General features: G+C 37.3%; 3 protein-coding genes across 6 annotated transcripts in view; 2 read left to right on the forward strand and 1 right to left on the reverse strand.

The window, feature by feature from the left end:
• Positions 1–7,173: 7,173 nt before the first annotated feature.
• LOC135721880 (uncharacterized) lies at positions 7,174–10,357 on the forward strand. 2 transcript variants are annotated; one of them, XM_065244302.1, is made up of 2 exons: positions 7,174–7,306; positions 9,123–10,357. In XM_065244302.1, exon 2 carries the CDS (start codon positions 9,127–9,129, stop codon positions 10,135–10,137), a length of 1,011 nt encoding a protein of 336 aa, XP_065100374.1. In that variant the 5' UTR covers positions 7,174–7,306; positions 9,123–9,126; the 3' UTR covers positions 10,138–10,357. The 2 variants fall into 2 exon arrangements, with proteins under 2 accessions (XP_065100374.1, XP_065100371.2); XM_065244299.2 differs by having other exon boundaries at positions 7,218–7,301.
• Positions 10,358–14,365: 4,008 nt separating this feature from the next.
• nfil3-4 (nuclear factor, interleukin 3 regulated, member 4) lies at positions 14,366–27,571 on the forward strand. Its single transcript, XM_065246561.2, has 2 exons — positions 14,366–14,606; positions 24,720–27,571. Exon 2 carries the CDS (start codon positions 24,858–24,860, stop codon positions 25,629–25,631), a length of 774 nt encoding a protein of 257 aa, XP_065102633.1. The 5' UTR covers positions 14,366–14,606; positions 24,720–24,857; the 3' UTR covers positions 25,632–27,571.
• Positions 27,572–41,307: 13,736 nt separating this feature from the next.
• The window catches only part of lingo3a (leucine rich repeat and Ig domain containing 3a), a 74,326-nt gene continuing 43,610 nt past the window's right edge, over positions 41,308–72,023 (reverse strand). For 2 of the 3 annotated variants that reach the window (XM_065246565.1, XM_065246563.1), the window contains one exon: positions 41,308–46,036. In XM_065246565.1, the coding sequence (XP_065102637.1) occupies positions 44,179–45,993 (1,815 nt within the window). In that variant the 5' untranslated portion in view covers positions 45,994–46,036 and the 3' untranslated portion in view covers positions 41,308–44,178. The remainder of the gene's footprint in view (positions 46,037–72,023) is intronic. The other variant, XR_010525625.1, reaches the window with a different exon arrangement.

Here is a 72,023-nt window from a genome sequence, read left to right on the forward strand (position 1 = left end):
CACCTTAAAAATCTGTACAAATTGAAGATAGGACTATATTAGTGTTTTAAAGAAAAGTAAGCAAGCATGCCTACAACGTTTAAAATTAGTGATCAGCCAACAGGCTAATATCCAAACAGATTTTATGTACACATTGCCCTGCTCTTATCTCAAAATTTGGCCCTTCTCATTTTAACAATCCATGATTCTTGAGGTACTTTGTCCTGAAGAAATGTGTAAAACAATGTATTTTCTTTGTTTTGATGGCTAAATGCCCATCATCCTGATACAAAACATTGGCCCTGTCCCAAATGGCACACTCCAGACTTGTGGACCTCCTCAGGTTCACACTTTGATGACATCATGTAGTGCAAACCTTAGTGACCCTTGACATGAGTCCACGAGGGCGCACCAGAGTCGTATTTTGCGACAGCCTTAAGCATCACACCGAAAATAGGATGGGAAGTTCCCAATCAGTGTGAACTCCTTCCTTCCGTCATCTGATTGCTCTTTCGCAAGGACTTCTGGGTTGGTAAAGTGCGTGTAGCTGCAGTGTGGGCTTCGCCGAAGACTGCATCAAGGGTGCAAAGGGGACGCTGATGAGCACACTTCAGAGCGTAAAAATGACAGACGGGACACCCTACGGACTTGTGGACTAAGCGAGCACACGCAATTTAAAACCACAAGACGGAAAGTCCACATGAAGTGCCCCATTTGGGACAGGGCCCTTAGGGACCCTTGACGCGAGTCCACGAGGGTGCACCGGAGTCGTATTTTGTGAAAGACTCAAGCGTCACACCGAAAATAGGAAGAGAAGTTGCCCATCAGTGTGAACTCCTCCCATCCGTTATTTTTCGTAAGGACTTGGTAAAGTGGTTTGGTTAAGTGTGTGGAGCTTGCAGCAGTGCAAGCTTCTACGAAGACCGCATCAAGGGTGCAAAGGGGGCATAGTTCGGATGAGCACACTTCGAAGCATAAAAATGACAGATGGGACACCCTATGGACTCGTAGACTAAGCAAGCATGCACAATTTAAGGCCACAAGACTGAAAGTCCACATGAGTGCACCATTTGGGACAGGGCCAATAGGTTTAGGTATCACTTTATTTTGATAGTCCACTTTAGACATTTTACTAATTATAAGTAACTTTGCAACTACATATCAACTACCAATCTTTAGAGAATTAGTAGACTGTCTGCTTAATATCTACTAACACTTTATTGTGATGATATCTCAACAGACATTCAACTGACTATAAGTATCTTTGTAGGTGCATGTCAACTTATTCCACTTACCCAAACCTCTTCCCTAACCCCAACCATTACAGTCTACTAATACTCTAATTAAAGTTAGTTGACGTATAGTTGCAAATTATTGAAAGTTAGTTGACATGTAGTTGCAAAGTTATTTATAGTTAGTAGAATGTCTAAAGTGGACTATCAAAATAAAGTGTAACCTAGGTTTAAAGCATGCCATGAACGTCTATCCCTCACAGCCTCGTTTTAAACATCAACATGGCGGCAGGCTGAATAAGGCATATTGCATATTAGCCACTACTTAATGGGTGGTTAAAATCTCTGTGATGATGTAGTTTTAAAAATATTCAAATTTTTAAAAAGAAACTTGAAACTGATTTGTTAAAAATATACACATGTGTTGCAGTATTCCTAGCAGATCATTTTGTGAATTGTTATATAAATATATTTACTTTCAAGAAAAAAATATCAAAAATTTTGGGAGTGCTTGGAAAAAAAGAGGCCTTGATTAGAGGTCAAAGGTCACCAGTAGGCAGAAATCAAGTTTTTGAAAGGTTAATGTTCATTCATCAACAGATATGGGTCTGTTATAGCAAGCTTATTTTAAACCTGACTTAACATAGCTTGAATTGTGTACTTGAATACTTACTTTATAGATGGTTCAGTCAAATGAATGCCTCGAGATGAACTGCTTCATTGTTCTTCTCATATTGGATTAAAATCATCTGCTACAGTAAATAACAGTAAATCTTAAACCAAAAACCTGTATCAGATATTGATTGAATGACCCCCACGCATAGTGTCTCATAGTGAAAACCATATTGTAAGCCGTATAATGTACGAACGGCACATCAAAGAGTTAAAAAGTTTCCAGAAATCAGTTCAACGTCTGCATATCCGCAGATTAATGGAAAATTTTGAAAAAAAAAATTTGTTTTCTGGGAAGTGAGTAGGTGGCTCCACATGAGGTTTATATGGGGTATACCCCATGTTTAGTTTCTGTTCCTATGAACGGCAGCCAAAAAGAGGAGAGGGGCTAGTTAAAATGAGGTCGTTGAGAGGAGTAAACACTGACAACTCAGTGACAGGAAGTGGTTTGAATTCGCTTGAGAAAGAACACAGGGGGTGATTGGAGTTACTGTACAAAGAAACAAGGCAGGCTCAACTGTAGGCAAAGGTGAGAGGCTTCACAGCTTGAACCTCAATGCATTCGCTGTGGTGAGCCTTCCTAATTCACACGTACTTTGTTTGCAAGTGATGCCCATACCTGAGATGCCCGCTATTTTTAACAGACATACTGCGAAAAAAAAACAATCCTGTCAGTGATGACTTTACCTTCATGTTTTTACAAACTTGTATACTATGAAAATGCTGGGTTGTTTCAACCCATGGTTGGGGAAAATATGGACGAACCTGAGTTGGTTTCAATGAACCTGAAAAAATGTACAACATATAGTACAACAATACTGTTTTAAACCCATATGCTAAATATAAGTACTAAACTCTAAAACTGTCTGGGTTGTTTTAACCCATGGTTGGGTAAATATTTGACAAAACCAACCTTTGGGTTATAAATAATCCAAATGCTGGGGTTTTTCAAACCATAGTTGAGTAGTCTCAGCCTCAGACATCACGCCCATGGCTGTACATCTGATACATATGGCACACTTTTCTGGAAACACTTCAGCAACTTCGAAAGTCGTCCTCTGATTGGTTGAATTATACATGATTTTCAAAAGACGCATGTGTCGCGTTTTTTAACGTTCTACCTGGAAACAGCACAAAGCTGAAAAGTATGCAAGGTTCATGGCATAAAGTCTTTAAAAGACATCCAAGAGACATTTAAACGTGTTTCGCATACACTCTAAATTCTGCTGGATTATTTTGAACCCAATGCTGGGAAAATATTGGACAGAACACATGTTGGGTTAAAAATAAACTTATGCTGGTTTTTTTTAACCCAACCATGAGTTGAAACAACTCAGCATTGCATTGAAACAACACAGCACACTGCAAAAAATGAATGTCTTAGTATTTTTTAGTGCTGGGAAAAGATTAATCGCGATTAATCGCATACAAAATAAAAGTGATTTTTAGCATAATATACAAGTGTGTGCCGTGTGTAATTATTATGTATATATAAATAAACACACACACACACATTCATGTATGTATTTAAGAAAAATGTACATGTGTATATATATATTTATTTCTATTTTTATATATTCTATATTGTGTGTGTGTGTGTGTGTGTATATATATATATATATATATATATATATATATATATACAAATTTATATATACAAATTTATATATAAAAATATATATATCAATTTCTGAAATGTATTTATGTATGTGAGTGTGTTTATATATACATAATAATTACACATAGCACACACACACATATTATGCAAAAATAAACTTATTTTGTATTCGATTAATCGCGATTAATCTTTTCCCAGCACTAGTATTTTTGTCTTGTTATCTATAATAAATATCTCAAAATTCTTCAATTGAGATACATTTTCTTGGTAAGCAAGTAGCTTCAGATATTAAGTCTTGTTTATTTAAATAAATGATGAAAATCAGTTTTTTTTTACTTGAAACAAGTCAAAATATCTGCTAGTGCAGTAAGAAAAATTAACTTAAATTAAGTTTATTGAATTAAACTGAAACTGGAATTAAGATTTTTCTTATTTGCACTGGCAGATATTTTGACTTGTTTCAATAAAAAAACTTGATTTTCATCATTTATTTCAATAAACAAGACTTATATCTTAAGCCACTTGCTTACCAAGTAAATGTATCTCTATTTAAGATTTTTCAGATATTTATATTAGAAAGCAAGACAAAAATACTAACGAAGACTTCCATTTGTAGTGATAGGTTTATTTATTAACCCAACATGTGCATTGCCAGCATTGGGTTCAAAATAACCTAGCAGAAATTAGAGTGTAGTTGTTATGAATTTCAGAGACATTTGTGAATGAATAATTTACAGGTTGTTATTGTGGAGACATTTCCTCGCCCCTAAACTTGACATGGCACAAAGTGAAACATGATTGGTTGCTTTATGTGTCACTCTTATGACTTCTTGGTCATTCAAAGCAGCCAAGAGACGACTGGTTGGGTAAAAACAACCCAGCAGTTGGTTCTGTCCAATATTTACCCAATCATGGGTTAAAACCCTAAAGTTTCCAGATTTTGAAATTGAATCCATTATTTTCTGATTCTTTTGCCCTATAGTCACTTTGTGGATGAATCAAACTGATTCCTGGAGTTCACTGAATCAGTGCGGCTGTTTACACCTGGTATTAAGATGCGTTTTGGTCGAACGAATCGACGGTGTGCGACACCAAATACAGGGGTGTGAAACGGTTTGAGCTCGTCCACTTTCGACCACATTCAGTTGTAGTCGATTGCTTTTGTGGTGTAGACGCGCATCTGGTTTAAGCAGCCACAAAAGACTCCGCCTATTGATCTGTGTGTGATGTACCGAGCACAATGTTTTTCCATCGTACACAACCTCTAGAGCAAACCCACAGTGTTTAGCACGGCCTTTAGGCTTTCATTGATAAAACCAAAGTGGTTGCTCTCCGCCTGTTTTACTTTTGTTTCATTTTTCAAGCGTGTGAAAGTTGTGCAAGCTTATTTAATAAATTGCTCTTACGTATACATCTACAAAACTCTGTGCAGCATGTTTACTAACAACACAAGGAGTGGACATAATATTAGTGCGCGTCAATTCGTTAACCATCACCTTAGTAATCATGACAGAAGTGTCGAAAGTGGACAAAAACCGATCGACCAAAATGCTACTAATGCCAGCCCCAATGACGCAGTGCCAGCATCTCTTACTACACACCTTAGTCAGACCCACATGAAAGTTTTAGCGATCAGAGGTTTCTCTTTCATATCTCAGAAAATGTGATGCCTTTTTTCAGTTGTGTTTCATTTAACTTACACTGTAAAAGTGAATAGTTGGATCAACTTAATTTTTAACAAAGTATTTTTTTATTATTTCATCATATTTGTTTATGAGAACGAAAGCTGCAAGTTATAAAACTACAATGAGTTCAACAGATGTTGTTGAAAATGAGCCAATAAAATTGTTTGCAAGCGTGCAATTTAGCTTTTACTGTATAGCGGCATACGACGAGTTTGACATCAATAATAGGATTTATTTCATTGTTGATGTGTATCAAGCAGTTCACATGTGTGTGAGGGCCGGGGGCTGCTTGCGGTAAACACAACAGTACAAGTGAACTCAGGGTTATGTCCCACTTTTAAAACACTTCAATTCTGGGGAGCTTTGAGGTGGCGTTATGACTCACCAGGTATAAGCAATCACAGAGCAATCTTAAACCTATTCGATGAGTCAATGAGGTAGGCTATACCAACCAAACATCACCCATCTTTCGCAACCACTGCAGCCCCCGAACCCGGGAATATCATCTAATACCTGGACACCCCCAGAACACCACAACAACATCCTGTGTTGCAGTTACAGATGCTTGCCCCATTTCAGTGGCAGCACAACAAACGTCGTGATGCTCAGTCTGTCTTCAAAATGTCATGTGCGGCTAATTCTTCAAACCAGTCTCGTAACCACAAGTGATGCTGAGAATTACTGATATATTCTCATAACTGAACCACAGGTTAAATTCAATATTATGAAAATGAGATTAACTTTGCGAGCATTGTAGACTTTATTAATAATGTTTTGCGGCTTGTTTAGTTTTGTCTCAACCTAAAAGTGGTTTTGCAGGTGATCTGCGGCATTGATAAGTAAAGATGGTGTAATCCTGTGGCACAAAACCAGCAATACATTTCATACGGTGCAGATTTAGTCACAATGTTCTGAAGAGAGTTTTCTGTGGAAATTTGGAAGGACAGTCCCAGATGACAATGTAGGTTTGGTAAACACGTCTTATTTTTTGTCACGATGTGTGTCATTCGGATAATTTAACCCACAATTCAAACAACCGTTTATATAACCAACGGCAGTTTCAGAGTTAAACCGCCCCAACTTTTTTCTTATACGTAAGCAGCTAATATCACCGAACATGTATAAATTATGCTGAATTATGTAGCTTCAGAGTTGCTTGGATTGTAAGTAATACACTGGTTAACTTGAAAAACTGTTAACCAGCTGTGATCATCACAGTTAGTTTAATAAGCAGTGTGTAACTGGTAAAAAAAGCCATCACTGGGGTGGTACCCTTTCAAAAAGTACACATTTGTACCTAAATTGTGCATATTAGTACCTCAAAGGTATGTATTAGGCCCTTTTACATTTTTGAATCTTTATTTCTGACAGTGTTGAGAGCTCAGGAAATTTCAACCTTAACCTTAAATTTTTATAAAAAACGTTTTTTATGACCATAGGATGTATAAAGTTTCAGAAACAAAGGTACAAAAGTTGTCACTGGGTATATATATACATTTGGTATGCACTAATTTTAACTTTTAGGTACAAAGGTGTACTTTTTAAAAGGGTACTGCACCAGGAACAGCTTTTTTAGCTTTACTTCTGAAAGTATACATGAATAAATAAAAACAATACAAAGCGATCCAATTAATATACTTTCATCTACTACAAAGACGCTTCTGTGAAACAAAAAAGGATCTTAAAGGTTCTTTATGGAGCATACAGCCAAAAATGGTTCTTCTATGGCCGGATCTTCTATGCTGGACCTTAATTTTGTAAGAGTTTTACCACTGTATGTGGACAAAAATATAATCAAAATATTAAGCTGTTTGCCAAAAAAATCTTTTATTCATCTTTTGTAAGTATAACAAACAAAAGTGAGTCATAACTCAACTTGTTTGAGATGGTTAACTGTCTCCGCCTCCATCTCTGAGGAAGGAAGATGTGGTCCTCACCTACTATTGCTCCTTTCATGCAAAAGGCGTGTATTTGTGCATATCACATGTGCACTGTCATGTGCCATCTTGACTTTTATTGGCTGTCAGTGTCTGAGTCTATGCATGTTTCTAACCAAAGAGTTTTTTCTTTTAAGCCGTGTCCTTTAATGCAACTACAGTTAGCATCATTTATGCGGTAAGGTAAGTCATTAATTTTTTTACAACTCTCCTTAGACTTTTAAAATGAATATAAAAACACTTTTTATATGCATATTGAATTTATGCTATTAAACATTACATATATTGCAGGATTGCAACGGCACAAGTATTCGGCGAAAATTGCATTGGTTTTAATTAGTGCACACTTACATTGTGTATTTATATTCTCGCAATGTGTTGAGGAAGTTTCATCGTGTTCAAATGCCAACATATAATTTTATACATTAACAGATTTTTACAAATGAATAGCTAACATTGTACTTACTATATATCTCTAAAACTTTGAAGTTGTTACGCAATCTTCAAACTTAACTCTTCATTCATTATGAACCTCAGAAAAAAGTTTCAAAGACTACGTTTATCAGTCTTTAAATGTTTTAAATGGCCATCGTGAAGTTTGTGGAATGTAGGGAGATATTCGCTAGTTCCCACACATTTTAACTGCTGCGAATATTTGTTAACAAAAATAGTCAAAAAATGTTGCCACAACTAGGGGAGTACCCTCTCAAAAGTACACATTTGCATCTAAATAGATAAGGTTTAAAACTGTACCTTTTCTGTGGCTGGGGTGGTACCCTCAAGTGTTAATTTTTTTACCTTTATTAGTATACAACACATTAAAATGTTGTACCTTTTGGTACAAATTCGTGTACCATTTTGTAGCCTGTTAGATGTTAGTGGTACCAAACATTTTACTGTACATTCAATAGGTGCAGTAATGTACCCAAAAAGGTACAACATTGTATTTTTTGTATACCTGTAAAGATACAAAACAGGACCTTATAGGTAACACCACAGTGACAGAACAGGTACAGTTTTAAACCTATAGTATATTTTCTGACAGAGTTCCTAGTAGTACCTCAGATGTACATATTGGTACCAAAAAGAGCTTATTAAATCTCAAAGGTACATATTCGTACCAAATATATGCATATCTTTACTTAAATGTACATACAGTATTAAAGAGTACTGCCCCTGTGACCTTTTTTGATACATTTTTCTTATAATATTATATAGATTCAGTTTAGTCTATTTCTATGTGGGCCTTCAACTATTGGCTACATAAAAGCTATTTAAAATTTTCACTGCGTTATTGACCAGGATAAAAAATACAGCTCACATAACAACCTCTTGTCAAGAAGACTGTTGGGGCATGTTGTCACAATGAAAGCTGGCATTAAATATGATATTATAGGATTTTCATCTAAATTAAAATAGTAAAAAATAAAAGTTATATAGAAAATATATTATACAAAATTTCAAGTCCATTGTTAATTATAACAAACTTGCGCTGACCTTACATTTCTGACAAGATATTTTTATCCCGAGCACACAGTTCAGACAAAAATGTCACACAAGTTTCGAGCGTCACAACTACGGGAAATTTTTTCCGTTAAGGGCAAATTATTTGGTGTGGGTCGACTGGAAAGACCAAACTTGTCCAAAATGTGAGCCATGATTTCTGCAAAAGCTTACAATAAGCATGCAGCTTAATTATAAAAACACACTAATGTTTTTTTTTTTAAAGTTGCATAGGACACGCTTACAAACTTCTCACATCTATTTCTGTTTTATACTTCTCACAGGAAACATCAGTATGTACACTATTAATTCATTTGCTAGTTTCTTTCTATTCTAATGTGTTAAAGAGTGCAGCATGCAAAACGTTTCATAAGTGTTTTACAATGCGATTATTGCTTTCTCTAAACAATAAATGAAAACAGACTTCATTGCTTGCGATTTTTGGGAATGCAACTCGGCCGAGCTCCACTGATCATTAACTTCTCTATGTGTCCAGAACAATGACCAACATGGAAGGTGTTGAACATCTAGACGTTTGTCTGCCGTCCTCCACGGGTGAGAACCCTGCGAGCAAAGATGACCCAGCGAGTCTAAGAAGGCTTCTGCCGCTCAACGAGTCGTCTATACTGGCACGCCGCCTGCTCCGCCTGCAGCCGTACCACAATACCCTCTTACCCAACAGACGTCGCAAGCGAGAGATGACACCCTCTGAAAAAAAAGATGCGTCGTATTGGGTCAAGCGGAGGAAAAACAACGAGGCTGCCAAGCGGTCCAGAGAGAAGCGCAGAATGAACGACTTCATGCTGGAAGGTCAACTCGTAGCGCTAAGCGAGGAGAATGCTCAACTCAGAGCAGAGGTGTTGAGTTTGCAGTATCACATGGGGATTGGACGAGGTCTGGATCCGAATTATCCCATGATGCCCTTTCACTTTCCAAGTTCATCGCATCTCAAGTGGGGTCTGGGTGGTACAAACGCTCCCCTTTCAGGTGAAGGATCAGATATGTACCACTGTTGGCCACATCTTGGAAACTGCTCCGGCCCGTCCAGTAGCTCCTCCCAATTCATTCCTCCCTCACGGATGGCTAATAAAAATGCCAGCGCACCTTCACATGTCAGCCACCTAAACGACAAGCTGTCAGAGCGGTGTATCCCCAATGCTGACTCATTCGAACGAGACCCTGCAGCTAACCCACAGGTCTCCTCCAGCAATGACCCACCAAGCAACCCGCAACCATTTCCAGGCCAAAGACCAATTGCATCTTCTTTACATCCCCCCTCATCGCCTCCTCCCCAAAGCTGGCTTCTTCCTGGAATAAATCATTCCGCCACCCATCACCACAACCAGATGTTACCCTGGGGCTCATCTTCCCTCCGCCCGTCTCCACTTCATCCCAGCTGGCAGCTGGGAGCGAGATCCCTGTGGAACTTCAACAGCAGATTTAACATGCTTCAGTATCTGCTGAGATCTCACAACTGTGAGGAACCCGAAACCCCAAGAACTCTTAAGTGATGGAGCCATCATGCTGTCCAAAAACAAATATGTGACTAGTCTGCTATTACAGTAATATTAATACTTTATGTAGTGATGTGCAAACTAATTGCTTTATACAAGCTGGCAAAAATTGCAAGAATAGTATCAAAATGTTTTGTTTATAATGTTTAATGTTATGTGTATTCATTTGTTGTCTGTTGGTTTTGACAGCCTCTAATAAAAAAGATTTTCTTTGAAATGTTTTACCCTTATTTGCTTACTTCATATAAATAGAGCCTACAAGATTTTTACATATAATCACATTATTAATTATTGTATTAATGTTATTATATTATTGACATTTATTTAATGATATCACTCTATAACTGTTAGAGTTACAAAAAAATGTAAATATACATACTGTTACATATATCTACACTATATTATTATAACATAAAAATAGTTTACTTTAACAATAGAGATGTCCTGTCAACTTTATTATTGTTCTTTGCATAAATTAAAAAAAAAGTGTATGTGTAAAACAATTGTAAAAATGCTCAAACATATATATAAAAAAGAAGTCAACTAAAACAGAATTTGTTGTTAATCACTGCTTAAAATTCATGTGTGCATAATTATAAATCTATTACATGTTATATTAAAGTTTCAAAACGAGATAACTCTGTTTTTTTAATTTTTCTAAAATCTTTTTGTGCATTTTAATTAATATCAATTAAACTGCAGTTGTTTTTTTCTGATTTAACCCTTCATAACTACAAAAATACAGCTAAGTAGCACAATAAAACACAATTAAAACATAATAACACATTGTACAACCTAACAGTTAACTTAACTCAAACCATTTAAGTAAACTGGTTGCATTAGACCATTTAAGTTTTAAAACACATACATTTAAGTACTGTGAACTTGAGTCATGTGCAATTATGCACTTATATTTAAGTAGTGTGAACTTAAATATACGTGCTTAACTGCATATGACTTAATTTGTTTAAGTTCACAGTACTCAAATGTATGTGTTTTAAAACTAATGCAACCGGTTTACTTAAATGGTTTGAGTTGAGTTAACTTTTAGGTTTTACAGTGCATAATAATAAACAAGTTTTGACGAAATTTCAAAAACGGAGTTATCTTGGTTTGGAACGAAACTCTTCATATATTAGATTATAAATTAGGTTTTGTATTATTATGCAAATGTAATATTGCATAATACAAAAATTAAAATGTCTGGACTCTCTTAGGTTGATGTAAAGTAGATATAATAATAGAGTTCTCATGAAGTTGACAAAACTATGAGCTGGTTTCAGGCTGGAGTAAATGTGTCTGATATCTGATTGAACACATGATCTGACAAACCACATGTTCACACTTCAGCGTGTGGATGCACTTGTGCCTAAAAGACACCGAATGCACAACAGCACTGTACAGTACATCTCAAGATCTTGTCAGTTTCATTTTGTATTATTAAAATGGTATTCTTCTGTAAAGTATTATTTGTCTGTTTTTCTTTTAGGTTGATTTAAAATAGTTTGACACTTTAATATCAGCGTGCATCAACAATTTAAAGATAACACAACCAGCCAAAGACTTAAAGGGATAGTTAAAAAAAATAAAAAAATTGTCATCATTTACTAATCCTCATGTAAACCTGTATGAGTTTCTTTCTTCTGTTGATCAGAAGAGAAGATATTTGATAATAAATAAATGATGGTAACTAACCACACAAAGGTAGTAGGAAAAACACTATGAAAGTCAATGGGAACCATCAACTGTGTGCTTACCATCTATGAGTAAAATATCTTCCTTTGTGTTCAGCAGAAGAAAGAAACTCATACAGGTTTAGATGAGGATGAGTAAATGATGACAACATTTATATTTTTGTGTGAACTGCTCTTAATATCCGGTACAAACTGAAGGGTCATTTTATGTTGTGGGGAGGATTTCTGTCAGATACAAACACTATAGCAAAGTGTCATCACTATATATTATATATTATTCAAAGGAGAGTGAGTTTCTATCGGTAAAAAAAAAAAGTGAATCCTTTACACAACATTATATTGTGTATACACATATTTATGATAAACACACACTCATGAAATATACTGTTGTATACTTTATATTTACTTACAGTTTATTATGGTAAATACTAACTACTTAAAATACTGAAGTAACATTCCTATACTATATTGTTTTTACCATAGTAAATATTCCAAGTATTTTACATTATTTACTACTGATTCCATAAATGTACTATAGTTAATACTACATAGTACCTAAGTATACATTAAGAAAGTGTAGGAATTACTTTTTTATATACTACAGCGTAGGCTAGCCTTTCTATGTACTTTCTACCGTACATAAAGATTGACTTGATAGACTGCAAAACAACTCCTTGGCAGCAGGGGGCGCACTGCCCCTTAAAATTAAAAGAATGCAACCTTATTGACTTCAGGCCAAAACATTGTCCACACCGATATCTGAATGCTTTCCCACTACAATTTTATTGCGAATAAAATAACCAAACAACAAATATATATTTGCTATTAAATAAGTACTAATGATTTGTACTTATATTAAATCAATTTAAAGGGATAGTTCACCCAAAAATGAAAATTCTGTCATCATTTACTCACTCAAATGTGGTTACAAACCTGCATACATTTCTTTGTCTGATGAAGACAAAGGAAGATATTTTAAGGAATATTTGTAACCAAACCATTCGTGAACCCTATTTACTTCCATTGTATTCTTTTTTCCTACTATGGAAGTGAATGGGGTCCACGAACGGTTTGGTAACAAACATTTCTCAAAATATCTTCCTTTGTGTTCATCAGAAAAAAGACATTTATGTGGGTTTGTAACAACATGAGAGTGAGTAAATGATGACAGAATTTTCATTTTTGGGTAAACTATCCCTTTAAGCCCCTTTTGTTGAAAAAACACTGCTTTAAATGTACATTAATTGCACAACGTGCCTTTTGCAAGAATCCCTCACACTCCCAACCATATGACAACAGCTTTAAAGGGACACTCCACTTTTTTTGAAAATATGCTAATTTTCCAGCTCCCCTAGAGTTAAACATTTGATTTTTACCATTTTGGAATCCATTCAGCTGATCTCCGGGTCTGGCGCTAGCACTTTTAGCATAGCTTAGCATAATAAATTGAATCTGATTAGACCATTAGCATCACACTCAAAAATAACCAAAGAGTTTCAATATTGTTTCTATTTAAAACTTGACTCTTTGTGTACTAAGACCAACAGAAAATTAAAAGTTGCGATTTTTAGTAACTACAGAAGAGTCAAGTTTTAAATAGGAAAAATATCCAAACTCTTTGGTTATTTTGTAGCACGATGCTAATGGTCTAATCAGATTCAATGGATTATGCTAAGCTATGCTAAAAGTGGTACCGCCAGACCCGGAGATCAGATGTATGAATTCCAAAATAATAGGGGAGCTGGAAAATGAATTTAAATTGACTTTCATAAATATACTATCAAGAACAACTTATAAAGGAGAAAACATTTAACATATGCATTTAACAAGAGCCAACAACTAGCATACATAGTACACGACATACAGATGTTAGTTAGTAATGAAGCTAGGGTGAAGAGTATACAATTTAACAGTAAATTTAATAACAATAACAATGTCTTGTTAGTAGTGGACAGGTTAGGGTTAAAGAGACAAACCCAGCCGTTGGGTTTTATTAACCCACAAAATGTTTATATTCGACCCAACAATGGGTTAAAACAACATTTTGGGTTTAAACAATCAAGCATTGGCTACATTAGTTGGGTTTGTCTATTTGTGACCAAACGCTGGGTTGGAAATAACCCAGCATTTTTAGAGCATATGTATGAGGCGTGTTGTCAGTTCTGTATAATATTTTTGTCAATACATGAGCGTATCACACACCACTTTTGGATGCTTATCTAAACAGGAATCAGCAAGGATGTAACAAAATATTTAGCACAAATGAGAATAGCTCAGTGACAAACGCATTGATCTACCAACCATTATTCTGAATATCGGGGTGTGTTGGGCTCCCTGGGAACCGTTGCAGGTCTTAAAGACGCACGTTTTGCTCATCATAAAAGCATGCAGTAATATTATAATATTTGACCCCTTTTTTGCACCCCATTCACAAAAGGACACAAACACCCACTGACACCGACACCCACACCCGCATATAAGGGTATGTGGGCCATGGCATAGACCTTTTGCTTTTTGTTAGCAGCAAACACATAAAGGGGTTTGTGGGCAGAACTCATCTCGTACAGAGGCGTACAGACGTCTCTGACTTATAATCACACTTCACACTAAAGAGAGGCCAAGAGTTGGAGGGCAGAGCATTTAATCGACACTTCACGGCAGGTGAGACCGGTGTCATACAGTCGGCTACTTTCAATAATGATGAACAATCTCAGTGATGTCAGCACCGGGTGACCCGACGGAGCTGAATGAAGTGTTATAGAAGTCGAGAAGGTAAGAAACTGTGTTTTTTTTGGTACTGTATGTTCATTAATGGTCTAGTGTAAATGCGTGAAGTGATAAAATAAGCATCTTTTGACTTTCTGTAGAAATGTGATATATATAAGAAAAGTAAGCACATAAAGCAAAGTAAAGCAAAACATGGCACATTGGCTGTGATGTTTCATGCTTATGTAACAAAGGCCTATACGGAAATAAACGCCTCGCTACTGTAAATATAAGGTTTTCTTGCACTAAAATGAAATCATGTACGTTTAACTAACAGTAGAGTTTTTAAAGGAGAACTGCAAGATAAGACGCCTCAGATAAGCAGAGTTATATAGTTTGGGACCACGTTTCACATTAAATGTACTTGGTAGCTAATATGCATACTCATGCATAAAACTCATTTCAGACGTAACCTTTTAATCATCAAATCCTTTAATCTACATGTACATTACATAATTCAATTTCTTAACTCCGTCCAGTATTATGCAATGATGAGTTTAATGACACATAATGATGACACATAGCGTCTATCATGCTGTATAAACAGTGGTTTGATGCAAATATTATGTTGCATTAAATATTTTACTTAGATTTAAATGAATTAAATCATTATATGTTCATAATTTTGTCTTGCAGACTACTATAAGATCAGATTTTGCAAAGGTGGTAAATGTGGGGAGTGTTATAGGATATGTGTGGTGTCTTGATTATCTACATCGATTACGTTGCCAAATATTCAAACCCAAAGTCACAAATGATATTTCTGATGTAACTGTGGCTCGTTCAGCGTTACCAAACAAAACTAATGAGTTACGATTGAGCCCTTATCATTCGCGCTAATGATTTTTGCCATTACCACTCAACATAGTTGGGATATATGCGTCACACCATTAGTAAAAATGCTTACATTTATTTTTTATTGTAAATTATACTATTAATATTATTATAAAAATTTAAGTGAAAAGTTAAAGACATTTTAAAGTACGCCTGTTGCATAAATGATTTATTCGGGCTGGCGTCAGTGGTGTGGACTCAGCAGTCAGCAAGCGTATGCTGAGCGTATGCGATCCTTTTTTTTCCGTTAAATAAACGTTTTATTTAAGTTTCAATTTTCAACATGGTCTGAGACCATGAATTATATACAAAAACATATTATAATATTTAAAAACATGAAATGTCTATAAAATAGCAGCACGTTTACACTTTCAAGGAATTTTTGTTTTTGCAAGCAGACGTTATTTTTCATACAAACATCTGAGTCTCTAAATATGAAAAACACACAGCATAACAACTAAGGACAACACCATCAGACAGGAAATAAACTCGTACAGAAAAGCAGGTGGTTAGAGGACAGTGAAATAAATAGGTGACAAAAAGCAGAAGTTAAAGCACTGGTTACTGAAAAGCACCATCTAAGAGTGATAGCAAGCAGCAGGTGCATGGCTTGCTAAAGCCTCAGGAGGCCATGAGACCATCCAACTACTAAATGTACACCACTACCAGATCATAACTTTGAATCTTTTTTTGACATACTGTACTGTATATACACACACATACTGTAGTTAATTCACACACATATGAATATGAATTTGATTGCATTAAAAGACAAAATATCAAACCAAATGGCATTTGCAAACAAATTATACTAGACTTTTTCCATAAAGCTAACTTTATTAATCTAATTACCTATCTACTGTACAGTAACTTTTGTTAAGGTCACATTTAAGGATTGCATAATGCAATTTCCTAATGGTGCCCCAGCAAAAGCAATCACAGGTGTGGTTACAATAGTTACTATTATTTGTTATTATCGTTACCATTATTGTAGTATCTCATGTTTATACGTATTAAAATGCGATGGTTTATTGGCATTTGGTTTAATTTTTCTAACTTTTAATCATTGCATACTCAACACAGGAAGAGGCAAAGCACTACAACAACCACTGTTAAGACTTCCTAAATGTACACAAGTGTATATATGATTGTGTGCATGATTGTGGCGCAGCGACACAGCAGGCAGATGTTATATTTAGCCACGGAGCGAGTGTCACCATTACCACAGATAAACTGTTAGCATATCGAGGCCGTGTTCGCATTATCTGGCAGACGAGAAAACTTTTCACACTAAATACATAAAGCTCAATAACATTTACAGTTAGAGCAACGTTTCCCCAGAGGACGCATCTGAAAATCTGAACTGGATGCTGCAACTCATGTAAAACTCTTGTGAGTTTCGCAGCGTGATATTGACTAGCTATTATTATAAGCATTAGCAGGTGTATCGGATATAAGTACAACCTAGACGTAATGCTATGCTATGTGCTTTATTTTCCATCAGTAAAGGTGATGATGTGGAACAGCTTGTGTGAGAGACATCACAACAAGTTAAAAAACTTCAACAAACCACTGCCCCTTTAACAAGTTGACACCCAGACGTTTCTTCAAGCCTTTGTTTTCACACATCTCCGCGCATGTTTCACTGATAAATAGAATCGGGGTTTGGAGACGAACCACGTGGTAGTGTGGTTAACATGACCCACACAATAATTTTTAAAAAACCTGTTGAAACCTAACACTGGTTATATCGAGGTGGGTGTAACAATTCCATTTACCCATAGGAAAAAAGAAATGATCTAAAGCGCAAGGTTGGTTAATATTTTAGTTCAAATTTGTGAAGATTTGTGATGGTCTTATGCCATTCCCGATGTTTATGACACAAACAATTTTATATTTCAATGGCGCCATGTTATTTATTACATAAGGGGTCAACGTGGCAGAGATTAAAATTTTATTAAGTTTTTTGAAAAGGACATTCGACTTTTTTTGAAAATATGCTCGTTTTCCAGCTCCCCTAGACTTAAACATCTGATTCTTACCGTTTCAGAATCCATTCAGCTGATCTCTGGGTTTGGTGGTAGCACTTTTAGCATAGCTTAGCATAATCCATTGAATCTGATTAGACCATTAGCATCGCGCTAAAAAATAACCAAAGAGTTTCGATATTTTTCCTATTTAAAACGTGACACTTTTTTAGTTACATCGTGTATTAAGACCGACGGAAAATTAAAAGTTGCTTTTTTCTAGGCAGATATGGTCAGGAACTATACTCTCATTCTGGCGTAATAATCAAGGACTTTGCTGCCGTAACATGACTGCAGAAGGCGCAATGATATTACGGTAACTTTCAATAGCCGGGGACTATTTTTGGGCACTGCGTAATATCATTACACCTGCTGCACCCATGGTACAGAAGCAAAGTCCTTGATTATTACGCCGGAATGAGAGTAATATCACAGCAATCTACAGTACAGATCTGTGCTGTAAATTAAAATATGACACCCATAACGTTGAATCTCATTGGTTCTCATTAGTTGCGAGTTTTGACGTGCAATTTCGTCACATATTTTACATATTATCCGTGATTATTTGTATGTTGCCATGGATACTCAATGTATCGATCACTAAATAGGCTCAAAACATGAATCATTTTCTATTACAAATGTATAATTTCACTTCCAAACAGGGCTGTGTATCGGCAAGAATCTGGCTATATGATATGATGCAATGCAATACATTGTGATACTGTAAGCAAGATGATATTTTGGCCTATTTCTTATTAAAGCAACACTAAAGAGTTTTTGCTCTTTGCTCCCCCTACAGGTTGGAAGCGGAATTATCCATCACCATTGTCGTAAATAATTTAGCCTACCGCAGCAAAGCTGGCTCTGATTGGATTGTAGGTCTGCCGTTAAGTCTTTATAGTTTTTGTAGTTTTCACTCGAACTACAAGGCCGCGACCCGATGGTTTGAAACTTCTTTAGTGCGGTTTTGGCCAATAGAGGGCTGCAAAGCAAATGTGAAAGTGCCGTTCACCCTGTTTCTAGTGGATGAACGACTGAAACTTTTTTGGAAACGTTATTTTAAGGTAAAAAAAAACTGTTTGGTGTTGCTTTAATACAATGTGTTTGCGTAATTTATGGTCTTTTCCACATACCGTACATTTTTGTGGCTCCAGATATCCCTGTCTTCCTGAAATGCACTGATTTTGTACAAAACTCATCGATCTGAAAAGCGCTGTCTCTGATTGGCCAGCTAACCTGTACGATTGGCCTGAATACCTCTGACATCAGCTGGAAATGTGACGCTCCTTACCATGTTTAAAAGAATCGCGCAAAATGCAATGCTAACAGGAGTTAACTTACAGGCCGAAGCGGGAGGAATTATGATAATGTCGATCTTGTCCACGTCAACAGGCCCGGACGTAAATGTTTCCTGCAATCCGTGTGTTTGTTGTAGTTCAAGAAAAGAGATTTACGTTGGAGACGATATCTTGCGACATTGTTTACTTTGGGGTATGTACCTATTGCATATAATTTACACACCTACAGGTACACACCAAAGGAAATTTAAAATTGTGAATCGGACCATAGGTGCTCTTTAGGCCACTGGAGTCATTTAGAACAGTGGTTCTCAAACTTTTTTAGGCCCCTTGTGTATGGCGCATTCTTTTGCGGCCCCCCAAAGAAAATTTGTGACAAAAAACAGTTCTAAAACTCAACATTTTAATAAAAAACACATTAAATTATACAAAGTAGTCCTTTTGGTTAGTATCCTTATTTTTTGGGTTTAATTACACAGAATTCATGATAAATTAATGTATTTTATAAAATGTGATAAAATTGGGGCCCTCCTGGCACCATCTCGCGGCCCCCCTGGGGGCCCCGGCCCCCAGTTTGAGAACCACTGATTTAGAATACTGTTATGATAGATGGATGTGGGTTTTGGCATTTTGACATTTACATTTACAGCCCATTATGGCATTAAGAAGACAACATTATTGCATTTTAAAGTACAGTAAAATTGTTAGTTGTTAGAATATACATCTGAGATGGCATGAGGGTGATTAAATATGAGAGTATTGTCATATTAGGTTGCTATTTTGTGCCTGCCCGAAATTCTGTGTTAAAAAATGGAAGGTGTGAAAGTGAAACTACATTATGCCTGCAATCACCCACCTCGCTCTATAGTGTCAAAGGCAGATTTGGGTAAATAATTTGGGGAATCAAGAAGCTTTATTTCTTGTGATGATAGAGCATCCATATCATAACCTGTTTTTTTTGGCCTAAAATTATATCTTTTTTACACCGGTTTAATAAATCCATATAAAAAATCATTTCAAGCCAATACCACTATATCAAACCAGTCTATGTAGCTGTGTTGCACTAATAATAGGTTTGAATCTCAGGAAACACATATATTTCAAATGTATACTATGCATTGTGAGTCGCTTTGGTTAGAAGCGTGTGTCAGAAGCTATATTGGGTCCTGTGGTGACGACTTTATTTCATCTACACAGAACTTTACACAAAATTTGCATTTTAGGAGATGCAAATATCACTCTAATATTGTTTAAACTCCTCCCCAAAAAAACTTCCAAGTTTTACAAGATACACTAGTTGGGATTAAGTATTGTAAAATTAGGTAGATTAGGACACTTTACTTTCACTTTACTGTGCCTGCACATGAATACACGCACACTGGTCAGCGTAGCATCACGCTGCAGGCTTTCTCTCATAGCTGTGGTTTGAGTGAGCATCCACAGTTAATTCTCTACTCACTATTAGCATACTCACGCACTGTGCACATCAAACAATGCATCGCTGGCTCGCGGCTTGGCTCAACAGTCTTTTTAGTATTGTGTTGTGGTGAGCATCTGTGTCACGCTCTTAGACCAGATTCCCAGACCACGTAGAGGTAAATGTCAGGTAAAAAAAGGGATGAGTAGGATGTGGTTAGTCTGCACGAAAACACAGCCACTCTGTAAACTTGGAGAAAGGTTTTCTGGGGAGAAAAAGAGAAACCGCAGTGAGTGTGGGCAACATGAAGGGAAGTTAGAGGTTAGTTGAACAAATTGCAAACTGCACAAAGGACTGCTGTCGAAATTCAAATCATTTGCAAACGGTGAGGCCATTAAGCATTGGGGCGCTTAAACCACATTCGCACTGTATATAGTGCATATGTGGTACACATTTTTGGCAATCAATGTACTTCCTTGAAATATATGGTGCATTGCCAATATAAGCTACAAGAACTTTTAAGAAATAAATCCTCTTAAAAAGTAGCTTTTTCAATGTTTGTGAGAGAAAACTATACATATTTATGCTTATTTACCAAAGATTCATCATGTGTTATATTGTAAACGTAGAGATCAGTGCATTTAAATTTAAATATGGCAGCACGTCGTTAACATTAAATCTGACTGGTTCTTGCATGGCTATTTAACATGCATATGACAACTACCCTGCGTCTGAAATCGCATACTGTGACAGTAGGTACTGGATTAGATGAAGTGCCTACTGAAACAATAGGTACTACTTAGTATGAATATGGATACCGTATTTTCCAAACTACAAGTCGCTCCGGAGTATAAGTCACATCAGTCAAAAATGCGTGTTTAAGAGGAAAAAACATATATAAGTCACACTGGACTATACGTCGCGTTCATTTAGAAAATGATTTCACAAAATCCAAGCCCAAGAACAGACATTTAATCTGGAAAGGCAAGCTATTCAACTAAACAATGGCACACAGAACAGCAGGCTGAATAAGTGTCTGTACATGTTAACGTAACATTACCATTTATTCACCGAACACAATAGCATATCAAACATACCTGGGAGGCTGAATAGGTTAAATTAAGAAGACAAGCCAAATCAAGTTCAAAAAGGCCCCGATATCATTCCGCATCACTGAATCCATTGAATTACATAAACACAGGAGCAGCATAGAGCGGACTTTCGCGGCTGTAGACGGTAATGGTGTCTACACCATTGGTGTCTTGGTTCATATGAAATAATTTTGACGTATAAGTCGCACCTGACTAGAAGTCGCAGGACCAGCCAAACTATGAAAAAAGTGCGACTCAGAGTGATTGCTCAATTGGTGCGGATCGTTTGGGCAGGTGAGAATGCAGCAATCGAACTCTGGTCCACACCAAAAGCGGAAAAAACAAGCGGACAGAGACCACCTTGAAGAGGTGGTCTTGGTACGCTTTCAAACGAACACTAGAGCGGTTCGTTTGTGGTGAGAACACGATCCGAGATCTAACCGACCTAACTGCAAAAGTACTGCGCATTTTGGACTAAACCAGCTGCCGTAGTCAGCTGCGCAGTGAATTATCGGATGAGGAAGTGTTTGTTGACTGTTTCTATTAGCAATATTAGCACAATGACAAATCAGTGACATACCTGGAGTTGCGAGGAGGTGTGGGCGGAGCCTCAGAAATTTTGTGTCTTCGCCGTTTGCAGGGCTTTAAAACATTGTTTTCAAGTCGCATCCGTGATTCTTTTTGAAAATGAACGGTTTGTCTAAAGTGCTGTATACAAACTATGTATAACAACCACGGAGACATAATTACAGCGCACAGCTGTCTGTTCATGGTGTCTGCTGTATTATCCTTCTTTTTGTTTACTTCCGGGGGTTCCGTTGGAATTTTGCGCAAGTTGATTCTGACCAATCGAGAAGCAGTTTAGGAAATACTTTCAAATACATGTGGCCAATGAGTGATGTTGATCTTATCACATGACAGAATTTTGGTTCGTTTCAACTGGTGCGGATCAGAGCAATCAGTGTGGTGTGAAATGGAACCAAAACTGCTAAAAAAGTCCGGACCAAATGAACCGAACTACAGATGTGAAAACACCCTTATAGTATGAATAAATTTTGATAGTATGAATGAATTCGGATGTACTACATCCGCCATGTTAATACATCACGTGAATCATCATAACATCAAGTTTGCCGTTAACTGGAATGACGCTAAACAAGCGCAATTTAACCACAAGGGGCAGCTGTTTAATATATGTATTTGCATTTGAATAGAGCCACATTATCGAACATTTTTTTAATAAAACAATGCCTCTTCTTCTTCTTCGTTGAATAATGGGACAGTAAAGTGTCCATCGAATGATATAATTTTCCAGAATCTTGCCGGAAGTCGTAGGTCATCCGGGAACTTTTTGCCTACTGTTTTTCAAAAACTATATAGTATGGAAGTAGGTGGTTTCTGATGCAGTACTAATCAACCAGCATAGCTCAATTGTAGAGCATTGCGTTAGCAGTCTAACAGGTTCGAACCCAGGGAACACACTGATGATGAAAACAATGTAATGCACTGTAAGAGACTGCCAAATGCATTAAAATTTAAACCACTAGAATCAATGAGAGTCGACGTGCCACCATATTTTAACATACACCATATTTTTGAGTGTACTCGCTTCATTTGCGCGTAAATGCAGTGCATGAAATTCTAGTCATCGAGACATTCACACGGAAATTCGCGTCATGAGAGGGGCTTCTGCGACTCCCCTCACTTTCTGTAATCACGTCACTACTACAGCAAGCGCCTGATTGGTTAACGCAGCACGTTTTTCTCCCAAAGTTCAAATTTTCCCGCGGCAACGCTCAATTCACCCTTTCGCGCGAAATAGACGTGCAAATAAGGTGGAATCGCGTCTACTGCGCCGCGCTAAACGCCTCATTCGCGCCGCAAGACCTCCAGATGCGCGTCAACGCGTCTTCACATTGACTTAACATTGAAATCACTCGCATTTGACGAGATTGTTAAAGTGTAAGCATTTAGCCTAGACGCATTAATTCCTTAGGATCCAAACAGGGATGAATTTAGAAGCCACCAAACACTTCTATGTTTTCCCTATTCATAGACTTTTACATGAGAAGTTACATTAGTAAGTATGGTGGCACAAAATTAAATGTAGCGATTTCTTAAGCGGATAAAAATGAGAACTATATTGTATGGCTGAAGAGCACTTAGTTTGCAGCACTTTGACCTCGGGTGCAGTAATATTGACGGAAGTTTAAGCGAGAGGGGGAGTACTCAGGAGTGATGATGTTAATGCATGCCGAGGTCGAAGTGCTGCAAACTAAGTGCTCTTCCACCATACAATATAGTTCTAATTTTTTATCCGCTCAAAAAATCCCCACGTTTGTGGTGTTTTTCTTTAATATACAATAATACATGAAGTATCAATCACTCAATAAGCTTTAAATATTTTTTTCTTCTCACAAACATATCATTTAGCAATCCACTGAAGTCATAAGAATTACTTTAATAATGGATGTAAACTTATGTGCTTTTGGAGCTTCATAACGTTGAACACAATTCAAAAAGTCAAGATATTATTTAAAATAGCTGAAAAAAAGGAAGCTATATCATTTTAATCTAATGAAATATGATGCAAAGCAAAGACATTTGTGCATTTTTAAGCATGACTTAAACATACTGTACATTTTGGGGCTACTATAAAATCTTTAAGATCAGCAGCTGACCTTTTGGAAGAGACGTATGACCTATCTGCCCTTTTCTTCTAACATTAATAATTATAAGTGTCAGTACAGGAAGAGTATACAATGTGTCAATGACATCAGAGGAAGACACACTCATTCTTCCACCGGTGACCCACAAAATTAGACCATCAGACATTGTGGGAGTTTATGGAACGCCAGGTGGGAAGACATGGTTCCCTGTGTCACACAGTGGTCACACCCGTGTCCAGAATGCAGTGAACACCCCCAAACATCTATACATCTACACAACATTGATGCTTCAAATTCACTTCATTGTCAGGCTTTGATGTGGCTTTGGTTAATGGTTTCCTCCGCATTTCGCAAGCCCTGTCGAACCATCAACAACAACTGCTAATAAGCAAAGACTAACAATTGGCTCCAAAATTTTAAATCAGATTTAAAATTTGTTAGTTAGTAAAATGATTAATGCATTATTGGCATTATCCTACTGACTGGCAAAACTGCAATGTACAACACATGCCGCGACAAGGGGATTTTTTTAGCACTTTACAACCCTAAGAATCATCATCAGAACATTACAGGAAGCAAACCTGTGAATTACGAAACACTGTCAAGTTTTACGTTTCTATGCGAGGCACCTGTAACCATTCTGATCTTCATCAGGTAAAGGTCAAGATATTCATAAGAACTATAGGAAAATTGACTCTTGAGAAATTGACACTTCTTGGTAATATGACACAGATGAACAAATGCTGCAGCTGTAAAGGAAATAACTCTGCTCTGTCATTGTAGGTAAAGGACCTGGTTGACATCATGACTGAGAAGCAAACTCGGGACTAATATCTGACTACCTAGATACTGCATACCAGAAGAGAACAGGTGCGTATTGTGCAAAACCAGAAATTCTGCACCTGGCCAGGACTGAAGAACATGGAGTCTGCTTTCTCACGAGTGAGATGGGAACCTGAGGTAGAAGCTGAGGAGATGTCACCCAGGGGTCTAGGCCTGCGGCGCAAACGGGAATTCATCCCGGACGAGAAGAAAGATGCGATGTACTGGGAGAAACGGCGCAAGAATAACGAAGCAGCCAAGCGGTCGCGTGAGAAACGAAGGGTCAGCGACTACGTGTTGGAGACACGGCTGGTTTCGTTGAGCGAAGAGAACGCTCGGCTACGAGCAGAGCTGTTGGCTTTGAAACTTCGGTACGGTCTGCTGAGTCCTGGAATTCCTTATTCTTCACCACAAAGGGCCCTGTCTCAACTTCATAGTTTGCCTCCACAACCTCTGTTCTCAGACAAAGACTTGTTTTGGGGGAGAAGACAAGAAAGAGAGTCCTCCAATTTGTCTGGAAACCAACAACCACCCACGTGTATTGGTACTCATCCCGGCTCTGCTTTCCTGCCCACGCACCCTATGGCTCTACGAAGAAATTACCCATACTTCTTAGACCTCCCCAATCTTCATTCTCCTACAACCGCAGTCTTTCCTCCACACCTCGCTCCTGTAACCGGTTCTTGGGTAACACGGCCCTTGCCTCAACCAGGGAATCAGAGGATCCTGTCCGACGAAGAAGGCGAACAGACGGTGCCAGCAGATTGTACTGCCGCACTGCCACATAAACTTAGATTGAAGACCCAAAACACACGGCGTACAGACAATGGAGACAAATCTGCATCCTCAACCCCAGTATATGTGTCAGATTGAAAAACGAAACTGCAGAGAATCAAGTTCAGGCTTAAAGGATAGTGCACCCAAAAATGTAATTCTGTCATCATTTACTCACCAGTTTCTAAGTTTCTTTATTCTGGTGAACACAAAAGAACATATTTGTTTTTTCTACTATGGATGACAGCAGGAAGAAACTCATACAGGTTAAAAACAACATGACGGTGAGTAAATGATGTAAGAGGTGAACCGTTCCTTAAAAATTCTTTTACAACCTACCTTGATTTCAAAGGAATCTAACAACATGTAATGCGGTTTATGCTTGTATCAAGACAAAATTTGCATATCCAAAAAAAAGAAACAGTTGTTTAAGATAGTATAGTGATGGTAAATTGTGTTTTTTTGTTTTCAAATCAAACAGTCAGGTGGTTAAATGACTCAGTAGTTATGTGTCATTCAACTTTTTTGCATCAAGTCTATATTTACCAGGAAGTTTGATTGGCAGTCAAAAATATTTGTAGCATTGATAGGTCAAACATACAGTACATCAGGGTTGCCAGGTTTTCACAGTAAAACCCACCCAATTGCTAAACAAAACTAGCCCAATCGTATTTCAAGGGGGTCATTTTAGCAGCTAAAATTCACACTCCCTGGGATAAATATCACACTATAAGGGTTCCATTTAACCTGCAGACATAAAAAACACCCATCGGCAGCAGTTTTAAAGTAGTTCCCTAATTCCGCGGAAAACCTCAGACTTGGCAACAACGCAGTTGGTATAAATACAACTTTTACTATTTAAAATGCGTTTGTCATAAACCGTTATACATCTTATTTTTGACACCTCAAAGAGGGAAGTTTTTTGTAGTTTTTTTTCCATATATGTTTGTATGTTAATGAGCTGCCCAATATGTCAGAAATAAGTAATCAGTGTTTCTGTCTATGCAAATGAGATCAAAATGTGGGTGGGTGGATTCTTTAAAGCATTTATAGCGCAGTCATTGCAGTTTGTATTTTTACATGACTGCCATTTTGTCTTATCATGCCTGTGTCATGTAACATTTAAATCATGTGACATAAAAATTGGTATGGTAAAAACGTTTGGAATAAACTGCATCTTTTGATATTTTATTGTAGTTACACACAGTAAATTCACAGTTTTTTGCATGCATATTGTATTATATTGGGTTAGCATGGCACACTTTGCCCCTGCTGGTAGATTTCAGAACTACACCAAATGGTTTTCCATGCGTTCTTAAAATAGGAATATCCTTGCTGTAAAAAGCTTCAGTTCTTTTTAATTCTTGTTTCATGTTTTATCATTTTTCAAAAACATTTTGTTATATTTGTTGAAAGTCTCTTTACTTCATGATAGCAGATAATAATTCAAATGTTAAGTATTAAAAATAATGTAAGAAATATATTTGGTAAAAGTCTCAGGACCATAAAATGTTCATCTAGTCATTAAATGTGATCCCACCTTTCTGTCAGCCTCTGTATTTGCATAACTCCTCCTAGGACCCTGGTCACGCATAAACAGCAAGCTTACGAACCCGCTATAAGCTCTAATAATAATGTAAAAATGTAGTTTAGGTTCATTATTACTGTAATATCATGAGCGTTTTCTTCTGATTTTGACTCGCAGTTAGGAGGAGGTATTTGCCATGATAGCTTTAGGGAGCGCTCTGAAAGTAGGCCGGGATCTTTCCCCATGCCTTCAAAGCTAGCTTGCTATTGCTAACCGCTATGAAAACGCCGTATCTTTAACTCCTCTGTTTAAATCATATTGTTCCACATCAATCAATGTTAAGTCATTTGAGCTGTCTTTTAACTTTCTTCACTGACATAATGACAATTGTTTTTAGCTGAGACAATATTTCAGGGTCTATTTAGTCTTAAAGGGATAGTTCACCCAAAATGGAAAATTCTGTCATCATTTGTTCACTTTATTCCTACTATGGAAGTTAGGGTGGCCATTCGTGCCAGTTCCGCCGGACACGTCTCGAACATGTTTTTGGGTTCGTTCTCCGGAAGTCGCGTTGCTCGACCGCATACGTCATCAAAGTTCTCATGTTTCAGTTAAAATACATTAGAAAATTAAGATTTATTTCTTTTAAGACATACAATCATTGTAGTTTCATTCTTACCTTGAAATGTAACCGTTGCTTTTCTGAAATTAAACCTTTGATGACGTATGCGGTCGACCAACGCGACTTCCGGAGAATGAACCCGAAAACATGTTCGGGACGTGTCCGGCGGAACTGGCACGAATGGCCACCCTAATGGAAGTGAATGGGCTCACGAACGGTTTGGTTACAAAAATTCCTTAAAATATCTTCCTTCAGGTTCACCAGAACAAAATAATGTATACAGGTTTGTAAAAACATGAGAGTGAGTAAATGATGACAAAGTTTTCATTTTTGGGTGAACTTTCCCTTTAATAAGGGTCAGGTTCTTCACACTGTTTAATGCCACAGACAAGTTTATAGAGTTTGTGTATATACATTTGTGACCCTGTCTGTGAAATCCAAGCTAATGTCTCATAATCTAATTATGGGATTAGGAACATTTCACTCACTGATTTCAATCTTTGGCCTCTAATATTTTAACAGAATATTTTTTATAATAAAATGACTTTAGCTGGGTTCTCACATATTTTCTAATCAGGTTTGTTTTTTTGTCATAAAGATTCCTATTATTTTATTAAACGGTCTACTGCTAGTTGTTCAAGTACATTTTGTAATTTTGTATGACATGTAAGTTGCATGATCCTCATTTGAATTTTTGTTACTTTTTTTACAATAAATCACAAACCTCTAAATTTATGGACCTCATTTATTTCACATAAAATCGGGCTCTTAAGTTTTATCAAAAGTTTGGAGTGAGATTTCATCTGTTAGGGAAGGGGGCACTTTGGGGCCCCACACAATGTTTAAAAATACTTTAAAAATATAAATCTATCCAAATTAAAATAAAATCAGGCCCCAAACGAGCCACCTCAACAGGGCTGCTCAATGTACATACTGTACACATACAGTAGGATTGCAGAACTTGCCATCCGCATGTATTTTAAACTTTGAGAGAGAGAGAGAGAGAGAGAGAGAGAGAGACAGAGAGAGAGAGAGAGAGAGAGAGAGAGAGAGAGAGAGAGAGAGAGAGTACCCATTTTAACACCCATGTGTTTTCCACATTTTGATGACAGGGTAATAATAATGAAATACAGCTCGTGCTATCATTAATTTCAGAAAGCCTACTTTCTAAAGCTTCTGGTGACAAAACAGATGAGTTTTTTACTGAATCAATCATAATATAAAGACAAATTTGGCTATATTCCCCAACAGGGCTGGCTCTAGGCATGGGCAGAATTTATTCAAAGACATCATTCATATTTTGGCTATGTTAAGGGTTAAGGGTTTAAGAAAGGGCTGTAAACGGTCCTACACTGTAAAAAAAACTTTGCTGACTTATAATTTTACTTAATAATTTGTTAAATCAACTCAGATTTACAAGTCATGTCAACAGAAATTAGTTGTCACAACTTATAAAATATAGTTGAGAAAAGTCAACTTAAATTTATAAGTTATAACAACTCACCTGTAGTTATAACAACTCATCTCTAGTCAAGATAAATAATAGTAAGTTGAAATGACTTGTAAATCCGAGTTGATTCAACAAAAAATTTTAAGGCAGCAAAGTATTTTTTACAGTGTAACAAATCGACACCAGAAAAGGTCAGTATTTTTTTTTGTTTTTACTGGCTGAAACCAACATCACCCTACACATCACGACTGAAGCCCCATTCAGACAGTCAGCGACAAGCAGTAGCAGAGTGACCCAATCTCATTCATTTCAATGTAAGCTTGCAGACTTCCGGCGACACGAGCAAAAGTTTAATTTTATGCAAATGATGAGCAATTTGTGACAATTTATGACAACCAGATTTAGAAACGCCTCATTGAAAGAGATGGGTGAGTGACACACAGCGAGAAATTCCTGGTGGTCTAAACTAGGCTTGAGGCAGGTGGCCTCTGTCTGTAGTGTGTCATATCAGTCAGATTCTCCAAGATTTAAAGGGCACCCTTTTTTATAGTTAAAAACAATGTTATTTTGTGTAATTGGTATAATACAATGTGTTCACGTGGTTTAAGGTTAAAATATTTTATGCTCCCTAACATGTTTGAAAGATTTGCTCACAATGCAAGGCTAACAGGATTTAATTTACAGGTTGAGTCGGAAGCGGGAGGAATTAAGATAATGTCGGTCTTTACTACATCTCCAATCCTAGGAAGTAAACTGTTGCCTACAATCCATGTGTTTGTTGTAGTCCAAGAAAAGAGATTTACGTTGGAGACTACAACTCGCATCATCATTTACTTTGGGGATGTACCTTTTGCATATAGTTAGCATGTACTAACACACACTTACACACCAAAGGAAATGTCAAATCGTGAATCGGATAATAGATGCTCTTTAAAACAGCATTACTTGTGCGCAATAGTTCCACAGCTCCCGCTTCAGAAATCATTTTCCTCCACCTTAAAGGACAAGTTCGGTATTTTACACTTAAAGCCCTGTTTTCAGATTGTTTATGATGAAATAGAACGGTTTTGACTGAAATGTGGACATATGATGCTGGCCCGAGAATTTTCGGGTGTTTGTATTACCCTCTACCTCTACAATGGCTGCATAGGTGCACTGGAACAATCCATCCTAAAAAGCATTAAACTTTCGTTTACAAAGACGTGAAACTCACCGAGTGGTCAGGGGTGTTCACTGACATGCTCACACAAAAATCGCTGCAAAAGATGCTTTCCAACAGGTTTTATCGTAGTTTTTGTCCAACTCCATTGACTTGTATTAGATTTGCTGTGATGTACGATATAACTCCGTGGCGGGAACGTTGTTTGTATTCTTGTAATTGGCAAAGCTGGATTATCGCCACCAACTGGGCTGGAGTGTCTATTATTCAAGCTCTCAACGGAAGAATATACGGGTGTGAGGCGTTTGGAAAAACAAGTCCACTAGTATACAACGAATGGTAAAACAGCTGTTTGAAAGCATCTTTTGCAGCGATTTTTGTGTGAGCATATCAGTGAACACCCCTGACCATTCGGTGAGTTTCACGTCTTTGTAAACTTTTTTTAAATTTTATGCATTTTAGAAAGGATTGTTCCAGTGCACCTATGCAGCCATTGTAGAGGTAGTGGGTGATACAACAGAAACAGAAAATTCTCGGGCCAGCATCATATGTCCAAATTTCAGTCAAAACCGTTCTATTTCATCTGAAAACAGGGCTTTAAGTGGAAAATACCGAACTTGTCCTTGAATTCCTAAAAATTATGTTATAGGACTTGACTTAAAGGACAAGTTCGGTATTTTAGACTTAAAGCCCTGTTTTCAGATTGTTTATGGTGAAATAGAATGGTTTTGACTGAAATTTCGACATTTGCGGCTGCCCTGAGATTTTTCGCGTGTTTGTGTTTCACCTCACACCTCTACAATGGGTTTAATGGTGCACTGGAACAATCCTTCCTAAAATGCATTAAACCTTCGTTTACAAAAACGTGAAACTCCCCGAGTGGTCAGGGGTGTTCACTGATATGCTCACACAAAAATCGCTGCAAAAGATGCTTTCCAACAGCTGTTTTAGCATTTGTTGTTAACTTGTGGACCTATTTTTCCAAACGCCTCACACCCGTACATTCTTCCGTTGAGAGCTTGAATAATAGACACTCCAGCCCAGGTGGTGGCGCTAATCCGCCATTGCCAATTGCAAGAATAGAAACAAAGTTCCCGGCGCGGAGTAATACCGTACCTCACAGCACAACTAATACAAGTCAATGGAGTTGGTAAAAACTACGATAAAACCTGTTGGAATGCGTCTTTTGCAGCGATTTTTGTGTGAGCATACCAGTGAACACCCCTGACCACTCGGTGAGTTTCACGTCTTTGTAAACGAAGTTTAATGCATTTTAGGAAGGATTGTTTCAGTGCACCATTAAACCCATTGTAGAGGTGTGAGATGAAACACAAACATGCGAAAATTCTCAGGGCAGCCGCAAATGTCGAAATTTCAGTCAAAACCGTTCTATTTCATCATAAACAATCTGAAAACAGGGCTTTAAGTATAAAATACCGAACTTGTCCTTTAAATTGAAATGTAAGATTACATCATTTTAATCCATTTGGCAGTTTTTTAATGATGGATAGTCCATGCACCTCTCAGGGTCGGGAACTACTAAGGGCTTTGGGCAAAAATGCAACCAAGGTGAATAAAAATGCCTTCTAAATTCAAGACAAGGGGTCAAACATGACACATTAACAATTACATCAAAAATTATTATGACTGTCATAAGCAAAATGAAATGTGAAAAAGAAGACAAGCATCCATGACAGCATTAGATGTACAGTAGATCGGTTCACGTTGCATCAGATGACTTTATCTGCATTATTTTTGCAGCACTGAGAACTACAACCAATCACAGTCATGTCTGTTAAGCGGATGAATGTGTAATGGCAAAATTAAAGAATTTGGTTAAAGTGTGGCACGCCTTCAAAGAGTTTATTATAAACAACAGCATGCAGATGCAAATAAGAGATTCACTGTACTGTAAAACCAGACTTATTGGCATATAGCAGAAGTGAGTCATTAACTGTTTCAGCGTTGTTTGGTAGATTTCTTTATATTTATTTTTCAATAGTGCATGAAACAGCAACCTATTAATTCATAAACTTTCTCGGCCCTGTTCTCCTCCGTATGATTTCCGTATGAAACGTTCTCGCGATACTTCGATGTCATCTGCATGTCAGTTCTTGTGGCACTGTGTAAAGTTGAGCACGCCTAAAAAACTCAAGAACTTGACAGAGAACTTCCCTGCGTATGTCTGCGCCTCGTCCTTTATTTGTACAGCCGGAAAATGCATCTCTTTTCACCGTGAGAAATACTATTTGTGGTGTGTGCACTGGCTAAAATTAATGTGTCTCACGGTGAATGTGTGAGGCTTGAGAGCCCTGTCGCATTAGCATCATGTCACCCCCAGTTTATCAAACAGCAATTAAATGTTCCCATACACAGAGCATTGGTTTTATCTGAATACTACATACTGCATACGACCGTATGAGGCTAAAGGTGCAAGCTGTGCTGCTTGCCGCAGGCTGAAAGCTCCACATGGGCTGCTGTGGTTTGTGAGTGTGAAAGGGGGGGCTACATTTGAGTTTCAGTGGCCTAGGAAAGGTGTGGGGGGGTTTCTCAGCAGTAATGAGTCACGGCTCATGATCAATCGCAGATAGGCCGCAAAAACACAAAGCCATGTGAGGAGAAAGGCAACAATTAGTTACCACCGAAGGCAATGAGTGATTTATTGACTTGCATAACGGGTCTTATTACAACGCAATCTTATAAACCAAAGTTGGAATGGTTGTTTCAAAGTATGGATTAATAAACACGCACGCTAAAGGTTCTCAATTTCTTCTTTTTTCCTTGCCGTAACCACTTGACAGATGATAGAGAAGTACAGTGAAGAAATAGGAAGTTGAAGTATTTTGTTTGACTTTTATAGCTGTGCGCCACATCCTCAAGTGCAAATTAACTCAGTGTTGAAGGACTACAAGATCTATTTGGATGCATTCACTTCTATTTGTACACTTTTAAAAAATCCAGTTTTAATCCATTGTTGTGTAAATACTGGACAGAACCAACCATTGGGTTATTAATAAACCTATGCTAGATTCTTTAAAGAAGCGGTATTTGAGTGTACTAAATAAAAATGCTACACTCTAAAAAATGCTGGACTGTTTTTACCCAGGGTTGGGTCATAATTGGACAGAACACACTGCTAGGGTTAAAATAACCCAAATTCTGGGTTGTTCCAACTCATGGTTGATCGACCATGCTAACCTAGATCGACCAAACAACCCAGCACTTTTTAGATATTTGTAGATATTTACGAGACGTAAGTTCACATATATGTTAATCTTAAAAAACAATTCTGTAGCCAGTTAGGGGTTGTGTACACCAAAACTTTTACGCCCGCGGCCGGCGCATGTTTTCAATTGTTTCCAATGGAAGCTCGGCGTTTTTCAAATAAGCCAGCAGCTAGCGGGTTTCTTCCGCGCTGAAAACCGGCGCTCGGCGGTTTTCACGCGCTCGGCGCTGAGAGTCTAGAGTTGAAAGAGATTCAACTTTGGGAGAAAAGCTCCGCTCGTCAATGTCAGTTCTCACACGGCCGCCCAATCACAGTGGAGCAGGGGCGGGACATTACCACAGCAACCAACCGGCTCGCAGCTGAAGTATCAGAGCTACCAAAGTGCTAAGCTGAAGAAAGCTGAAGGCGTTTTAAGCCGCGTTTAAAAGTTTTGGTGTGTCCAGCCCCTTATTCTCTTTTTGAAACTCTTCAGTTTTTGTTTTGATTTGTGTGATCCTGCCCACTACTAATTTACCGAATAGCGTATTTTGACATCTGGGTTGACAGTTATTACGGTTGCTGAAATGAGGCCGCAATATGGGCCATAAATGCGACGGAACCCCTGAAATGAGCCACATATTGAGTCCATGCGAGCGGGTTTGTAATTTCCAATCTCCAAGACTAACAACAACCTAGGATAAATGTATTTATAACCCAATGGTTGGTTCTGTCCAATATTAACCAAACCTTGGGTTGTAACAACCCAAATATTGTAGTGTAAGTGTAATAAAAGAAAATTATACTTTAAAATAATTGACATTGAATAGCTCAGATGCAAAAGCCACTAAATAGCTTTCACAAATTTTCTGACTTTTACCTTTATTCTGAAAGGTCATATGATTAATATGCTTATTAAAGGGATACTCCAGCCCAATATCGAAATTACCCCATGATTTACTCAACCTCAAGCAATCCAAGATCACCATTCAGACAAACACATTTGGAGTTATTTTAGTAAATGTCTTTGCTTTTCCAAGCATTATAATGAAAGAAAACAGGGATCAGGGAACAACTTTTAACTTTAAATACACAAAAAAATGGAAAGTGTAAATGATGCAATATTGTAAGAAAAATATACATATTTTAAACTTTATAAACTATAATAACTAGCTTACGGTAATGGCCCCATCTTGAACTCAAACGATTCACAAGAGAGTTTTAGCATAGTGAGCGTTTGTCGACATTCTTGTGAATCGCATGAGTTAAAGATGCCATCGTTACAGGAAGCTAGTTATTAAATTATAATGTTTAAAAAGGACCAATTTTCCGATTCATGTTTTTACATTTCCTTTGGTGTGTAAGTGTGTATTAGTACATGTTCAGGGCTCAACGCAATTAATTTTTTATACTGGCCCGATCGGGCCAGTGGTTCAGGTTTTCACTTGCCCTGCCAAAATTTTCACTGGCCCCAATAAAAAAATGTCAGTGTCACATATTTAAAAATAATAATTCAAAAGTCAAATATAATTGTATACATATACAACAGACATGTTCCAACGAAAAAAGGCTCTCAACTTTTCTCCTTTACCTGTTTAGTGACAGCAAACTGTGCAAAATATTGCATTATTTCTTTTGTCATGTTTTACCCAAGGACATGTCTGCTACCAAGATGTTAAATAATATACATTGATGAAAATGTATTTCAGTGACTGAGGGTGAAGCACTGGCCCGTTCGGGCAAGTGACAATACTCTTAACATCTCTCACGCTTGCCCCGGGCCACCGGGCAGTCCTTTATGTTGACCCCTGATGTTAACGATATGCAAAAGGTACAAACCCCAAAGTAAACATTGACGCGAGTTATCGTAAATGTAAATTATAACATAAATCTCTTTTATTGAACTACAACAAACACACGGATTGTAGGCAAAAGTTTACTTCCTGGGATTGGGGACGTAGACAAGACTGACATTATCATAATTTCTCCATCTTAAGACTCACAGCCTGTACAATAAGTTAACTCCTGTTAGCACTGCATTGTTAGCAAATTTTTCAAACATGGTAAGGAGCGTCACATTCCCGGCTGACGTCAGAGGTATTCAGGCCAATCACAATGTACAGATTAGCCGGCCTATCACAGACACTGCGCTTTTCAGGAAGAGAGAGAAATCCGGAGCTACAAAAATCTACGGTATGTGGAACATAATGTGTTTTTTTAACCATAAACCACGCGAACACATTGTATTATACCAAATACACAAAACAACGTTTTTTTAGCAATTAAATAGGTGCACTTTAAAAAAATATATTTTTCTTACAATATTCCATTGTTTTCCCACAAAAGACTTTTATTAAAGGGATAATTTGGCCAAAAATGATATTAAACCCATGATTTTCTCACCCTGAAGCCGTCCGAGATGCATATGTCCATAATTTTTCAGAGGAACACATTTTCAGTTATTTTAGAAAATGGTTTAGATTTTTCATTTAATCAAATGTAAAATTACGGGGTCCACGTCCTTCAAGTCTAAAAAATGTGCATCCATCCTTCACAAAATAAATCCAAACGGCTCCACGATGATAAATAAAGGTCTTCTGATGGTAATCCGTGCTGTTTTGATGTAGAAATATCCACATTTAAAACTTTATAAACAAAATTAACTAGAAATAGACCGATATATCGGCTGGCCGATATATATATCAGGCCAAATTTTTGCAAGTTTTATGTGTATCGGCATCGGCCAATAAGTGGCTGCCGTGTTCGCCGATTTTTTCTGCCATTATTTACAGACAGAGTGCTGGAAGCCGCAAGCGATTGCAGGTCATGTGACTAAAAACAACCAACCTTTCCATGACAACATCGAAAGCTCGGCCTACAGCTGATCATAGCTGAACAAAGCGGGTTTTTATTTCTCATCTCTATGGGGCGGTTTCCGAGAAAGGGAATAGACTAGTCCTAGACTAAAATAAATGTAAGAACTGTCCAAACTAATAACATCTCTTTCTAACATATCTTAAAATACATCAGTGCCCTGTGTTTTGCCTCAAAATGGACACAAATAATGTTTTTAGTAAGGCATGTTTGTTAAAACTAGTTATATTTCCTAATTAAACTAAGCTCTAGTCCTAGTTTAAGATAATTCCTGTCTGGGAAACCACACCTATATATATTTGTAGTAGTAAAGTGCTAGAAATCAATACCCTTTGCTCATAGTTCCTCGTCATTGTGGAGAGTGCAGTTCATGGTTCCATAGCACCCTCACCTGTTTTTACTATTTGTTAAATATCATTGTGTCATTTTTATTATGTAAATTTAGTGAGCAAAAGCAAAAAATCGGCAGCCTGTATCGGTCATCGGCTAAGGCTGATGAAACAAAAATCGCTATCGGCATCGGCCCTGAAAAATCCATATCAGTCGATCCCTAAAAATAACTCACTTCCGGTAACGCCGCCATCTTAGTCGCGTCCGCTTTCAAGATGAGAACTTACGCAACTTACGGAGGTTTCTCTGCTGCTGCTCTGTGCCCCCGCCCTCCACATTTGTCATACGTCACTAAGAAAAGTGCGTACACTACGCTAATACTCTCTCCTGAATACAGAGGAGTCGAAGATGGCGGCGTAACCGGAAGCTAGTTATTTTCGTTTTTAAAGTTTTAAATAGGGATATTTCTACAACAACACAGCATGGATTACCCTCAGAAGGCCTTTGTTTATCATCCTGGAGCCGTTTGGATTTCTTTGGGTAAGGATATATGCAATTTTTTTTGGACTTGAAGGAGCTGGACCCCCGTAACTTTACTGTTTAGCAGCTGGAAGATATAAGACAACTGAAAATGTGTTTGTCTGAAAAATGATGGACATAGACATCTCGGACGGCTTTGGGGTGAGTAAATCATGGGTTTAATATAAATTTTGGCCGAACTATCCCTTTAATCCCTTGGAGCCATGTAGATTACTTCTGTGAAGGATGGAAAAACTTTTTGGGCTTCAAAGCCAGAAGTTGTTCCCTGATCCCTGTTTTCTCCTATTATAAGCTTACCATAAAAACTCCAAATGTGTTTATAATTCATGTGTCATTACATTTATGTAGCGCTTTTACACATGAAAGGGGGATTCTTCTCAAACACAACCAATTAGTATATATGGGGATGATTAGTAGGCCAATGGGCAAGTTTGGCCAGGATGCCGGGGCACACCCCTACTCTTTATTCGACTGGGATTTTTAAAACCACAGAGAGTCTTGGTTTAAAATCTCATCCGAACGGCGGTGCTTTTTGACAGTATGGTGTCCCCCTTACAATACTGGGGTGTTAAGACCCACACAGACCACAGGGTGAGCACCCCCGGCTCTCCTGATTTTGCCAAGTGGTTGATGTCCTCAGGGCAACAATATGGGACAACATTTCAATCAACGTATCAGATTTCAGAAATAAGTTTACAGTTTTTTAGCTGTTTCTAGACCATTGTTTTTCACTTATCATGTCCCTCTGATTTCAGGGTTTGGGGTGGGTTTAGGTTTTATTTAGAAAAATGTTGTCCTTGGGTCAACAAAATATGTTGCCCTGAGGACATCAACCACTTGGCAAAATCAGTTTGACCGAGCACCCCCTGCTGGTCTCACTAACACCTCTACCAGCAGCAAACTGGTTTTCCCAGGAGGTCTCCCATCCAAATACTGACCAGGTTCAACCCTGCTTAGCTTCAAAGGGCAAGCTGTCTTGGGCTACAGGCTGCTGGATCACTGTTTGTCTAAAAGATGATGGACATGTATCTTGGATTGCTTGAGGGTGAGTAAATCATGGGATCATGTGGTTGGAGTATCGCTTTAACAAGAGAACATATCATATAGACTCATCTGAGCTAAGACTTATTTAAAAACAAAACAAATCCAAAACAAAACACTAATGTGTTTTTACAATGTGTGAAGAAGATCCATTAACAACACTTAACATAATTATAATAATTTCAACACCCATTGGTTGGACAAAATGATAATTCAGACCCCAATCTCACACTATTGGTTCAGCTATTGTTACGCAATTTTATTTGCATTGCTTTTGTGTCGCATTGTGTTTATTGTAGGCCTATTCATTTGAAAGTTGCTTTAGATACATTTTATTAATTAATTAATTATTGTATAACTATTACTGTTTACTAATGTGCTACACCAGTTATAGACAAACTTTTTTTCAATCTCTGTGGAATGACGGCATAAATTCATCGAGGACACTTTATCAAGCATGTACGTCTTTCAGTATGAGTCACTTGCCACACACAAACACTTTGTGCTATGACATCATAGGTTATCGAAGCGCAAAATTAATGCATGAATATCAACACTTGAAATGCTGTGAAACATTAAGTGGGAGTCATAAGAATGATTCAGTAAATGTATTATTACAACACAATTTTTCTTGTGTGTAGATTGTTTCGTCAAAATCTATAAAGTCCTGGACATTAGAAGAGATAGAAACTGCAACACAGAGCGCATTACTCTTAATAAAGGTAATGTCTAATGGGTGACAACTGCATATAAATAATTAATTGATAAAGATCAGTATGCTGCATCTTTGGTGTGAAAGTGAAACAGGACATCTTTTTAACACTTCGCTTTTTCAATTTAAACATAGACTGTTGATTGTTACACTATACTGTGGTTGGTTTGAAACGTACGTTGCAAACCCTGCAGAGCTTAGTACAAAACACCTTACTATTCACAGACAGATGTACAATTGTTTTTTTTAATAAGATTTTTTTTTCTTTTTATAAAGTTGTGGTTATCAAATAAAGCTTTATGAGTTGTTTTTAAATGTTTATATAATATTTTACTCATTTAAATTGACGTTTTTGTGTGTAAAATAATACATTACATCAGATAATGTATGAAAAGCATTCGCTCAGCGTTATCATTACCATCATTTGTTACTGCGTATTTGCAATTGTGCTTTTAACACCATTTAGCAAAGGCTTTCACACCATTTCTAAACGCGCCTTTTAGCACAGGAGACACTTTTTCGCACGTTATCTTGGCTGATTAGGAGGGTCCTTTATGACCTCAGCAGGGTGCGTCAAAAACAGAGACATCAAAATGTGCAGTGTTGGCCCCTCGCCCAACTCACTAGGAAAGTTTTTTCTGCGTTGTTTCATTTCAGCAAACAGATGGCGTGAGGAAAAGGTGTCATGATGAGAATATAATTGACATCTCGTGTGCACACAAGCTTTGGGTTTTCTGTGGAAAATTAATGTACGATGTTATGTACAGATGCTTACATTTTTCCCTGGCTGCCAAATCCTCACTGCGGTGATCCGTGCTCACTAGCTGGGGTTCCATCCAAACGTGAAGCGAATCTTTTCAAAATTTGCAAATAAAAAGAACCGCGAATAAGGTGCGTTTCCATCAAGTTGTTTGAGCGAATGACGGTTGTATTGGGTAACCTAGCAACCAACAATAAACAAAACAATGTACACGTGGAAATGGAGACATGATTTAGTCACATATTTGCCGTGCAGCTTGTAATTGTCAAACTGAATGCTGTGCATTGCATAGAAGAAGGAATGTAGACTTTTTTTTAGGAATGTAGACTTTTTATGAAGGCAAGGACATTGCAAGGACGTCGAGCCCCATATATGGTAAAGACAACTCCAGCGGAAACAGCTAGTCAGTCTTATGTTCGCTACGTCAGAATTAATTCGGCAAATGCGTTTTCATCTCCAATTTTTCGCATTTATTCCTTTTCGCATAAATCAAGCAAGCGTAAAAACTTTTTGCAAATCAAAGGATTTTGAATCGAAATTTTGCGTTTTCATCACTCATTTTCGATGTGATACTTTGTGATGCTGCGCATAAAATCATGGAAACATGGCTGTCCTTGTCTTTTGGAAAGCGAATAAAAAAAAAAAAAATTCTGGTATTTGTTCCAGAGGTCAGTTTAGTCACTAGGCAGACAGATAAACAAGCACAGACCGGAAGTTAACTTCGGACCAGACGGGTAAAGACCGCTGCAGCTCGCGTGACTCCGGGTTCTGGCTAGAGGGAATACAGGTACGGCTAAACCTCGCTAGATGTTGGGTTTAGGGTAAGGCAGGTTTGGTGGTATGATTCTTGCCATACTTCCGTTGCCTAAATGTGCATGCATACGTTGCCACGTCATTATTGTGTACAAACAGTAAAAGGGTCTATTAGGTCATAATTTAACTCTTTCCCTGCCATTGACGATTTATCTCATCGATTAAGAAAAAGGCTTCTCTGCCAATGACGCTTCACTGAAGAGTTTTTACGGTTATCTATAATTCTGCTAACATCCACTAGGTGGTGCTCTTACACAACTCATAAAAAACGGAAGCATTAACTAATTCAGACACATTTTTTTCTAAGAAAACTCTGTGTACGTTTTGATCATCATTTTAAGTCAGATCTCTAACAAAAGTCATTTACAAAAATCCAATTATTTCAGCTAGCAGGGAAATGGTTACGTAGGCAAAAAGCTATGCAGGCTAAATCTGTCTATTATACCCAAAGATTTTCTTGGTTTTATTGTATCAGTTTCATAAAAATTATTTACAAATTGCTACAAAATCCTTATTATGAACAACCTATCGACTTCTTTACCAATTACAGAAACAAACAAAGCTTGCTTGTATTTCAGCAACCCTCATCTTTAATAAATCATCTGTTATTTTTTATATCTAAGGTAGGTTGCATTTATATAAATGTATCAATTTACCAGTTCTTAATCTTATAATAGTCTATACAACATTATAATCTGTCAAAAAGTATGAAAAGAAGAGAGACTTCAGAGACTTTTTATCAATAGTAGTATTTACTGCCAGAACAAACATGAAAAAAAAAAACATGAAATGATCTCCATTGATTTATTATACATTGAATAAAACTGTAAAATGGCATTTTTACAAAAATATCAAATAGCTTATTTCAATCATTTTAGCTGTTGACAAATTATGGCAGTATGCAATGTCCATATAATGTTGCTTAAAACAAGACACTTAAGGGTGTGTCTGAGTAATACTGGAGCTTTACAGATATACTACTTATTTATTTCAATGTAAGCTTTGAGTTCATCATCAGAGATTGACAGGTAGAAGGCAATAAGGCTTCTAGAAATAAAGATACCCTGTGCTTTTCAATCAAATATCACATTAGTAAAATATAACAGCAGGGGGCAGCAACGCAGCTTTGTACTACGTCTTTGTCTTATCTGTAAACGGGGCATTTGAAAAATAAAAACGTTTTATTTATAAACACTAAATGCAAGCATAATTATTTCATGAAGGATTGGTGGCTTGTGAACAAAACGCTTTGTAAATGTTTCTTTTGTGTCCCATTTTTTTTTCACAGTGCTTTCCACAACTATGCTCATGCAAATGAAACAATGCAAAATAAATCATGAGGTTGTCATGCCCATTTTTCTTTGTCTCACAAATGTTTACACAGTAAAGGCATAAAGACATTGACAGTGTTCAGTACAACTGAAGATAGGTAAAAAGTATATATATATATATATTTTTTTTAGTTCGTTCACGTCTATGATTATCTTTTAAAAAACATCTTAAATGGAATAAAAGTATTTCACATTAACAATCTCATTTAACATGAATGAAAACAGGGCACCAAAATGTACACAAACAACACCCATATATACAACTAAGATACAAATGTCTTAAAATGTCAAACCTTATCTAGATTTTGAGGCTATTATTGATGTTCTGTTATGCTATATAAAGACAATGTGCTTTATCCGTGGTCTATACAGTACACCTGTATGTGTGTGCGTGTTTACCGTATGTGGGCATGACTCAGATATACTGTAGGTGGCAGTGTAATATAGAAACTCTGTTCCTAATCATATTGTCAAGAGCCATTCAAAAGAGAAGTGAAAGAATCAACTACCACAAAGTTTCATTCATTTTCTCAAACAGTCTTCTAAGAAGTTCATATCGTTGTTAAACGTGACCCACAGTCTGTGAAAACCCAGCTTTAGTCATTTTTTTGGTGATTTACTGTTTTCTACATAAAATCATCCAAGATAAGAACATTAAAAAGTGAAAATATAACCTTGATATCTTTAAAATTAACAGAGTATGATTATATCAAAGATTGAAATCAAACTTTAATGCATTAGATAATGAGACTTTAGCCTGGATTTCACAGACATGGTCATACATTGGCAGTGTGAACTATATGCCCACTTTATGATCTACAAACTTATGAGCATACATAAACTGAATTGCCTAGGCAAGTTTACATTAGTCACAACATTGGGACAATGATGTGTTTAGTTAACTTCTGAACCCATTGGCAATTCCTTGGCAAGCTTAAAGCACCTTTTAATAGTGACTATCTAAATCAAAGACTTTTTCAATAATGACTTCCAAAATATATAACTTATAGTTACTTGGTTGCCTTAAATTTTTAAGGTAACCAGGTAACAAACTTTTTTAAGTTTAATCAATTTGTTTTACAATGTAGAAATTATTCGAACTTTCTTTTTAAGAGAGCAAACTTATTTTATAGAAAATACAGATACTTTAAGTCGTTCTTAGCCTTTTATGCTTTTCAGTCGGGCACCGTGATCCATAGTGTCCCACATAGACAATCTTTAACATTGTGTAAAATGCCACACACCACCACAAGTAAGATTTGCTTATAAAAATGGCAGATAGTAAGTGTCATTAACTATACACTGTCAGAAAAAATGGTCAAAAACGGTCCTAAGCTGTCACTGGGGCGGCACTCTTTAGAAAGGTCCTAAGATATACCACTTAGGTACAGACATATATGCATTTGGTACCAATATGTACCTATGAGGTATTAATATGAACTAATGAAATGTGTACTTTTGCCCCAGTGACAGATAGGGACCATTTTTGACCATTTTGCTGCTCCCATCAAAAACCTCTGCTTTAAAGGAAAACACCACCGTTTTTCAATATTTTACTATGTTCTTACCTCAACTTAGACAAATGAATACACACATATCTTTCTTCAATGCGTGTACTTAATCTTTGTACAGCGCATCGTAAATGTGTAAGCAATAAGCCTAGCCCCATTCATTCCTTAGGATCCAAACAGGGATGAATTTAGAAGCCACCAAACACTTCCATGTTTTCCCTATTTAAAGACTGTTACATGAGTAGTTACACGAGTAAGTATGGGGGAACAAAATAAAACGTGGGGTTTTTCAAACGTATAAAAAATTAGAAGTATAGTGTATTGCGGAAGGGCACTTAGTTTGAAGAACTTTGACCTTGGCACGCAGTAACATTATCCCTCCTGATTACTTCCCCTCTTGCTCAAACGTCCGTCAATATTACTGCGCCCGAGGTCGAAGTGCTGCAAACTAAGTGCTCTTCCGCCATTCAATAAAGTTCTCAGTTTTTATTCTTCTAAATTCATCCCTCTTTGGATCCTAAGGAATGAATGGGGTTAGGCTAAATGCTAAAATATTCACAAGGCGTTCTACAAAGATTAAGTGCACGCATTGAAAAAAGATAGGTATGTGTTAATTTGTCTAAGTTGAGGGAAGAACATAGTAAAATATTGAAAAACGGTGGTGTTTTCCTTTAAAATGTGACATCCATACCTTTGGGTAAGATGCAGGACTGTAATAATTTCAAACAAAACGTTAATTTGTTCCAATTCACCTGTTGGTGTCCATATCTCCTTTATATCATTTTCATATTAAACTTTCTAGCGCCTCCTTGTCCGCCACTGGTAGCCGGGCCGTCAACTTTTCTAAAGGAATACTCGACTGAGAAATTGTTTTTATGCTGACCACGCCCTCGACTCCAAACGAACAGCAGTATAAAGCAGAACAGCACCACACCCAAAAAAGTGATGCAGCCCATTGCTGTGGAGACCAGGATGGTTTTTAGGTCCAACGTGAACTTAAGGAAGACCCGCGTGTCATTTAAGTTTGTGTCATTTAGATCACCAACGTAATAGGTGCGATTTGCCAACGCACCATCAAGTGGCGACCCACTCACTGTGAGTGTGGCAAAGTATGTGTCATTGCCACCGGCATTGCTAGCTATGCAAATATAAGTCCCGCTGTCTGTTACCTGGGCGTACCGAATCTCCAGTGTGCCCTCTGGTAGTACGATAACGCGGCCTGTGCTCTTAGTGGTGATACGGCGACGTTGAGGAGAAATCCAAAAGATGACGGGAGTCGGATCTCCTTCGGCACTGCACACGAACGACACCACCTGGCCTTCACGTGCCGTGAGCTGCTGCAGTTTCCGGTTGCGAATTTTTGGCCGCTGACAGGTGAAGTGGTCAAACAGCGCAGAGTCCGTGAAGGTGCTAAGTGTTTTTCCTCGTACTTCCACGGGTGCGGCGCAAACCGGCGACCTTCCGTCAAAATTGAGGGTTTTCCGACGCTGCAGGATCCACAGTAGGCGGCAGTCGCAGGACAAGGGGTTGCCGTCCACGCGCAACGTCTCCAAGGTGTTTACCGAGTGGAATGAGCTTTCCTCCAGGGTAACCAACTTGTTGTTTGAAAGGTTGAGCAAGCGTAGCTGCTGCAAACCTCCAAGACCATAGGACTGAACAGATATAAGGTTTGTACCAACTAGGTGCAATTCCTTCAAACGTACAAGGTCACGCAAGGCCCAGGACTCGAGAACAGAGATGGGGTTGTGAGAAAGATCGAGGCTGGCCAGGTGAATGAGGTTACGGAGAGCACCCGTAGGCACAGTGGAAATGTTGGTGTTGGTAATCGAGAGCCAAGAAAGATTGAGGCCCTGGAAGCTGTGTGGAGAAATGTACTCGAGGAAGGGCCAATGGTCGATCTCAAGACCCCGCAAACCACCCAGTTTACGAAAGTTCTGTTCTTCCAATGAAGCGATGCTGAGGTAGCGTAATCGTAGCGTCACCAAACCACGAAGGTAAGAAAGAGACTGTCCGGATATAGAAGTAAGGTTGCATCTCTCGATGGTGAGTTCCCGAAGACCGACTAGACCCAGGAAAGCTTTGTTAGAAATGTACACCAAATCATTATCCCCGACCTCAAGATTGCGCAGGTTCCTCAGGTCCTGGAAGGTGAAGTCTAATAGGATAACTAGTTTATTCTCACTTAAATCCAAAGTGGTAAGGTTGGTTAGACGCGAAAAGGCACCCATGGGTATGAGTTTCAGCTGGTTGGCTCGGAGACGGAGGACTTTAAGATTGAGCAAACTGGAAAAGGCGTTGGGTTCAAGCACGCTGATGAGGTTTTCGCTCAGGTCTAGCTCCTCCGTTTTTGAGAAGGTTGCCAGGTCATTGTATTCCACCCATCGCAAACTGTTGCCGCTCAAGTCCAACAGCCGCGTGTCGACCGGTATACCCGCAGGAATAGAGCTTAGACGTTTGTTCTGGCACATCACAGCCCTTTGCTGCTGGAAACAGTCACAGCGTTGCGGGCAGCTTTGGCCTCGTGTTACAGATGCAGTGATCAGGAGCACAAACAGCCCCGGTAAGCTCAGGTGTGGACAGTCCGCCATGCCCCTTCCTTATCTTATGGGGCTGAATCACTGCATCTCACACCTACAGACAGAAACACAAAAAAACAAATATTCATTAAAACTTTGCAACGCTCATTTATATCACCATGAGACAAATAAGATGAACCAAGTGAACCCATCACTGTTTTAATGATGTGTTCGGAAAAACAGGTCAAAATGTGCATTCAAATAAAAATTTAATGAAAATATGTTCATTCGCATATTTTCAGACAAGTACAGATAAACAATTTTGCAGGTAGGTTAGTAAGAGATTAACTGCGAGGCTGTCATTTTGATGAACTTAAACAAGTTTAACTCAAATGAAAATTAAATTCTTAAAATAACACCATGAACGTAAGTTTCAAGGCTGCAGTATATAAAATATAATAATTTTCTGCACATATTTACATTAAAAACTATTTGTGGTTCAGATATGAGAGAAAATACACGTAAGCAAGCTTCCATGTTACACTAGCCTAGAAATCTAGACGCACCCTAGCGGCCGCAAAATATATTTGCTGCCAGGGTTTAGTCTAGGCACTCACAATACACTCCAAAAATCAAAATTTGGTCAGGCCAATCACATCGTGTGTAGCGTCTGTGGGGCGGGCTTAACATGATGACGTCAGAGCTGCAACGGTTCCTACTTGAAAACAAAGAATGGCTGCTGCTGCTGGCGAACAGCTTTCTTTTGAAGCGGCTTTGGCCGCGACTCTGGAGGACTTAGACTTATGTTTTTCTTTGAGAGAAGAGCAAATAACCCTACTGAAGTCCTTTTTAAGCAAGAAAGATGTGTTTGGAGTTTTGCCGACTGGTTACGGTAACTACGTCACCTTCTTCGTTGCTCTGATTGATCATAGCGCTATCCTATTGCGTGCAGAGGCATTTTGAGGGACAAACTTATATCCCGCCCCTTGCATTGAGCCGTTTGTGTGAAGAGTTGCCAGACCTTACATCTTGATGTAGGTCTGGCTAACCAGGCTAATGTTACACATGACCAGGCTGAAATCTTCAAATTTGAACATGAATTTGGTAACACTTTTCATTAATAAGGTTGTATTTGTTCCATTGTGCTCCTGTATAGCATTGCATTATAGCAGCACATAAAGTCACATAAATGCATGAATGTAAATGTAGCCAACATGATCGAACAATATAGTGTTCGGCATCTATTATTCTTTGTTAATGTTAGTTAATCCAAATACAATTGTTATTGGGGTGGTTTCACAGATAGGCGAACCCCCAGACTAAAATGCATGTTTGAGCTACCTTAATTTAACACTTTCCCTGCCAGCGCCAGCATTTTTTATGATTTTCACAAAAGTTTAAATGGCATGACACACACAATGTGTAAAAAATTAACACATAATTTTTTGCAGTGTGGTTATAGCTCTTAAAAGTGTATTGGTTCACATGAACTAAGACTAATAAATGCTGTAGAACTATTGTTCATTCTTAGTTAATGTTAGCTAATATTTTAACTACCTTATTGTAAAGTGTTACCAATAGCATCTTCTTGCTGCAGCATTTTATATAAACAGATCTCTCTTTAAATAAATCAATTCTATAAACTATTTTCTTACATCAAGGCTTTGAACTAGCCATCATGCCATCAAAATGTCCAAAAAACAGAAAAATGTTACACAAATGTAATGCTAATGTTGTCTATAGAGACTGAATTCTTCCTTCAAATTCTGTTTCTTCTCTTGAGCTAAACTTTCACATCTTATTATAATGACAGACTCACCTTTATTACAAACGTCCAGTTCCTAAGCACTAGGTTGTTAGCGAATAGTGGCGTTTCTCAAATACCCCATCACAACCTTTCTTTCAACCCTTTCTCTATCATCTCTGGTAACCCAAACACATGTCCAGCGCCTCATTTAAACCAATATCAAGTGACACTAAAATGCTATCCAATCAGCACAGAGCTCTGTTTCAAACAACAGATGCAGCGCACAGACTCACCAATAAGTGACACAAGTCACATTTGAATACAAATATGTGATCCAGTAAATGAAAACCCACTTCAAAGTCTTTATTTGTGTAATTTACTGATTTGTGTAATTTAAGATTGAAATGAATGATTGAGATCAAACTTTGATACTTCTCATAATTAGATTATCAGACTTTAACCTGGATTTCATAGACGGTGCCCCATATGACAGTAAACCAATTAGGTACAAGAATATTTTAAGTATAAATCTGTCCTTTGCTTAAAAGAAACAGTAATATAAATAGTAACATTGTTATTAAATAAAAACAAGGATCCGTTATAGTATTTCTGTGAAAAGGCATAGCTGTGCTTTATCATAAATAAACCACAGCTATAGACCAATCAGCATCCAGGTGTATATTTTAACCAATTTTAAACATTGAAATATTACAAATTTCAGCCTTACAGGTGATGCATCAAGTCATAAATTGTGGTTCGACTTCAGAGAGTAAAGAATGGGAGTCTGATGTCAGTGATGGAAAGTCTTCAAGGATCAGTCAATAACAGGACATAAATAATGTATTAAAATATCGTACTCGTATCTGGCACAAGGCCAGGCTGTCATCTGCTCTGTAGCCCCACCCCAAACTGCTTCAATAGCCTGATATACTGTTTCAAATTAAACAACTGATTCAAGCTACATTAAACCAAACTCTCGAACCAGAAAAAATTGTATGACAGGTGATATCTGTGTAAAGTATGTTGCACACAGTGTTGGGCAAGTTACTGAAAATTAGTAATTATTTACAGTTACTAGTTACATCTTTTAAAAGTAATTGAATTACTCTACCAGTTAGTGTATATCAAAAGTAATAGTTAATAGGGAAAGTAACTTTTAAGTTGAACCTATTTTGCTTTAGATTCAGCCTTTGAATATATGGAGTTTTAACACGGTTGTACGAAACGTTAAGACATTTTCTCATTTCTCAATTTCTCGTTATCCTGACATGATAATCCAAATGTCATAATGTAATTTCCTCTCCATAATATTTAGTTTATTTTGAAGTGGACTGCTAATGCATACAGTATGAGCACGTGTAGCTAATGTGTAGAGATAGACTTAATAAATAAATAAAGGTGGACGGTTCATGTTCGTGAATTTAGGGACCAACTCTAAAGTAATACTGTACACGTTTCTATCTTCAATAGTATTTAACAGTTTATTTAAATAAATATCAAAAATCTAAAAAGTGTGCATTATAGCTGACAATCACATAAACACATTGGTTTTGACTTTCAGTGATTCCATTTAAATACTGTTTAAAGTAGAAATGTGTATATTATGGAGTAACTTTTTAAAAAAAGCGTTTTTCATGATTTTCACAAACGTTTAATGCCTTCCAGAAAATGTTCTTCTTTAAATATATAAACATACAATACACCAAATGAAAGAACAGACCCTCTGCTTTCAAACAAAACTTTTCATCCTACCTTCAGTGGTTCTTTTGTAATCAGCTTTTGAATATGGGTAGGTTTCTTCAAAAACACCACATTTTGAGCAAAAAGCAGAGATAATTAAACTTTTGCGACTGACTTTTCATAGAGATCCCATTCTTTAAAAGCAGACACGGACATGCAGCCGCATGCCATAGGGCAATACTTCCGGGTTTAAAAAGTTCCAAAAGGGCGGTATTATATAATAGCGGTATTGCGGAAAGCCGGAAATACTTGTCATTGGCTGGGAAGAGTTTTCTCGGCGAAAGACTTAAAGACGGTCCCTAAATTCACCACTGTAAAATTGTAAATATTGACAAATCTATTTCAGCTTGAGCGAATTTCTCCAAGTAAAAGCTCATTTGTTCATCCATGCTTATTTAGCAAAATATGCTTTTGCTGTTTAGAAACAAAACAACACGTTCTATCGAGTACACATAAGCTTTAATCACATCACAAGAATACAACTTTTGTTATGTCGAGATCACGAGAAAACAACATTTGTTATCTCGAGATCACGAGAAATGAACTCTTTACCGCCATTGACGAGATATCTCGTCAATTAAGAGAAAACGCTTCCCCACCAATGACAAGATTTTCCGTCTTTCCGCAATATAGCGCCTCACGTGAAAGAGAAAGAACTCTTTGTATGTTTTAAAGATCACTCTGCATCTGATCTCTATCAAAAGTCCTTCGCAAAAATTGAATTATCTCAGCTTTTTGCTTAAAATTGGGTGTTTTTGAAGAAACCTACCCATGTTTGAGAGGTGATTATAAGAGAACTAATGAAGGTAGTTTGAAAGCAGAGGGTCTGTTCTTTCATCTTTTCACATATATTGTTTGTTTATATATTTAAAGAAGAACATTTTCTGAAAGGCATTAAACTTTTGTGAAAATCATGAAAAATGCTGGCGCTGGCTGGCAACTTTTTAAAAAAATGCTGGCGGGGAAAGAGTTAAGTTGTGATCACAAGAAAACAAGCATAATAATAGTGCATGTCCTCTCTCGACTTCCGTATGGTTGTGCATATTTTACTGGAAATCAACAATCGCCGATCGTTCTCTTCCATGAAAGCCGATGTAAACATCTGAAAATATATTAAAGGTGCTCTAAGCGAATTGAAGCGTTTTAGACCATAAAACATTTTTTGTTACATACCGGAAACATCTCCTCACTATCTGCTTGCTGCCTGTCCGCTGATCAAACTGTAAAAAAACGCGATCTCTGTAGACAGCCCAGGCTTCACAAACGGCAATATCAATAAGTGGCCAAACCTAGCATCACAAAACAAAACAAAGTGTTCCAGCCAATAAACGACAAAAAGGATTTGGGGGTGGGGGTTGGGCGCGTTCATGAAAGCATGGAAGGGAGGGGGAGGAGTTAGCTACGCTCCGTCTGTTTGAAAACAGTTTCAAACGTCAACAATAACTAACGTCTCGCAGATTCGCTTAGAGAGCCTTTAACATTTCTCAGATTTATTATTTTTCTGGACTACAAATGCAAGTTGATGTCATACTGGGATTGCTTGGCAAAGATAATTTACAAACAGACTGATGGACTTGAGACACACAATTTTAAACAAAGGTATGTTGTCCCGTTTTGATTTTTCACGTTCATTCTATACGCACTTTCGTCCATGATTAAGTTTAATGATTCATTGCTCGGCCCACCACGGTCCTGCCATATTAGATCAGAAATTTCTTTTCTGCAAGTGTTAATTTTTCCCAAAATAGAGTAACGCGAGTAACAAACTCATTTAAATTTCATAATTGTAACTGCATTACTTGATTTAAAAAAATACTTTGTTACATGCTTGTTACCGATAAAAGTAGTGGAATTATAGCACTGGTTGCACAATACTGTAGGTTCTGATTCACCATCTTATTATTCTATTGACAATGCTGGCAAGTAACTAACTACACTAAAAGTAGTAACATAACTAAATTAACATGCAAGTATTTTCAATGCAGTGGCTGAAATAATAGTTTGATTATAAATGCGTTGAATTCATGAAAAAAATAGTTTCAAAGTTACTTTCACAACGCAGATCACGTAATGATTTATTTCTCGCATTAGAAAATATATCAGTGCATTTTAAAATGATTTTAAAGTTGTAGTTTTAGCCTCCACTGCAATGAAATTAAAGTAGACCTGACCCCAGGGCCCGAAGCTGTCATGAGGAAATGAGACACACGGCTACCTCTCTGCTCTCTTGTTCACCTCAGCAAGGTAGCAAGTACACCTGAGAATAACATAACGGCTGTTAGTCGATACGCAAAGGACAAAATGAACAATTAGTGTTTTTTGTCAGTACAACAGCTGTTAAGAAGCTGGTTAAATAAAACACAACAACATACAGATTAGGAAGAACCACCGCTATTGAATCACGGCGGTCTCAAAACATTTCACAATTGAGCCACATTTGGATTTAATTTAGATGCATTAGATGTTGTCTTTGTGTTCCTGTAGTTCAGGTAGAGCATTTTTTTTTTACTTTGGAAGTCAAATATTATGACTCTCCTCAACATCAATGTGCATCAATCTTCTGCAAATGTAATAAGTGCGAAAAACAAGCAAGCATCGTAGGTGGTGCTTCATACAAATTCACTCAGGTTTATTTTTGATTCCTAAAAAAGCAGTTTTAATGAGAACGAAAATAAAACAGCATAAATTAGATTTCTACTGTAGGCGCAAACAAGATAGAGGCCGGGTGAAATGAAAGAACCCTCGTACTTTAATTAGACCGAGAAGCACGTTAAAAGAAATAAGAAAGGCACACTGGTAGGTAACAACACTAATTTAACTTTAAAGCAGGTGAGGGAACTCATAAATGTGTAGAGGGTTTGGTTTAGGGGGCCAGCGGCTCCTGAGCTGGAGGGAATTGTGAGCTTTTCGCATCGATTTCAAACCATGCCCACACAACTCTTTACATAACTATGTAACCTCCTTATTCGGCCCCATGATGCTTTGCAGGCCCATCTATCACTGGCAGCCTGGGGAAACCCAACACAGTCAGTCAGATGAAGTGGACCAAGGATGAGAAGAACGGATATGATGGATGCTCAGGGTGACAGCTGACTCCCTCAAGGTGCCATCTCAAGGGGATGTCGTACATCATGGAGGCAACTATACCCCCGGCCAAACAACAGCAGACAAGGGCAGTGGTTTATTGCTGGAGAACAGCAGGCCTTAAGGGTCCAGAGATGTTCTTGTATTCAGGTGACAAACGAGAAGCAGAAGCTGTAAAATACTGACATTATGCCTGCTGGCAACACAAGAGAGTCGCAGTATGCGAAAAAACAATCGAGGCCAGACTTTTCATGTGGAAAGCATTTTAGAACCTTACATTTTTTGCATTGAGAAAATGTCAAATAATGACCTCAAGTTGTCACTGGGGCAGTACCCTTTAAAATGCTCCAAATATGTTCAATTTAGGAACAGGTACATTTGGCACCATGTACCTTCGGGAAGGAGTAAATATCAGCATGTACTAAGAAGGTACTAATATGACTTTCAAAGCGTACTGATCCCAGTAACAGCTAGGGACTATTTTTGGCAATTTTTTCTATCGTTTTACTTCAGAAGACATTTTAACCATTACAGTCGTATGGACTACTATGAATTGCCAGAATATTATGTATTATAAGTCTAAATGTGTTACACCTAGGATGGCATTAAAGAAACTTTAATAAAAAACATCCAATATGTTTATGCAGTGGCGTAGCAAGTCAGTCCCGGGCCCATATGCAAAAAAAAATTACGGGCCCCCTTAAGCTAAAGCCCCCCCCCAACCTTGCCCTGTTAACTGTGGCGCACAGGTCTGTTTACAAAAAATACTTTTAATAAGGTAGTCAAATATTTTTACTTTACTTTTTTACTTTAAAGGGTAAATTTAAATAAAGAAAAACTAAATGTTTTGGGTAGTTTTTGACTCGTGACTAAAGGCCGAGGTATACCTTTTTTCCGCGGACCCTCCTGATGACGAAAATGACGTCATGCGGACGGCGCGCATACGCGGACGTCCCTAGTATACATTCGGCTTAACTTCTCCGCCTTCTCTTTTCTCTTTAAGGGCCCACTTTTATGTTTATATTTGTCCATCCTTAATGTTCATGTAGATAGCCGCTATAGTAACCTCTCACACTGTGTTTTCTTTTTTGTTTGTTTTGGCGCGGCGATGCGTCATGTAAAAAAATTATGGCGTAGTAGTTTACGGCAGCCGCGGAGTGCCTAAAAAATAATAAACGCAAACAAGAAATGACAGAGAAATTAGATATTATGGAGAAATAAGAAATCACTACAAATGATATGCATACAAAATATATTTATTGCGGCCACAAATAAAAATTTTATTGAATTTTTTTTTAATTAAAAGCTGGGCGGGCCCAGGGCCGGGCCCCCTATTGGCCCGGGCCCATTTGCACGTGCATACCCTGCATGCCCAGACGCTACGCCACTGTGTTTATGTCTTTCTTTGTTTAGATTACAAGTTGCCCATAGATGGCTGCACTGTGGTGCCATCTTCCATGGTTAAGAACTTAGGTGTGGTGCTCGACAGCAATTTATCCTTCGATAGTCATATCTCCAACGTCTATCTTCCATCTTAGAAATATCTAAAAAATACACCATATGCTGTCTACATCTGACGCAGAGAAGCTTATCCACGCTTTTATGACCTCTAGAATAGACTATTGTACCTCGTTACTCGGGGGATGTCACGCAAATCAGGTAAACAAGCTTCAGCTAGTATACAAAACGCCGCTGCAAGAGTGCTTACTCGATCTAAAAAGTATGACCACAGAAGTCCAATTTTGGCATCTTTACATTGACTACCAGTTAAATATCCCTTACTATTTAAAAACTTACTAATCACCTACAAAGCCTTAAATGGCCTAGCACCCTCGTATCTTAAAGAATTACTATCAGAATACAATCCATCACATACACTGCGATCACAAAATTCTGGCCAATTACTTATCCCTAGAATATCAAAAGTGTCTAAAGGTGGTAGATCCTTTTCATATCTAGCCCCTAAGCTCTGGAATGATTTACCAAATAATGTTCGATTACTTTAAATCTAAACCTAAGACATTCTTCTTTAACAAAGCATTCACATAAAATGTCAAGTAAATGTACATATCCCGCAATAGCTAGTTTGTCCAGAACAAAGCATTCACGTAACTCATCTGGGTAATATACTTATGCCGCAATAGTTAGCCTGTCTGGAACCGAGCTGACTTAAACCGCAATACTGAATGACACTTGCATTACATGCGAACGGCCCCTACGCTAATAGAATTCTGTATCTCTCATCCTCGACCCCGAGAACAATGAGACAAACAGACCCAGTTCCTGCTGGTGTGGCTGTATTTCAATGTGATGCCCAGCCGATGCCTGACAAATGACCACTGGCTGAACCAGTTTAATCCGCTTACCCGTTTCCTATCCCTATCGTGTTTATATATATTAATCTCTCCCAAGGGTTTTTCTCCTCCTAGGAGTTTTCCCACAGGGTTTTTCTCCTAGGGGTTTTTTCATCCCCGGGAGAGTCAGCCAACATTGGCTTAACTTAGCACTTTACTGTATACGTTACATTATTACTATGCTCGCTTGTACAGTTTTTTCTTAGCCGCTGTATTATTCTTCTTATATTATCTATCCATTATTCTGTGTTTTCCCCTATATCTATTCATGTAAAGCTGCTTTGAAACAATTTACAATTGTGAAAAGCGCTATATAAATAAAATTGAATTGAATTTAGTCGTTTTTTTTTTGAGCATACACCAGCATTAAATAATTATGTTGTAAGGTCACTCATGACTTATGCGAAATTACCGCTCCAGTGTTAACAAGTGTGGAGAAAGAGTACCGTTGCAACGTTGTTGTATGTGGAATAATAATAATTAATGTCTTTGTGTCAGTTTATTGTTTAAATGTAATTATTTATTGATCCGCAAGTGTGTAATTCACATATGTATAACACATACCTTTCAATGTGATTACGCAATACGTAAGCTCGCGCTGTTGTGTCACACGGCTAGTGCAAGATGAGAAGTTGTGATTCTAAAGTACATATTTTTTATTATTCTTGCCGAAAAAATTACATAAAAACTGTGAAGAGGTCTAATAAAGTCTATTAAATTTGGAATGTTTTCCTCAAAAAAATTTATTTCTTCTCATCTGTACAAAGAAAGACATAAACATCTCGGATGACATAGGGGTGAGTAAATGCGTAGGGCTGCGTATTATCATTGCGCCTGCTGCAGCCATGTTACGGCAGCAAAGTCCTCGATTATTACGCCAAAATGAGAGTATAGTTCTTAGCCATATCGGCCTAGAAATTTTGCAATATTCATTTCCCGCCGGTCTTAGTACACGATGTAACTACAGAAGAGTCAAGTTTTAAACAGGAAAAATATAGAAACTCTGGTAATTTTGAGCGCGATGCTAATGGTCTAATCAGATTCAATGTATTAAGCTAAACTATGCTAAAAGTGGTACCGCCAGACCCGGAGAACAGCTGAATGGATTCCAAAACAGTAAAAATCAAATGTTTAACTCTTGAGGAGCTGGAAAATGAGCACATTTTCAATAAAAGTGGAGTGTCCCCTTAATAAAGGAGTAAAACAACATCCACTATGAAGATCCACCTGATCTGTTTCACAAACAGACCTTATAATTAGCTGAAAGCTTACGAGAGATCACATGCTATTTAAGAAGCCACACGGGACAGTCACACACAGCTGTTGAGAGGATAGAGTTTCAGTTGTGTTTGAAAAGAGACAATGTCCCACCGCGGACAGGGAATATGACTTGTCTGACATGCATATTTAATACAGGTGATAAAGGAAAGGCTCTCTATGCTACCTGCAATTACTCCGTTTGCTTATGCGATCAATTATTTAGATTATCACGGTCCATGAACATGACCTACTGGCACAGAGATAATGACCACGGCTACCCGGCAGAACTTCTATATGACAGGAATAGTGATTTAGTGATGTGAAGACTCGCCCTTCCATTGCCTACAAATTGATTCATGCTTGACGTGATGGACATTTGAGTGGGTGATTAATACTGGGATTAGCTTTGTTAGAGAAGTCGGTGCGGTGTAGGAGCTGGATAATAAGGTCAAAAGGTTTTCAGTGGAAAATGTTATTGCTCAGGAGACTTGGTGGAGATGGGCTTCATTTAAGCATCAGTTTAGTTTTAGATGTTTCCCTTGAAATTGCTTTGGGAAAGAGAAAAATAGTGACAGATGAGGCAATTAATAAATGCATTAGTAGTATGGTGATGTTAAATAAAAGGGATAGTTCACTCAAAAATAAAAATTCTGCCATTATTTACTCACTCTCATGTTGTTCTAAACCTGTATGGATTTTTTTATTTTTATATGATGGTAAGCACACAGCTGATTGTAACCATTGACTTCCTTAGTAGGAAAACAAATATTATGGAAGTATTGTGATAAATGATGGTAAGCACCACTGATCTACTGACCGTCCTTCAACGAGATGCCCAGCCGATGCCTGACCAGTGACCACCGGCGGAACCAGTTTAATTCGCTTACCCGTTCCCACAACCCGAAAGTATATATTTATATACTTTTCCCCTGGGACTAGCCAGGAGGGTTTTTCTCTTAGGGGTTTTTTTCATCCCCTGGAGAGTCCTCCACCTTTGGCTTAACTTACTACTTTACTGTATATGTTACATTATTACTATGCTCGCTTTTCTATGCTTTTCCTACATCTCTTAATGTAAAGCTGCTTTGAAACAATTAACAATTGTGAAAAGCGCTATATAAATAAAAATAGATTGTATAGGTCAAATTATCTGAAATTGTGCAAATGTTTATATTAAAATCTTCAATGGTATACTGCAAATAATTATTTTCAAGAAAATTTAAGTAAAAATATCAGAAAATTCTTAAATTAAGATGCTTTTTCTTGATGAGCAAAAATAACCATGAAAATAAGTCTAGTTTTTATACCAAAAACATCAAATTTAAGTGATTTTTGAATCTGCCAATGGGGTAAGCAAATTTTTCTTGAATTTAGTGTTTAAGAAAAATGTTCAAGATTTTTTTGCTTACCCCATTGGCAGATTTTTGTGCACTTAAATTTGATATTTTTGGTCTAAAAACTATACATATTTTCTTGGGTCGTTTTGCTTATCAAGAAAAAGCATTTTGATTTAAGAATTTTTAGATATTTTTACTGAAAACAAGACAAAAATACTAAGAAATGTTTTTCTTGAAAATCATTTTTTGCAGTGTATTGACTTACACTGCAAAAAATGACTTTCTTAGTATTTTTGTCTGAAAATTTGTTTATCCTACTATGGAAGTCAATGGTTACAATCAGCTTCATGCTTACCATCATTTATCAAAATATCTTTTGTACTTCAAAAAAAATCATACAGGTTTAAACAAGATGAAGGATGAGAAAATGACAGAATTTTCATTTTTGGGTGAACTATCACTTAAATGTAGATTGTAAAGGTAAAATAATCTGGAATTGTGAAAATGTTTATATTAAAATCTTCAATGGTACACTGCAAATAATGATTTTCAAGAAAATTTTCAGTAAGAATATCTAAAAATTCTTAAATTAATGCTTTCTCTTGATGAGCAAAATTACCTAAGAAAAATTAAGTGAATTTGTGCTTAAAACAAGCAAAAAATCTGCCAATGGGGTGAGAAAAAAATCTAAAAATAACAATTCTTTCTTCTTTGACACTTAATATAAGCAAAATTTTCTCACCCCATTGGCAGATAATTTTGCTTGTTTTAAGCACACTTAAATTGTATTTTTTTTGTCTACAATCTAGCCTTCTTTTGTTAGGTCATTTTGCTTATCAAGAAAATACATCTTAATTTAAGAATTTTAGGATATTTCTACTGAAAACAAGACAAAAATACTTTTTTTGTCATTTTTTAAGTCATTTTTTGCAGTGTATGATTTCAGATTTGGCAAATTTGTTTGTGACATTCTACAGAGAAGCATTAATGAAGACATTTGTGAGATTTCATAGTCTTTTTCACAGGAAAAACATCTCTGGAGACTTAAAATGTTTTCATTTGCTGTACATTTAATCTTATTGATGTCTAGGAGAAATAATTGAGATATTTAAGAGATAGTTCACCCAAAAATAGTTTCATCATTTACTCACCCTCATGTTGTTACAAACCTTTATAAATGTCTTTGCTCAAAATATCTTCCTTTGTGTTCAGCAGAACAATATTTATAACCAAACCGTTTTTGAGGACAATTGTATTATAATGGTGCTTCTGTTTCTTGTTTAATTATAAATATCATCCTTTGTGTTCAGCAAATGTTTTTAGTAAATCATGAGAGCGAGTAAATTAAGATTTTTGGGTGAACCTTTAAAGAAATCTCATCTGTGACTTCTTTCCTATGGGTTGGTACGAACTAACTGTTGCACAATATAAGCCTGTCAATATACTACAGTGTCAATAAAGTCCTGGCCTCGAGGAAATTGGCTCAAATCTCGGTTTCGGCAGCTGCACAAAAGCGAGCTATTTTGTTTTATCAGTGCATTGACTAAAGCTATTTACGATACAGGCAATTTTCATCGACATATGGAGGGAGCAGGTTCTCCACATGATGCTGATAATGACATTGAAAACCATGGCCGCTGGCAAAAAGCCCCATAAATTTGCCAATACGCTCAGAGAAAACAATGCAGAGAAAACAATGCAGAGAAAACAATAAGGCTTTCCGTGATTTTGTCTGACTCACACCCTTCGGGCCACATCTGACTCACTGATTCATTTATATCTTATATTTGCAAGGCTTCGATATGCAGCAATACTTGAGCGACTTTGTGAGATGCAATCTAATGATACTGTCCTTAAAATGCTCATATTTAAAGGTACATTGTGTGATCTCTTGACAGAAATGCAATATAATATACATAACTATATTATCAGTGGTGTATAAAGACCTTACATAATGAACTGTATTTTTTCATTACCTTAGAATTAATAATTTTTATCTAGATACACAGCGGGTCCCCTTACATGGAAGTAGCCATTTTGCACCGCCATGTTCCTACAGTAGCCATAAACAAACAAACAGCTCTTCCAATACTCGACGCATCAGCATGAGTGCGTTGGTGTGCGTGGCAAAAATGACGTCAACGCGGAGTAGGCGGTCGTCCGTGCGAGATCCCATTTTGGGTGAAGGTGTGCGCAGTAATTTTTGTAACTGCGCGTGCGGCTACAAAAATGACCAACCTTGATGTGATTCTGGCCAAAAAGACAAGACTGTGACATATCTCTTTGATCAATCCATGCACAACAATGCAAATACTATTTATCTGAAGTAAAGTATGGAAACTTTAATGAAAATATAATGTCTAATATAGACATATTTAAGAGATCTTTATATATCAAGCTCTTATGTTAGAAGCACCAGGGTTGTTCCAGTGACAACTTCTATCCTTTCTATGTGTATGTTTTTGACTCGACTGCTCGCTCACCCCCTGTCGTTTCAAAGAATAGCGCAACAGCGAGCACGTCAACTGTAAACGCCTCGTCGGTTTGTTGAGACGCGAGCTAGATCAACGGAGGCTCGCATTGCGGACCATAGCAAGAGAATAAACAAAGCCTAAGGCGATGACGTGTTTGTCCTGTGGCGTCTACTGTAGCTTCTCTTAGCTATGTGTTTCTAAAGCGAGGGGTAGCCGTTGGTTGCAATTCACAATCTCACCACTAGGACCTTTAATGTTAAAATGGTGAGTCTGTCAACTAAAGCAAAAGCAGCTAATATTTTTTCATTATTTACACTGCAAAAATTTTTTTTCAAGAATCAATTTTCTTAGTATTTTGTCTTGTTTTCAGTAAAAATATCTAAAAATTCTTAAATTAAAATGCTTTTTCTTTATGAACAAAACGACTTGAGAAAATAAGTCTAGTTTTTAGACCAAAAGTATAAAATTTAAGTGATTTTGTGCATAAAACAAGCAAAAAAAAAATCTGCCAATGGGGTAAGCAAATTTGAATTTTTCTTGAATTTAGTGTTTTTTGCTTGTTTTATGCTCAAAATCACTTAAAATTTATATTCTTGGTCTAAAAACTAGACTTGTTTTCTTGGGTCGTTTTGCTCATCAAGAGAAAGCATATAAGAATTTTTTGAAAACAAGACAAAAATACAAATAAATTTTTTTCTTGAAAATCATTTTTTTTGCAGTGCAGCTTGTTTTCGTAGCACGCTTACAAAGAAGCAATATACAACAATTTATCAGCAAAATATTAAATAATATATGTGCCAAAACGACCCAAGAAAATAAGTCTATAGTTTTTAGACCAAAAATATCAAATTTAACTGATTTTGTGCACAAAACAAGCAAAAAAATCTGCCAATGGCGTAAGCAAATTTTTCTTGAATGTAGTGTTTAAAAAAAATTCAAGATTTTTTTGCTTACCTCATTGGCAAATCTTTTTGCTTGTTTTACATGTATGCACAAAATCATTTAAATTTGATAATTTTGGTCTACAAACTAGACTTATTTTCTTGAGTCGTTTTGCATATCAAGAAAAAGCATCTTAATTTAAGAATATTTAGATATTTTTACCCAAACAAGACAAAAATATTAAGAATTTTTTTCTTGAAAATCATTTTTTGCAGTGTAGGTTCTGTTTTATACCAACATTTCAATACAAACTTGAAAATATCCTCCATAAGCACAACCAAGTTAATTTTAATCCTCTTAAAGGCGGGGGGCATGATCTCTAAAAGCCAATGTTGACATTTGAAATCACCTAAACAAACACATCCCTACCCCAATAGAATCTGGACCTTCCTTTGATAGACCTGCCCCACACATACGCAACCCAGGCAATGTTGTCAATTAGTAGACACGCCCCTTACTGCTAATTGCATACAAGGGTGTTTTGGTACTCGGCCCGATTCCCTTTTCCAAAGTGTTTTTCAAAAATCATGCACCCCGCATTTAAAGTGCAAATTTTGTCATTTTTTTTGCATGTGTATCTGTATCCAATTTTATTTCTATCGTAAATGCAACACAGTAATTGCAGAGAGCATTAAAATGTTAATAAGGGTCAGCACGTCATTACTTTCCTTAAAAGAACCACATCAACATATTTTCCTAAAATATAAAAATGACCTTCCCTACTTTAGGATTTCTTAGATGAGTGATTCCCTCCTGTAGTTACACAGTGGCTAATGAGATCCACTGGGCAAGCACGGGACCTTGCGGCATAGCTGCCAGCGTGTCATGTGGATGGGGCAAATAGCAAAGTAGGTCAGCCATGTATGGCACCCCTGGCATTTGGGCACAGCCAATGGTAAAAGTAAATTACCATTCTTTCTGTTAGCTCCTCTGAATTGAGACACTGGATTGACAGGAGCGCTGCCTTGTACCATATGCCTTCGAGATCATACAGTATGAGCTGCGAAAAATTAATCACGAGGATTATGGAAGGGTTATAAAATTGCAATGACACGCGAGCGCAGTGTCATAAGCTGCGAACATTTATCAGCATGACTCAACTGGAGGATTTGACCGCTAACATTTACTGTTAAACAATTAACTTGCAATTATGTTAACATAATAGATATACAGTGCATAGATGAGACTGGGGCTAGTTGTCACAAAGGCTGCATCTCAGCAAGTACAGTAGTGGCCAAATGTGAAATTGTATACAGTATTTGTTTTTGCTTAAACCATCAAAATATGAGGTGCATGGTACGTTTAAAGGGATAGTTTGGCCAAAAATGATATTAAACCCATGATTTACAAACCCCCAAGCTGTCCGAGTTGCATATGTCCATCGTTTTTCAGACAAACACATTTTCGGATATTTTAGAAAATGTTTTAGATCTTTCAGTTGATTAAATGTAATGTTACGTGGTCCACGACTTTCAAGTCCAAAAAATGTCCATCCTTCACAAAATAAATCCAAACAGCTCCAGGATGATAAACAAAGGTCTTCTGAGGGTAATCCGCGCGGTGTTGTTGTAGAAATATCCTTATTTAAAACTTTATTAACGTAAATAAATACCTTCCTGTAGCGCTGCCATCTTAGTCGCGTCCGCATTCAGGATGAGAGCTTAAGCAGCCTACGGAGGCAACTCTGCTGCTGCTCTGTGCCCCCGCCCTCCGAATTTGCCATACGTCACTAAGAAAAGTGTGTACACTACGCTAATACTCTCTCCTGAATACAGAGGAGTCTAAGATGGCGGCGCTACCGGAAGGTAGTTATTTACGTTAATAAAGTTTTAAATATGGATATTTCTACAACAACACCACACGGATTACCCTCAGAAGACCTTTGTTTATCATCCTGGAGCCTTTTGGATTTAATTTGTGAAGGATGGACGCACTTTTTTTGGACTTGAAGGTCGTGGACCCCGTAACATTACATACATTTAATCAACTGTAAGATCTAAAACATTTTCTAAAATATCCGAAAATGTGTTTGTCTGAAAAACGATGTACATATGCAACTCGGACAGCTTGGGGGTCAGTTAATCATGGGTTTAATATCATTTTTGGCCGAACTATCCCTTTAAGGTATGTTTGAACAAAATAATTTGGCAAAAAGGCAAACCACAGTGTATTAGGGAATCTGGGTTTTATCTGAAAGATGCACAAAAAAAGCTCACATGTAGCCTAATAAAGCATACATTGACTTTGTCTATTAGTAATATTTGTTGATCCTGTATTTGGGTAATAGTTTGTAGTCACTACCCTGGGCTATGTCTTTAAAACTTTGCACACATGTTCAAATTATATGCAAACAAAAGGAAGTATCTAATATTGAACCCTTTAGCTACACGTATCCTTTTTGAAATGGTCTAACCTATCCTAACTGCCAGTTCACAGCCGCTCTTGACTCTTGGGGCCAATTACACGTAAACACAGGGCGATAAAGTTACATAACAGAATCCATCAGGGTGCATAACACCGAAGTTGCATTAGCTTTTAATTGGAAGGGAAAGAGAGCTTCAGCAAGCCAAATGTGAAGACCGGTATTGCATGTGAAATTACTTCAGGCTGTGTCGGTGGGCACTTGGAGGAGGTTGAATGCCATCCTGCAGTCATCTGTTTGGCTTGAATGGATTAGAAGACACCGTTGACTGGCTGGCATTTGAACCCTGTCAAAATGAATCGCTTCAAATTGCCTGGCGGGTTAGCTAAGCCTTTCGTAAGAGTGGATATGGTCGCACAGTGTGTGTGATTTAGGAATCATTGCCTCTATTGACCAGATTTGGCTCCATGGGGGTACAGGGTTGGCCATGCAAATCCAATCATGTGCTCGGCCCGTCCTGGACCCATAGCACGGATGAATAAATGCAAACCAATTTTAGTTCACTTCACATTAACATAATCATCATCAAAGGCGCACCTAAAAATTATTAGGGACTCAATCCGCATTAACTTCCAGAATACAATAAAAGCGAAGGGAACTGAGGTTCCCAAATGTCAACATTGAGCCTATTATGTCTGCTTACTTGCTTTAGTTTTAGTGTATTATATCCATGAATGTCTCTTTTTCACTGTGATTCTACCAATATTGATTTAATAGCTGTTATGCATTGTTATCCGTAATAACTCTGTGCACTCACAGTCCTAAAGGGCAACTTTAATTCATGATAGTTTTTCATTCAGTCAAGTTGTGCCGAATGAGAAATTGCAATGCGTCGCACATTGCAGCAGCTGCAGGAACAATCGACTCTTTGGGCTGTTGGCAACAGATGCCCTGCCTCTCCAGAGTCTCCACGCATCTCTGCTGCCTTTAATCAAGGTTTTCACTGCTTACAAATCAGCTAAAGCTATTAGACACTATTAGCTGAAGTCATCCAGAACCAATAAGAGCAAAGCTGTTTTTTATTCTCATGCTGTGTGAAAGCTGATCTTCTGTCTTTACCCCTGTAATTTACTCTGTTCCAGCCAATTACTGCACCTATTCATTTATCATTGCGCCAGTTTCTGAAGGCTTTGGCAAAGACATTCAAACTCTTCTTAATGTGGCCGTGTTCCAAAGCCTAAAGGAGTGACTATACTTACAGCCTTGTAAGAAAGCATTCTAGACATCATAATTTTACAAATCATCGATTTTTCACACTCAATAAATAGCGCTCCTCATTCAAGAATGCAATTTACAGTCCGTGTTCGGTAAGTTACTCAAAAAAAGTAATTAATAACTAGTTACTAATTACATCTTCAATCATGTAAATTAGATTACTGTACAAATTAATCTCCAAAAATTATTTAATTACTTATTACTTTCTATTTCCTATTTAGTAAATGATATAAAGATAGGCTTGAAACGGCTCGGATAAATCATATAAAAGTACATCAATTATTTTGTTTACACTTTTTAAGGTCCAATTCTCACTATTAACTATTAACTACTTTAATCTTAATATACTCCTAATTATTGCTTATTAATACTTAGTAAAGAAGTTGTTAAGTTTAAGTATTGGTAGAAATTGGGTAGGATTAAGGATATAGAATAACGTTTGCAGAATCAGGCATTAATATGTGCTTTTTAAAGGGACATTCCACTTTTTTTTGAAAATTGGCTCATTTTCCAGCTCCCCTAGAGTTAAACATTTGATTCTTATCGTTTTGGAATCCATTCAGCTGATCTCCGGGTCTGGCGCTAGCATAGCTAAGCTATGCTAAAAGTGCTACCACCAAACCTAGAGATCAGCTGAATGGATTCCAAAACGATAAGAATCAAATGTTAAACTCTAGGGGAGCTGGAAAACAAGAATATTTTCAAATATAGCTGCAAGCAGCAATACCGGGGTCAAGCCGAAAAGGGCCCAAAAGGATGTAAAATTGAGATTGGATAAGCAGACTGAAGAACCTAGTTAAACCAAGTTTAATTAGTGAAAAGAGCCCACCCCCGTGTCTCTACGGTGTTCCGATGCAGAGATATAGCTTTTGCAAAAACGGTTGATAAGGTATTCTCATTGGTTGCTAGGGAGTGAATTGGCAACCATCAGTGATTATAGTCAAAGCCATGAAAGGAATAATCCATGATGACTCATGGTTTTAGAAGTGTTGTTGCAGTAGTTTTAGGCAAAAAATGCGTTATTCTATCTCAAAACCAGTAGGTGGCGCAATGACAAAATTGTGCATGCAACCTCAGGTCATAACTGTGTTACATCTAGCTAGTTTTATGACTATACACTTTAGTTTAGTGAAGAAACAGTTGTATGACCATAGGGCTGGCTTGATATCAAAGGTTTTGTTCAATTATAGGGCCACCTAGTGGTGCAAGCATACAATTTTTTTTGTGTGGCCTCAAAATATGCTCATACATCAGGGTATCAAATATGGTAAAATAATCTCTTTGCGTTACGAAGTTATAGCCATTTATGTGTAAAAACACAAAATTTAAAGGTAATTTTTCGTTTTTTGCAATTTTCAGCCATTTCTGATGAAAATTTTAATACAATGCCAATAGAACTTTTTGTTCAGAAGGTAATGCAATATTCTTCCTATGATGTTTTCGAGTCGATCAGAATTACGCTCGCGGAGATATTCGCGCGTGTTTTTTAAGTGCTATTTTGCCGCGCAGGGTTAACTGTAAGGCCAATTCTGGCATGTTTGGTATCGTTGGACTCGGCAACTATTCAGGACTCCAAGGAAACAAGTCCCATGAAAATACGTCGATCACAGCCAAAGTTATAGGTGTGTAAAACATTCGTCTTACCACTAGGTGGCGCTGCGACGAAACTGGGCATGCGCTCTCAGTTCCTGACTGGCATCACAAGTACCAAGTGTCGTTTCAATAGGCTTAAGTTTGGCGAAGATACAGCCTCAAATCCGTTTTTTTGCACTCTACGTAAAATTTGTTGACGCGGTTTACGCAAACAGATTGGCGAATCGACATGAATTCCATAACTTTTTGCCGTGAGGGTCTGTAGATGCTACATACCGATTTTCGTGAAAATCGGGCAAAAGCTCTAGGACGAGTTCGCAAAAGTAGGTTTTACGAATAATTCAAAATGGCGGAAAAATTTTCATGACGGAAAATGACGTCATAGGGTCCAGTCGAATCGTCTTGAGCCAAGGAATCAGAGGAAACAAGAATTTCGTTTCTAGGACGTACGGATCAGAAGTTATAAGCAAAAACATAAGTGCAACTTTGGACTGTTGGTGGCGCTAGAGGGTTAGAGATAGAGACTCCAAATTTGCTGTGGGGACACATTGGACTGTCCTTTATCAGTGTGCCAAATTTCATAACTTTCCTACGTACGGTTCTATGGGCTGCCATAGACCGCAATGGCGGAAGAAGAAGAAGAATAATAATTATAATAATAATAAGAAAACTAACAAATACAATAGGGGTCTTCGCCCCTTCGGGGCTTGACCCCTAAAAATGTGTAATGTTCCTTTAAGTACTACACTGCAAAAAAAAATGATTTTCTTACTTAGTATTTTTGTCTTGTTTTCAGTAGAAATATCTAAACATTCTTAAATTAACATGTATTTTCTTGATGAGCAAAATGACCTAAAAAAATAAGTCTAGTTTTTAGACAAAAAATATACAATTTAAGTGAATTTGTGCTAAAAAAACAAAAAAAAACAAGCAAAAATATCTGCCAATGGGGTGAGAATTTTTTTTTTTTGAATTAAGTGTTTAAGAAAAAAAAAATTATTTCAAGATTTTTTCTCACCCCATTGGCAGATATTTTTGCAAACGTTTCAGCAGATTGCTATCCTCAATGCTCGGAGCACTGAGAATAGCAATCTGCTGAAACGTTTGCTCATGTTCCTCTGTTTTGAACTCACACTTTGCACTTGACTGCACTATAGTATATATGTATTTCAATATATTTTGAACTTCCTAGACGTTTTCAGTCTTTTTGGATTCAGTGTGCGGTCAGGCCTTTTTTTCTGTTTTGTTCTATATATCTTTTTGGTTCCACGCTCCTGAAGGAACAGATAGATAACCAAGAGCGCAACAATTTTCTCTAAACCAAGCTTACAGTATAATAATGATTAATAAGCTTTTGGGTTGGAATTCTCTGGAAATGTCAGTTGTATTTTTGTCTTGTTTTCAGTAAAAATATAAATGAGCAAAAATACCCAGGAAAAAAATATCAAATTTAAGTGATTTTGTGCATAAAACAAGCAAAACAATCTGCCAATGGGGGAAGCAAAAAAATCTTGAAAATATTTCTTAAACACAAAATTCAAGAAAAATTCAAGAAAAAAAGTGCTTACCCCATTGGTAGATATTTTTGCTTGTTTTATGCACAAAATCACTTAAATTTGATATTTTTTGTCTAAAAAATAGACTTACTATCTTGGGTCGTTTTGCTCATGAAGAAAAAGCATCTTAATGTAAAAAAAGTAGATATTTTTACTGAAAACAAGACAAAAATACTAAGAATTTTTTTTCTTGAAAATCCTTTTCTGCAGTGTACACTGCAAAAAAATAACTTATTTTATGACTAGTATTTTTGTCTTGTTTTCAATAGAAATAAATATCTAAAAAATCTTAAATCAAGATGTATTTTCTTGATGATCAAAATGACGACCTAAGAAAATAAGTCTAAATAAGTTTTTAGACAAAAAATATACAATTTAAGTGAATTTGTGCTTAAAACATGAAATTAAGTGTTTAAGAAAAAAGTAAACTGTAAACTGTCAGTTGTTTTCAATAAACATAAAGCAAACCTACAATTTTATGTAAACTTTTTTCTCCCTCCATTTGCAGATATTTTTGCAAATGTTTCAGCTATCCTAGATTGCTAATTACTTTAATTTTATGACTAGTATTTTTGTCTTGTTTTCAATAGAAAATGATCAACCCATTAACTAAGTTTTGGTAAACCATTTTCTGCAAGCATATGAAAAATAGGTCATAAATTTGGCTCCCCTTGTGATGTCAGAAGGGGATAATACCGTCCCGTATTCTGCACTATTCAACCAAGGCATTGTTATTTAGTGCAGAGATCAGCTCATTCGCATTTTAAAGGACACACCCAAAAACAATAAATTTTTGCTCACGCCTACAAAGTGTCAATTTAAACATGCTATAATAAATGATCTTTGTGGTATTTTGAGCTAAAACTTAATTTTTACATATGTACACATATGTACTCTGGGGACACCAAAGATTTATTTAACATCTTAAAAAGTATTGTGAAATATCCCCTTTAAATAAAATGTTTATTTATAATAAAATAAATCTACCAGACTCATCCACCATCTTAGATTGATCTTTTTACTGAGCTTGTCACAGTGCATTCTGGATTCCTTGTAGTTTCACAGATATTAATTTCAGAAGATTAGCTATTAAAGTGTGCAAAAACTGAAGCACTAGGAGCAGTCAAGTGGTACTACACATGGTAAAAACAGGGTTCAATTCCCGTGAGAGGTTTGAACTCAATTACTGAGTGACAAAGATAAAGTCAAACCAAACACAAACACACTCCTGGCTCTCTCAAGTGAATTTAAAAGAGACGTTCTCACTTCTCACTTGCATGCCAGATAACGCACAGGCCACGGCTTTCCGAAAATGAATTCGAGAACATGAATTGGCTGGCATGAATTTGAGAACACAGTGCCACAAGGTCACCACTGACCCAAGCAGCTGTTGCAGTAAAGCGGTTAACCTGGGGTTAAATTTGGAGTGGCTGGAGTCACTGTGGTCCATGCACAGAATCCATGCACCTCAACTTAGGTTACACCAAAACACGAAGGGTCCGCTGTGGCATGCAAATTAATAAAGGACCTTGTAAAACAGGAACCTAAATGAGTCTTTTAACTTGTGGCAAATAGTGTGTTTAGGAATCTCTACAGAGGCCATCATTAACAAGGCATGGCAAACACTTGATATATTAAACAAGAGCGACAGTAAATGGGCATCACTGGGAGCTGCTTACTTCTCTAAGCTTCCTAGATAATATAATACCAACCACGCACGTACAGTATCTTGTTACAAGACTTATTACGACTGCAATATAACACAAGCAGCCTCCAACATATCCAGAGGAAAGAGTTATAGCTCAGAAGTTGATCTTTCACAGTTAAAGAGAGTAAATGGAGGTCTCGGTTACGTCTCATGAAACGATCGTACAGTTTAAAAAGAAATAAAATTTGTTTAAAAAAAAATTGAAAATTCACACTTAACCATCATTTGCTGTGGGCAAAAGCAAGCAGCACTGCATTACATTCAACCAGGTCAGACATACAACGTGTGACTCTGTAAAAAAGAGGGATTAACTGTTATTACATGGGTGATGTTCTGGGACAACGCTCTCGTATTTTTCTGGCCTACTTCAGTGCATACTTTAATCCTGTGGCTCAGTGCTGCGGTTTTCTTTTTCCAGTAAGCAGCAGTAATCTCTGGACTAGCCAGATGACAATAGTGGAGACAGCCCACAGACTTACATCGCCTCTGGGAACCAGACTGCATGACAGCGAACCAACCGGCGACAGAAAGGGTTTCACATAATACCTGCCGCATCACAAATGTTTTGTGGGATTTACCGCAGTTCAACTACTGTTAAACCCTTTTGGCCCCAAAACCAACATGGGTTGGTGTCAACAGGGGTTTTCTTGTTTAGATTATCTTGTGGCTACAAATGTTTTGGATTTAGTCTGTTAAATGAGCAACTAAGGTTGGTGTGTACCCAATGTTGATGCAACCTTCACCGTAACACGCCTTCCTCTACAGCTGATATGTTTTCACTATAAATTATTTAGTTACCATTGCTGACATGAGAACCATCCTAAGTACAAGCAGCAGACCGCTGTAACTACACTGCAAAAACAAACTTTCTTACTTAGTATTTTTGTTTTGTTGTCTGTACAAATATCTAAAAATGTAAGTGAATATGTGCTTAAAACAAGCCAAAAAATCCGACAGTGGGTTAAGAAATTTTTTCTTAAATCTTTCTTGAATTAAGTGTTTAAGAAAAAAAATGCCTTACCGTATTGGCAGACTTTTTGGCTTGTTTTAAACACAAATTCACTCAAGTGTAGTTTTTGACAAAAAGCATAACATTTATTTTCTAAGGTAATTTTGTTCATCAAAAAAAAAGAGTATCTTGATTCAAGAATACTTCGTATTTTTTAGTGATGGCGACGAGACCACCTATGCCAAGTCCGAGTCAAGACAGAGTCTTTGAAGGATCGAGACCAAGTTCAGACAGAGTCGAGACCGACTCTGTTGGTTTTCAAATAGAGTCGAGTCCGAGTCAAGACCGAGTCTTTGAGGAAGCAAGTCTGAGTCAACACCAAGACCATAAAAACATGTCAGTTTTCATATTCATGATTTAATATCACCCCAGTTAATAATCAACAGTAAGACCTACAGACTAAGCTAGATTGGGAATTGTTTAGAGGAGCAGTCTTAACATCTTAATATGGACTATGCTTTTACTATCATTAAAAAAAATCCCTACCACATGCATCATCTTCTGCTTATTTTTCTAGGGATAAATAAACGGCTCTGATGGCAGTATCTTTGCATTGCACCATGAGATGTAATTTTCAAATAATGCCCGTAAACATTACATTTTATTATTATTGTTATGTGTTGTGTGGTTTTTATGTGAAAATAAAAAAAATGCGTTGGACTCGAGGACTCGTTCTCCTCCTACTCTGGTCCGAGACTGAGTCAAGTCCGAGTCTTTGAAGAAACAAGTCCCAAACGAGTCCGAGACCGGACTCAAGAACTACATTACTAGTATTTTTGTCTTATTTTTAGTACAATTATTTAAGTAAGAAAGTCATTTTTTGCAGTATTTTACCATTTGGTTCATTACTAAATCTTAAACACAGAATAATATTTGTGTGTTGTCTTGTCCTTAGTCTGACTGATGTCAAAGATCAGGTTATTCTATTGACGTGCAAAGTAAAAAAAGAAGAGGTAGAATTTTTTTGAAATGTTTTGGAAACCGTATAAGAGACAATAAAAGTGGGATAAGAAATGCAGATTTCAGCCTTTACTCAATGGGAACTCAATGTGGGCTTCTTTCCAACTTGAATCGAGAGCTTAAACTTTCCATTTTGGCAGTCAGCGTATAAATCCTGCAGACGGGAGTGCCGGCATTAACACAGAGCTACTGCAAATGACTGACAATCATAAGACTTTATGAGAACAGGCTTATGAGAAAAGAGAGGAAGGCGGATAAAATGAGAAAGCCAAAAGTGTGAGGAAGGACAAGAGTATTGTACTTTTGTCAGCAAGCCTTGCAAATTCAAGGTGCTGTGGTGAATTTGTATTTCTGTTTGCCTACAGTAGTGCAACCAAAAACTATATTAACATTGCAATTTTTATATACAGTACAATCTTTTTTGGGATAAAAAATAGTAATGTATAGGTGTAGTGGTACATTACAGTGGTTACACCAATGCTTATTAACTTATACGACCACATCCTTACATTATTGTGTGATTTCCTTTTGCCCCTGTGGTGATGGGGGGTTAAGCCCGATTTATAGTCGTGCGTAAGCTGTACGCCGTAGCTACGCCGTAGGTTATCCGTAGCCTCTGCGTAGCCTGAAATGCACTTCAAAAAAATTTTAAAAGCGCGTCAGTTCTACACGGACCGCAAGCGCTGTGATTGGTCCACAAG

Source organism: Paramisgurnus dabryanus, chromosome 24 (genome assembly GCF_030506205.2).
Source record: "Paramisgurnus dabryanus chromosome 24, PD_genome_1.1, whole genome shotgun sequence".
Lineage (NCBI taxonomy): Eukaryota > Metazoa > Chordata > Actinopteri > Cypriniformes > Cobitidae > Paramisgurnus > Paramisgurnus dabryanus.

Bases quoted from the DNA above. Each gene is read 5' to 3' on its own strand.
- LOC135721880 (XM_065244299.2), top strand. From the start codon at position 7,225: ATGCATGTTTCTAACCAAAGAGTTTTTTCTTTTAAGCCGTGTCCTTTA. The intron at 7,302-9,122 runs GTAAGGTAAGTC...CTATGTGTCCAG, and splicing joins CAGTTAGCATCATTTATGCG to AACAATGACCAACATGGAAG.
- nfil3-4 (XM_065246561.2), top strand. From the start codon at position 24,858: ATGGAGTCTGCTTTCTCACGAGTGAGATGGGAACCTGAGGTAGAAGCT.